The following is a 64,036-nucleotide window of genomic DNA, read 5'->3' on the forward strand; positions in this document are numbered from 1 at the left end:
CTCCGCTTGCCGTTCTTCGACTTGGCAACCCCACGACCTCGCTGACCCCATGGACGAGGCATACACCATCTCCATTACCATGGAGACCACCAAGCCCGCCAGGGCTGCCACCTTGTGCTCATCAGAGAAAGCAACTAGACGGCTGATCAGCTCCTTCAGTTAGATGGGCGCCCGGTTACCCAAGTGCCCCTGCAGCTGGCGGAGGTGGTCTTGAAGGCAGGCCATGGAATCCAGGCTCTCTGGATTAGCTAGCAGGGAGTGGTTGATGGCTACATCAGGCAGAGCCCCAGCCTCCAACAATGTGGAGTATAGCAGAGAGCCAACAGCCTCCTGAGCCCCCGACTGCTCCTGCTCTGAGGCCAACAGCTGCCCCATTAGGAACGTCAGGTTGTCTGGGGGTGGGCAGGCGAGTTTGTTATTGCTGTGCAGGTGAGGAAAAAGCCTGTGGAGGACATAGTGAGAAAAAAAGCATTTAACAAAGTTGACTGTTTACAATACTATTAACTTCACGGCTTATAAAGTATACTGTTGAGTTAGGCAGAGATACACTTTCAGTTTCACCCTAGAGTGGAATTTTTCATTAACCTGAAAATGAAGTTAGTTATGCCATGTAAACACCTTCTCCTTATGGAGTAGCCTAAGTATATTATCTGAATTCAATATAAAACAGTGAATTGTAATCCTTAACTTAGTGTAAGTGGTGACATGAGTCATATGCATCTCTTTATAAAGCAATTGGTTACGTACAAAAATATTGTAAACGCTTCAAAATAGTAACAAAACATTCCATAAAAATGTTCATGAATAGGATAATGTACCGTGCACAGAAAGGAAGTGGTGGATTTTATCATACATCTGAGTATGAATAACAACAAAACACTTCCCAAGGAATCAAACACCACCCCAACACTTCACATATCAACTGTGTTAGTTTAGCTTTTGGGTCTTCCCTTACTGTAAGGCAGTGGTCACCACTGAGATCTGTGGCTAAATCAAGTTTGCCTACTGCACTGGCCAATTGGATAGCTCAAATCACCATTCCTACAGCTTCTACGACCCCGGCCACAGCAAAGTTTGATACCAGCCTACGTCAGATTTCATAGCTTTTAAAACCACGATCTGAGAGAGACTGTCAAAGAATACAGCAATGAGCTGCTGTTTTTATAAGTGAGTTCATGTCTACATTTTTATTCAGCATTGTCAACACTGTTTTTGTTCAACACAATTACAAAACATAAAACGCGCTTCTCCCTACTTCCACTCTTGCTGCGGATGCAATGAATGAGTAACCAAGTGTATCGATAGCCCTGCGTTTTTATCATTATTATCAGTTCATTGTGTTTACTTTATGGTGCCTTCAAGACAACTGGGAACTCTGAAAAAAAATGAGGTCAAATCATAACATCACTGATCTTCAGGTCGGAAAGTCGGAGCTCTAGAAAGAGGCCCACATTCCAGAGTTGGAATTTCCGAGTTGGATGACCGTTCAAAACAATATTTCAGAGTTCCCAGTTGTCTTGAATGCACTGAAGTTGGAAGTCTGAGATTTCCCAGTTCTGAGTTCCCAGTCGTTTTGAATGCCACATTATTATTGAGGACTATTTCACTTTCTGTGGTCATAGCAACAACATGAATTTGTGCATGAGGCAAATGTGGTGCAACTCGAGTTTCACCATCAGGGGTGAGTGTCTGCGTATTTCCACTCGCCCTCTCTCTGGTCAGTCTCACTGGAGGAAAGGTGTACCCTCTGCTGCTCTCTCCCTCCCTCCGCTGAGACTAATGCTGTGTTCAAAACAACTGGGAACTCGGAAATCTTCGACTTCCGACTTCAGTGTGTTCAAGACAACTGGGAACTCTGGGGGAAAAAATTAGATCCGACTGGGAAAAATTGTTTTGAACGGTCATCCAACTCGGAAACTCTTTCCGACCTGAAGATCACTGACGTCATGACCTAGTTTTTTGTCAGTTCGCAGTTGTCTTGAAAGCACCATGACCATCAGATGCAGGTACCATCGGTCTAGTAAAATAAAAAAGCGAATTTTTGCTAATTATTTCAATTTATGGCCAGCTGTGCCTTGCAAGTGCCCCACCAACTGATATATTTTTTTACCAAAGCTCAAGTTTTGAAATATAATATGGTCTGAGAAGAACAATATTGTCAGACCAGGCATATAGTCAATATTCTGTGATAATGTATTAGGCCTACTGCACAAACCTCATTCCTACAGAACTGTTTTTATTAGGTTAATGTGACTTTTTTTAAGTCATGTTTTTTTTTTATCTGAGTGGTAGATCTCGGCTTTCTTTTTGACTGCAAAAGTGATCTTGACTCAGAAAAGGTTGGTGACCACTGCTGTAAGGCATTTACCAGAGTGTGTTTCTTAGGTTTCTTACCCTCATGTCCATCAGCCAGCTGATATGGCAGACAGTGACTCTGCACTGCAGCATTAAATCCAAGACAACAGAGAAACTAGGGGGAAATCTAGAGCTCCCCCTGCTGGATACTGCAAGATCAAGCAAATATTTAGCTTTTTATTCTATTAAATGGGCCAAGGTCCTTTTACATTATAAAATGGGACAAGGTCTTTGAGTCGTGTACTCATGTAATAAGTATTTTATTTAACCATGACTTGAGTTTGCATAGTGAATGCAGCCAAACTATCCATTACAGTGTTAGTGTATGTTAAACCAATACTCAAACATTGTTCAGCAGTTTTATGTGCACATGTTCATGACATCTTATCATACACTCGTGCACATGTGCAGTCAGACCAGCAAGCCAATAGAAACATTGACACACTCTACTGCATGACTGAGAGAGGTCTGTTTGCCTCTGTCTCAGCGCATCAACCTCTCCCTCCCTGCCTGCCGCTGTCCCTGCCTCTCTGCCTCCTTCTCTCCAACCCTCCTTCACTCCCTCTCTCCACCCCTCCTCTCTCTCCATCTACCCTATGCTGCCTGCTTTGGGTTGATTTGTGCCCTCTGATCCACATGCTGCTCAGAGTGTAGCAGAGCAGAGCGGCATATTGGTGCTGGTTAGTTCCAGCCAACAGCCACTGCTCCCCGGCCAGATGTGGCTGTGTCTGTGCAGTGCTGCCACGCTGGTCTGGGGTCAGTCAGTCAGTCACGATGTAACACGGCCCCAAACACTCCTCACCACAGGTCCTCTGCACTGCAATGCTCATTTAGCTGTGAGCCACAGATCCTCTCCAGAGCCAAGGGGAAAAATGAATCCTTATGTCAATCAATCAGCTGTTATGATGAAGGGTATGACTTCATTAGTATTACAACGGTCATACACAAACAAACAAACACACACGTAGGCTACACAAAGAAATAGACACAAGCACAGTCGTGCGTGCGCGCACACACACACACACTGATACAGTGTTTCATTTTTATCATTGCCATGACAGCTCTCAAATGTTATTGTCTTTCGATGGTTTGGGTCATTCTGGTTCAGTGTTTTTCTTGCTAAAGGGTAAGTACACAAAGTGACATTGGAAGGTTCTTATTTTGGAGCCAGCTGAAGACATTGAACAATTGTAAGGAGGGCAGAAATCTCCCTCAGGTTTTTATGAGATCACGTTTTCCAAAAACTCTGTTAAATATCTGCTCCAAATTAAGATTCAAAGATGTTTGCAGAAAGAATGGGATGTCAGCTGTGACATGGCACCTTGAGTTTGAAAGAATCTCTTGGTTATTCAACTACAGTAAGTGAAGTGGATTCCGGTAACATAATTACGGTAACGGAATTACATCATTGGTCCCTGATCTGTACTACACAGAAATTGTCACGCTCTGGCTCCGGGACTGTGTATTTTGAGCCAGGGTGTGTTCATTTGGTTGTGTTTGGTATTGGTTGTGTTGTATTTGGTTGTGTTTCCTTGTTTGGTCTTGTGACTCCCAATCAGTGGTAACGAGTGTCAGCTGTCGGCTTGTTATCTCTGATTGGGAGCCATATTTAAACTGTCAGTGTTCACCTTAGTGTTGTGGGTTTTTGTTCCGTATCAGTCATTGTAACTGAGGACTTCACGATTCGTCATTGTTTGTTGTTTTGTATTGAGCACTTTAATTAAATAAAGTCATGTTCGTATCGCACGCTGCGCCTTGGTCCACTCACTTAGTAGACGTTCGTGACAGAAAAACCCACCATACAACGACCAAGCAGCGTGTCCAGGAACACACGCAGGAGAAGACTCTGGTGGATGTCCTCCTCGGTTGGGGGCAGATCACCGAGGAGGAGGCCGTCCGGTACCGGAGGGCTATGAAGGGGGAGACCCAGGCAGGAGAGGAGCAGCGGCGTCAGCAGTGCCATCGTCGGACGGACGAGAGGCACCCCCAATAATTTTTTAGGGGGGGGCACACGGCATGGGCGACTGGGCAGCAGGAGGCTGCCACAGGGCGAAATAGGAGAAGAGGAGAGAAGGCCACCGGGTTTTGGGGGCCAGAAGGCAGGTTGGCGGAGCCTGGATGGAGAGCAGAGCCAACTCCCCGTACTCAGGCATGGCAGCATGAGACTGGGCAGGTTCCGAGGTATGCGGAGCTGCGTACTGTGCCGCGAGTGGTCCGGCACAGTCCTGTACGTCCTGTGCGAGCACCCCGCACGTGTTGTGCGAAGGTGGGCATGCAGCCAGGACGGAGTGTGCCGGATCAGCGCTCGCGGCCTCCAGTGCCTCTCCTCGGTCCCGGATATCCTGCGCCAGTGTCGCGTGCTGTTATGCCAGTACGGGTACACAGCCCTGTACGTCCTGTGCTGATGCCTCACACAGAGTGTGTGAAGGTAGGTATTCAGCCAGGACGGGTTGTGGCAGCTCTTCACTCCAGGTCTCCTATCCGTCTCCATAGCCCGGTCCGGCCTGTCCCTGCTCCACGCACAAAGCCTACGGTGTGCGTCGCCAGCCCAGCCCGGCCTGTTCCTGCTCCGCGCACCAAATCTACGGTGTGCGTCGACAGCCCTGCCCGGCCTGTTCCTGCTCCACGCACCAAGTCTACGGTGTGCGTCGACAGCCCTGCCCGGCCTGTTCCTGCTCCACGCACCAAGGTGCCTGTCCCTGCTCCACGCACCAAGTCTACGGTGTGCGTCGACAGCCCTGCCCGGCCTGTTCCTGCTCCGCGCACCAGGTCTGCGGTGTGCGTCGACAGCCCTGCCCGGCCTGTTCCTGCTCCACGCACAAAGCCTACGGTGTGCGTCGACAGCCCTGCCCGGCCTGTTCCTGCTCCACGCACCAAGGTGCCTGTTCCTGCTCCACGCACCAAGTCTACGGTGTGCGTCGACAGCCCTGCCCGGCCTGTTCCTGCTCCACGCACCAAGTCTACGGTGTGCATCGACAGCCCAGTCCGGCCCAGTCCTGCTCCCCGCACCAAGTCTGTGGTGCGTTTCGTCAGCCCTGTCCGGCCCGTTCCTGCTCCCCGCACCAAGTCTGTGGTGCGTTTCGTCAGCCCTGTCCGGCCCGTTCCTGCTCTCCGCACCAAGTCAGGGGTGCGCTTCGTCAGCCCGGTCCGGCCTGTCCCTGCTCCACGCGCCAGGCCTACGGTGTGCGTCGTCAGCCTGGTAAGGCCTGTTCGTCCTCCACGCACCAAGCCAGGGGCGCGTGTCGTCAGTCCGGCTCCGGCCAACAGGGCTAGACAGGACCAGGGGTACTTTGGGGGGTTGGAAAGGAGGTGGGGATCAAGGCCGGAGCCAGAGCCACCGCCGAGGAGGTATGCCCACCCAGCCCTCCCTTGTTTAGCCCGTATTGAGGCGCGGTCGCAGTCCGCGCCTTTAGGGGGGGGTACTGTCACGCTCTGGCTCCGGGACTGTGTATTTTGAGCCAGGGTGTGTTCATTTGGTTGTGTTTGGTATTGGTTGTGTTGTATTTGGTTGTGTTTCCTTGTTTGGTCGTGTGACTCCCAATCAGTGGTAACGAGTGTCAGCTGTCGGCTCGTTATCTCTGATTGGGAGCCATATTTAAACTGTCAGTGTTCACCTTAGTGTTGTGGGTTTTTGTTCCGTATCAGTCATTGTAACTGAGGACTTCACGATTCGTCATTGTTTGTTGTTTTGTATTGAGCACTTGAATTAAATAAAGTCATGTTCGTATCGCACGCTGCGCCTTGGTCCACTCACTTAGTAGACGTTCGTGACAGAAATGCATAATTATGGATATGAATGTCATTCTCCTCATGTTTCACACGTTTGGACATCACAGCGCAGCACAGCAGAGCACAGTAGAGTACAATGCAGTACAATACAGCACAGCAGAGTAAAGTAGGGTAGAGTAGAGTAGAGTTCAGTACAGTGCAGTTGAGTACAGTATGGTACAGTAGTGTTCAGTACAGTAGAGTATAGTTCAATACAGTAGAGAACAGTACAAATCAAATCAAATCAAATTGTATTTGTCACATGTGCCGAATACAACAGGTGTAGACCTTACAGTGAAATGCTTACTTACAAGCCCTTAACCAACAATGCAGTTTTAAGAAAAATAAGTGTTAAGTAAACAATAGATAAGTAAGTAAATAAAAGCAGTAAAATAACAGTAGCGAGGCTATATACAGGGGGTACCAGTACAGAGTCAATGTGCGGGGGCACCGGTTAGTCGAGGTAATTGAGGTAATATGTACATGTAGGTAGAGTTAAAGTGACTATGCATACATAATAAACAGAGAGTAGCAGCAGCGTAAAAGAGCGGGTGGGGGGGGGGGGGCAAAAGTCTGGGTAGGCATTTGATTAGCTGTTCAGGAGTCTTATGGCTTTGGGGAAGAAGCTGTTAAGAAGCCTTTTGGACCTAGACTTGGTGCTCCGGTACCGCTTGCTGTGTGGTAGCAGAGAGACCAGTCTATGAATAGGGTGGCTGGAGTCTTTGACAATTTTTAGGGCCTTCCTCTGACACCGCCTGGTATAGAGGTCCTGGATGGCAGGAAGCTTGGCCCCAGTGATGTACTGGGCCGTACGCACTACCCTCTGTAGTGCCTTGCAGTCGGAGGCCGAGCAGTTGCCATACCAGGCGGGGATACAACCAGTCAGGATGCTCTCGATGGTGCAGCAGGATCTGAGGACCCATGCCAAATCTTTTCAGTCTCCTGAGGGGGACTAGGCTTTTTCGTGCCCTCTTCACGACTGTCTTGGTGTGTTTGGACCATGATAGTTTGTTGGTGATGTGGACACCAAGGAACTTGAAGCTCTCAACCTGCTCCACTACAGCCCCGTCGATGAGAAAGGGGGCGTGCTTGGTCCTTCTTTTCCTGTAGTCCACAATAATCTCCTTTGTCTTGATCACGTTGAGGGAGAGGTTGTTATCCTGGCACCACACGGCCAGGTCTCTGACCTCCTCCCTATAGGCTGTCTCATCGTTGTCGGTGATCAGTCCTACCACTGTTGTGTCATCAGCAAACTTAATGATGGTGTTGGAGTCATGCCTGGCCATGCAGTTATGGGTGAACAGGGAGTACAGGAGGGGACTGAGCACTCACCCCTGAGGGGCCCCTGTGTTGAGGATCAGCGTGGCAGATGTGTTTTTACCTACTCTTACCACCTGGGGGCAGCCCGTCAGGAAGTCCAGGATCCAGTTGCAGAGGGAGGTGTTTAGTCTCAGGGTCCTTAGCTTAGTGATGAGCTTTGAGGGCACTATGGTGTTGAACGCTGAACTGTAGTCAATGAATAGCATTCTCGCGTAGGTGTTACTTTTGTCCAGGTGGGAAAGGACAGTGTGGAGTGCAATAGAGATTGTATCATCTGTGGATCTGCAGGGGCGGTATGCAAATTGGAGTGGGTTTAGGGTTTCTGGGATAATGGAGTTTATGTGAGCCATGACCATCCTTTCAAAGCACTTCATGGCTACAGACGTGAGTGCTACGGGTCTGCAGTAATTTAGGAAGGTTACCTTAGTGTTCCTGGGCACAAGGACTATGGTGGTCTGCTTGATACATGTTGGTATTAGACTCAGACAGGGAAAGATTGAAAATGTCAGTGAAGACAATTGCCAGTTGGTCAGCGCATGCTCGGAGTACACGTCCTGGTAATCCGCCTGGCCCCACGGCCTTGTGAATGTTGACATGTTCAAAAGTCTTACTCACATCGGCTACGGAGAGTGTGATCACACAGTCATCCGGAACAGCTGATGCTCTTATGCACGCTTCAGTGTTGCTTGCTTCGAAACGAGCGTAGAAGTGATTTAGCTCATCTGGTAGGCTCGTGTCCCTGGGCAGCTCGCGGCTGTGCTTCCCTTTGTAGTCTGTAATAGTTTGCAAGCCCTGCCACATCTGACGAGCATCGGAGCCGGTGTAGTACGATTCAATCTTAGTCTTGTATTGACGCTTTGCCTGTTTGATGGTTCGTCGGAGGGCATAGCAGGATTTCTTATAAGCGTCCGGGTTAGAGTCCCGCTCCATAAAAGCGGCAGCTCTACCCTTTAGCTCAGTGCGGATGTTGCCTGTAATCCATGGCTTCTGGTTGGGGTATGTACGTATGGTCACTGTTGGGACGACGTCATCTATGCACTTATTGATGAAGCCAGTGACTGATGTAGTGTACTCCACAATGCCATCGGAAGAATCCCGGAACATATTCCAGTCTGTGCTAGCAAAACAGTCCTGTAGCTTAGCATCTGCATCATCTGACCACTTCTTTATTGCCCGAGTCACTGATGCTTCCTGCTTTAGTTTTTGCTTTAGTTTTTGCTTGCTCCTGATTCAGGAGGATATAATTACGGTCAGATTTGCCAAATGGAGGGCATGGGAGAGCTTTGTACGCGTCTCTGTGTGTGGAGTAAAGGTGGTCTAGAATTTATTTTCCTCTGGTTGCACATTTAACATGCTGGTAGATATTAGGTAAAACGGATTTAAGTTTCCCTGCATTAAAGTCCCCGGCCACTAGGAGCACCGCTTCTGGATGAGTGTTTTCCTGTTTGCTTATGGCCTTATACAGCTCATTGAGTGTGGTCTTAGTGCCAGCATCGGTTTGTGGTGGTAAATAGACAGCTACAAAAAATATAAATAGTGTGGTCTACAGCTTATCATGAGATAACTCTACCTCAGGCGAGCAAAACCTTGAGACTTCCTTAATATTAGATTTCATGCACCAGCTGTTGTTTACAAATATACACAGACCGCCACCTCTTGTCTTAGCGGGGGCCGTTGTTCTATCTTGCCGATGCAGCGTAAACCCCGCCAGCTGTATTATTTTTTTTTTTTTTTCATTTCACCTTTATTTAACCAGGTACAGTTGAAGTCAGAAGTTTACATACACTTAGGTTGGAGTCATTAAAACTCGTTTTTTCAACCACTCCACAAATTTCTTGTTAATAAACTATAGTTTTGGCAAGTCGGTTAGGACATCTACTTTGTGCATGACACAAGTAAATTTTCCAACAATTATTTACAGACAGATTATTTCACTTACAATTCAATGTATCACAATTCCAGTGGGTCAGAAGTTTACATACACTAAGTTGACTGTGCCTTTAAACAGCTTGGAAAATTCCAGAAAAGAATGTCATGACCTTAGAAACTTCTGATAGGCTAATTGATATCATTTGAGTCAATTGCAGGTGTACCTGTGGATGTATTTCAAGGCTTACCTTCAAACTCAGTGCCTCTTTGCTTGACATCATGGGAAAATCAAAAGAAATCAGGCAAGACCTCAGAAAAAAAATTGTAGACCTCCACAAGTCTGGTTCATCCTTGGGAGCAATTTCCAAACGCCTGAAGGTACCACGTTTATCTGTACAAACAATAGTGGGCAAGTATAAACACCATGGGACCACGCAGCCATCATACCACTCAGGAAGGAGACACGTTCTGTCTCCTAGAGATTAACGTACTTTGCTGCGAAAAGTGCAAATTAATCCCAGAACAACAGCAAAGGACCTTGTGAAGATTCTGGAGGAAACAGGTACAAAAGTATCTATATCCACAGTAACACGAGTCCTATATCGACATAACCTGAAAGGCCGCTCAGCAAGGAAGAAGCCACTGCTCCAAACCACCATAAAAAAGCAAGACTATGGTTTGCAACTGCACATGGGGACAAAGATCATACTTTTTGGAGAAATGTCCTCTGGTTTGATGAAACAAAAATAGAACTGTTTGGCCATAATGACCATCGAAGAACACCATCCCAAACGTGAAGCACGGGGGTGGCAGCATCATGCTGTGGGGGTGCTTTTCTGCAGGAGGGACTGGTGCACTTCACAAAATAGATGGCATCATGAGGAAGGAAAATTATGTGGATATATTGAAGCAACATCTCAAGACATCAGTCAAGAAGTTAAAGCTTGGTCGCAAATGGGTCTTCCAAATGGACAATGACCCCAAGCATACTTCCAAATTTGTGGCAAAATGGCTTAAGGACAACAAAGTCAAGGTATTGGAGTGGCCATCACAAAGCCCTGACCTCAATCCTATAGAAAATTAGTGGGCAGAACTGAAAAAGTGTGTGCCAGAAAGGAGGCCTACAAACCTGACTCAGTTACACCAGCTCTGTCAGGAGGAATGGGCCAAAATTCACCCAATTTATTGTGGGAAGCTTGTGGAAGGCAACCCAAAACGTTTGACCCAAGTTAAACAATTTTAAAGACAATGCTACCAAATACTAATTGAGTGTATGTAAACTTCTGACCCACTAGGAATGTGATGAAATAAATAAAAGCTGAAATAAATCATTCTCTCTACTATTATTCTGACATTTCACATTCTTAAAATAAAGTGGTGATCCTAACTGACCTAAGACAGGGATTTTGTACTAGGATTAAATGTCAGGAATTGTGAAAAACTGAGTTTAAATGTATTTGGCTAAGGTGTATGTAAACTTCCGACTTCAACTGTAGGCCAGTTGAGAACAAGTTCTCATTTACAACTGCGACCTGGCCAAGATAAAGCAAAGCTGTGCGATAAAATCAACACCAACACATAGTTACACATGGGATAAACAAAACATACAGTCAATATCACAATAGAAAATCTATATACAGTGTGTGCAAATGTAGTAAGTTATGGAGGGAAGGCAATAAATAGGCCATAGTGCAAAATAATTACAATTTAGTATTAACACTGGAGTGATAGATGTGCAGAAGATGATGTGCAAATAGAGATACTGGGGTGCAAATGAGCAAAATAAATAACAATATGGGGATGAGGTAGTTGGGTGGGCTAATTACAGAATGGGCTGTGTACAGGTGCAGTGATCGGTAAGCTGCTCTGACAACTGATGCTTAAAGTTAGTGAGGGAGATAAGAGTCTCCAGCTTCAGAGATTTCTGCAGTTCGTTCCAGTCATTAGCAGCAGAGAACTGGAAGGAATGGCGGCCAAAGGAGGTGTTGGCTTTGGGGATGTCCAGTGAGATAAAGCTGCTGGAGCGCATACTACGGATGGGTGTTGCTATGGTGACCAATGAGCTAAGATAAGGCAGGGATTTGCCTATCAGAGATTTATAGATGGCCTGGAGCCAGTGGGATTGGCGACGAATATGTAGTGAGGGCCAGCCAACGAGAGCGTACAGGTCACAATGGTGGGTAGTATATGGGGCTTTGGTGACAAAACGGATGGCACTGTGATAGACTACATCCAATTTGCTGAGTAGAGTGTTGGAGGCTATTTCGTAAATGACATCGCCGAAGTCAAGGATTGGTAGGATAGTCAGTTTTACGAGGGCATGTTTGGCAGCATGAGTGAAGGAGGCTTTGTTGCGAAATAGGAAGCCGATTCTAGATTTAACTTTGGATAGGAGATGCTTGATGTGAGTCTGGAAGGAGAGTTTACAGTCTAACCAGACACCTAGGTAGTTGTTCACATATTCTAAGTCAGACCCGCCGAGAGTAGTGATTCTAGTTGGATGGGCGGGTGCAAGCAGCGTTCGATTGAAAAGTATGCATTTAGTTTGACTAGCGTTTAAGAGCAGTTGGAGGCCACAGAAGGAGTGTTGTATGGCATTGAAGCTTGTTTGGAGGTTTGTTAACACAGTGTCCAATGAAGGGCCAGAAGTATACAAAATGGTATCGTCTGCGTAGAGTTGGATCTGAGAGTCACCAGCAGCAAGAGCAACATCATTGATATACACAGAGAATAGAGTCGGCCCGAGAATTTAACCCTGTGGCACCCCCATAGAGACTGCCAGAGGTCCAGACAACAGGCCCTACGATTTGACACATTGAACTCTATCTGAGAAGTAGTTGGTGAACCAGACGAGGCAGTCATTTGAGAAACCAAGGCTATTTAGTCTGCCAATAAGAATACGGTGATTGACAGAGTCGAAAGCCTTGGCCAGGTCTATGAAGACGGCTGCACAGTACTGTCTTTTATCGATCGCGGTTATAATATCGTTTAGGACCTTGAGCGCGGCTGAGGTGCACCCATGACCAGCTCGGAAACCAGATTGCATAGCGGAGAAGGTACGGTGGGTTTCAAAGTGGTTGGTGATCAGTTTGTTAACTTGGCTTTCAAATACTTTCGAAAGGCAGGGCAGGATGGATATAGGTCTGTAACGGTTTGGATCTAGAGTGTCACGCCCTTTGAACAGGGGGAAGACCGCGGCAGCTTTCCAATCTCTGGGGATCTCAGATGAAACAAAAGAGAGGTTGAACAGGCTAGTAACAGGGGTTGCTACAATTTCGGCTGCTAATTTTAGAAAGAAAGGGTCCAGATGGGCAAGTTGCAGCGGAGGGTGCAGAGCTGGAAGCTGGGGTAGGAGTAGCCAGGTGGAAAGCATGGCCAGCCGTAGCAAAATGCTTATTGAAATTCTCGATTATTGGTGGTGACAGTGTTTTCTAGCCTCAGTGCAGTGGGCAGCTGGGAGGAGGTGCTCTTATTCTCCATGGACTTTACAGTGTCCCAAAACTTTTTGGAGTTAGTGCTACAGGATGCAAATTTCTGTTTGAAAAAGCTAGCCTTTGCTTTCCTAACTGATTGTGTATATTTGTTCCTGACTTCCCTGAAAAGTTGCATATCGCGGGGGCTGTTCGATGCTAATGCAGTACGCCACAGGATGTTTTTGTGCTGGTCAAGGGCAGTCAAGTCTGGGGTGAACCAGGGGCTATATCTGTTCTTAGTTCTGAATTTTTTGAATGGGGCATGCTTATTTAAGATGGAGAGGAATCACTTTTAAAGAACAACCAGGCATCCTCTACTGACGGAATGAGGTCAATATCCATCCAGGATACCCGGGCCAGGTCAATTAGAAAGGCCTGATCGCTGAAGTGTTTTAGGGAGCGTTTGACAGTGATGAGGGGTGGTCGTTTGACCGCGGACCCATTACGGACGCAGGCAAAGTGGTAGTGATTGCTGAGATCCTGGTTGAAGACAGCAGAGGTGTATTTAGAGGGTAAATTACTCAGGATGATAGCTATGAGGGTGCCCATGTTTACGGATTTAGGGTTGTACCTGGTAGGTTCCTTGATAATTTGTGTGAGATGGAGGGCATCTAGTTTAGATTGTAGGACGTCTGGGGTGTTAAGCATATCCCAGTTTAGGTCACCAAGCAGTACGAACTCTGAGGATAGATGGGGGGCAATCAATTCACATATGGTGTCCAGGGCACAGCTGGGGGCTGAGGGGGGTCTGTAGCAAGTGGCAACAGTGAGAGACTTATTTCTGGAAAGGGGGATTTTTAGAAGTAGAAGCTCAAACTGTTTGGGCACAGACCTGGATAGTATGATAGAGCTCTGCAGGCTATCTCTACAGTAGATTGCAACTCCGCCCCCTTTGGCATTTCTATCTAGACGGAAAATGTTGTAGTTGGGGATGGACATTTCAGTGTTTTTGGTGGCCTTCCTAAGCCAGGATTCAGACACTGCTATAACATCAGGGTTAGCGGAGTGTGCTAACGCAGTGAATAACTCAAACTTAGGGAGGAGGCTTCTGAAGTTAACATGCAAGAAACCAAGGCTTTTACGGTTACAGAAGTCAACAAATGATAGCGCCTGGGGAGTAGGAGTGATACAGGGGCTACAGGGGTTAACCTCTACATCACCAGAGGAACAGAGGAGGAATATAATAAGTATACGGCTAAAGGTTTTGGTCCTCTAGTGCGTTGGGTACAGAGAATAAACGGGGCAGATTTCCGGGCGTTGTAGAATAGATTCAGGGCATTATGTACAGACAAGGATATGGAAGGATATGAGTACAGTGGAGGTAAACCTAAGCATTGGGTAACGATGAAAGAGATAGCATCACTGGAGGCACCGATTGAGCCGGTCTCCGCGTGTGTGGGGGGTGGGACAAAGGAGCTATCTGAGGCAGGTTGAGCGGGACTGGGGGCTCTACAGTTAAATTGTATAATAAGAGCTAACCGAAACAGCAATAGGCAAGGCATATTGACATGGGAGAGAGGCATAAAGCAATCACAGGTGTTATTCAAGAGAGCTAAGACAACAACTGGTAATGGCGACGAAAGTTTGGGCTGAGGCTAAACAGATAAACAGGACAGATAAACAGGATGGGGGTACCGTGTAAAGGAACAGTCCAGCAGGCATCAGCTGTGTAGCTGAGTGATCATAAGGTGAGTCCGGGAGCAATCGATGGCTGCAGTTCGATGGCTGCTACGGCACAGGCAAGCAGGAGGCACGGATGTTGATTGCGTGTGCTAGCGGGCCGGGGCTAGCAGATGGATCTTCGTGGTCGTCGCAACGGGAAGCCTGTTAAAACCACACCAGGCAATTACATCGGCAGACCAGTTGTGATGGATCTGCGGGGCTCCGTGTCGACAATAGGAAGTCCCGTCCGGTTGACAGAGAGGTAGATAGCCGGGTGTTAGATTAGTTTGGATTTTAAGAATAATGACTAAAGGATTTCACCCCAAACACAGTATAAATGTTATAATTATCATGTAGTGTCAACCCACTAACAGAGGGGGCGGTACTAAACATTCAAGGGGGAAGGCGGAAACTGTTTAGAAAAGTCACCTAAAGGTGGGAGGAGTCAAGTCCAGGAGGTATAAAATCATCTGTTTGTGTCTTTGGCGGGAGAGCTCTCCATGAATAAATATACAGATAATCCTTGTTGGTTGTGGACCTTGAATCATTGATGATTAAAACCAGAGCCTTACAACCTCTGGTAATGATTCAAGCTTAGGGTGAATTAGAGATAGAAATTCACATGACAGATTGGTCCTTCGAGCCGGATCTTAATACATCTTTATCGTTCTAAAGACACCGAAACCCGTGCACGTGTCACACCCTGGCTCTGGGACTCTATATGTTGAGCCAGGGTGTGTTCATTCTATGTGTTCTGTTTCTATGTTGGGTGTTTCTAGTTCGTCATTTTCTATGTTTGACTGAGTGACTCCCAATCAGAGGCAACGAGTGTCAGCTGTGTGCTGGTTGTCTCTGATTGGGAGCCATATTTAACTGTCTGTGTTTCACTTTGTGTTTGTGGGTTTTTGTTCCTTGTCGGTCTTTGTCACCGTGGACTTCACGAGTCGTTTATTGTTTTGTGTAGTGTGCTTATTATCACTGACGGTAATAAAGTCAATCATGTTCGCTCAACACGCTGCGTATTGGTCTACTTCTCGTCAAGACGATCGTGACAGAAAAACCCACCATACCAGGACCAAGCAGCGTGTCCAGGAGCAGGCAGCCTGGTCATGGGAGGAGATATTAGACGGGAAAGGGTCCTGGACCTGGGAGGAGATCCTGGCCGGGATGGATCGCCGGCCATGGATTGAGACGGTGGAGAGGCGACGGAGGGAGGAGCAGCGGCGTCAGCAGGGTCAAGGTCGGACAGGCGAGAGGCAACCCAAAAACATTTTTAGGGGGGGGCACACGGCAGGGGCGACGAGGGAGCAGGAGGTAGTGTTGCAGAGGATGGAGCATTTGGAGGCGATAAGGGAAAGGGTGAGAAAGGAGGCACGGCGAGAGGAACTCGGTAGGCAGCTGAGGGAGCGGGGGGTTATGACGAAACCCAGTCCCGCTCCTCACACCAAGCAAGTGGTGTGCGTCACCAGTCCGGTCCGGCCCGTTCCTGCTTCCCGCACTAAGTGTAAGGTGCACGCCACCAGCCCAGCCCGGCATGTTCCTGTCCCTCGCACCAAGCCTACGGTGCGAGTCGTCAGCCTGGTCCAACCCGTTCCTGCTCCTCGCACCAAGCCTACGGTGTGCGTCGCCAGCCCAGCCCGGCCTGTTCCTGCTCCACGCACCAAGCCTACGGTGTGCGTCGTCAGCCCGGCCCGTCCCTGCTCCACGCACCAAGCCTACGGTGTGCGTCGCCAGCCCAGCCCGGCCTGTCCCTGCTCCACGCACCAAGCCTACGGTGTGCGTCACCAGCCCAGCCCGGCCTGTTCCTGCTCCACGCACCAAGCCTACGGTGTGCGTCGCCAGCCCTGCCCGGCCTGTTCCTGCTCCACGCACCAAGCCTACGGTGTGCGTCGCCAGCCCAGCCCGGCCTGTCCCTGCTCCACGCACCAAGCCTACGGTGCGCGTCGCCAGCCCGGCCCGGCCTGTTCCTGCCACTCGCACCAAGCCAGGGGTGCGAGTCATCAGCCTGGTCCAGCCCGTTCCTGCCACTCGCACCAAGCCAGGGGTGCGAGTCGTCAGCCTGGTCCAGCCCGTTCCTGCTACTCGCACCAAGCCAGGGGTGCGAGTCGTCAGTCTGGTCCAGCCCGTTCCTGCCACTCGCACCAAGCCAGGGGTGCGAGTCGTCAGTCCGGTGAGGCCCGTTCCTGCTACTCGCACCAAGCCAGGGGTGCGAGTCGTCAGCCTGGTCCAGCCCGTTCCTGCCACTCGCACCAAGCCAGGGGTGCGAGTCGTCAGTCCGGTGAGGCCCGTTCCGGCTCCACGCACCAAGCCAGGGGTGCGAGTCGTCAGTCCGGTGAGGCCCGTTGCTGCTCCACGCATCAAGCCAGGGGTGCGAGTCGTCAGCCCGGTCCGGCCGGGTTGCTGCTCCACGCACCAGGCCAGGGGTGCGCTTCGTCAGCCAGGTCCGGTCCTTTCCTGCCTCACGCACCAAGCCAGGGGTGCGCGTCGTCTGTCCGGCACAACCCGTGCCTGGGTCACCGGTGCCTAACCAGGTATGGGTCAACGGCTCCACAACGGAGCTGAAGCTAGCCGCTCCTGCTACGTCCAGTCCAGCTCCAGCCAGCGGGGCCAGACCGGACCAGGGGCGCTATGGGGGGTTTGTTGGAGGGTGGTGGGCAAGCCCGGAGCCGGAGCCGCCGCCGAGGAGGAATGCCCACCCAGCCCTCCCCTGTTTTGCTCGTATTTAGGCGCGGTCGCAGTCCGCGCCTTTAGGGGGGGTTACTGTCACACCCTGGCTCTGGGACTCTATATGTTGAGCCAGGGTGTGTTCATTCTATGTGTTCTGTTTCTATGTTGGGTGTTTCTAGTTCGTCATTTTCTATGTTTGACTGAGTGACTCCCAATCAGAGGCAACGAGTGTCAGCTGTGTGCTGGTTGTCTCTGATTGGGAGCCATATTTAACTGTCTGTGTTTCACTTTGTGTTTGTGGGTTTTTGTTCCTTGTCGGTCTTTGTCACCGTGGACTTCACGAGTCGTTTATTGTTTTGTGTAGTGTGCTTATTATCACTGACGGTAATAAAGTCAATCATGTTCGCTCAACACGCTGCGTATTGGTCTACTTCTTGTCAAGACGATCGTGACAGCACGGGCGGGTGATAGCATCCGTGAAAGAGTCCTGGCCTTCGACGTTAAGGTTATAAACAGGCCGGTGATTACTCTTTATGAACGATAAAGACGTTAACAAGTTTGAAAAAGCATTTAAATCCAAACTGCAAGGAAAAGGTCAGTAATTTTTATTCATGGATTTTGGTGAAATGATTTGAACTTGTATGAGAATAGTGATTCTTGTGAGAGAGCAGAGAATAGTTACCAAAATCTAAAAGGAAGTAATAATTATTACGAAACAGGGAGGGTCCGCAATTGACCCTAGGTAAATAGCTATTACCAGAATAATCTAGTCCGAAATGACAAGGGGTGAAGGCCATCACCAATGTAAACTAGTTTTTTATTGAGACTGTACTGGGTACAGTGCTACAATAAACAGGGAAAGGGATGATTTTTTGTCGTGTGCTATGGATACATAAAACAGGTCAAAAGTCGCGTATACGACTGGGGATTTGCTAGAACTCTGTGTGTTTCATGAAACTAGAGCAGTTACGACCTCTAGGTTACAAATAGGTTTAGCAAATGATTGTATAATGTTGTGTACGTGTGAGACTTGGGAATCCATCAGTATACGTGATAATTATTTCTAGGAAGGAGCTAAAAAAATAAGTCGCGTGAGAAAAAATGGTTATCTAACTCTTTTCATGAAACCGGAGTTTTAAATAAAAACTCTGGGTTAGGGGTTAAATAATTTTTAATGGTTAATTACAAAAGCAGATCATACATTGGCTCAAGAGACGCACTAAAATAATAGCTCCTAGAAGAATAATTCTGGGAATTATTACTAAAGGGGGGATTTTTATTTTTATAAATAAAACTTCTAAAGAGATCGAAGAAATATGTTTTATGGATCCATGTGGGAGAAGAGGTATGAATTTATTGGGCATCTCGAAGTAAAAAAGTTAGTAGGCAGATGCATATAAAATGAATTTGAAAAAACAGCGAAATCAGGGGCTAGAGACAGCGAGTGTGTTTTTTTAAGCGCGAAAGTGCTTTAACGGTAACAAAGGAATATTTAACCATCGTGACTGCATGGGTAAAGAAAAGGAGGAGGACAGTCAATTTTTTGGTTCAACGGGTAAAATGTTTGAAAAAATGATTAGTGTCAATTAAGAATTGGCTAAAAACACCACAAAGCGATTATTTGAGAGGTACCTATAAAGTCCAACGATGCATATGTATGAACTTTCGCACTCAAACGTAGACGTACGTAATGAGTGAGAAAGTAGAGAATATTTACATTTGCATTTTTGGTCATTTGGCAGACGCTCTGGTCCGGAGCGACTTGAAGAACCATTAGAGGGTTGCATTGAACTATTCTGTTGTGTTGGGCATTTGAATGGCATAAGGTGAAATATGTGTGTATGAGGGAATTCAACGGCGGGTATGAATGATAACCGGATACTACTTAGTATTTGGTTGGTTAAATGCTGAATAAAAGATTTGAGGCGTGGTTATGGGGTAACTAGGAAGACGCACTTATTCAATAGGGAATGGGTGGAGAGAGAGAGAGTATTTACGTGTATTAAAAGTTGCATAAGATAGGTCTATGAAAATATGTTACAAGTACGAATGACATTATTTCCTAAGAAGGTAGATTGTAGGGAAGTTTCCCGCGCCTCCCCCATAATGTAGGAAGGAGCAGGAGAGGGGGAGGAGGTGAGACAGTACAAAGTTCAAATGGTAGGAATGTCATTAAGTGTATGCTGATGAACGATATCAAGCATTTGTTTTATTGATTGGGGTCGAATCAGAGAGAACTGTTAAAGAGATTGAATAGCGAACTGAAATGGGTTAGCGGGAAAATACAGATAATCCTTGTTGGTTGTGGACCTTGAATCATTGATGATTAAAACCAGAGCCTTACAACCTCTGGTAATGATTCAAGCTTAGGGTGAATTAGAGATAGAAATTCACATGACACCGGGAGATGGGCCTGGCTCGAGGCTAGCTCAAGGCTAACTGGTGCTAGCTTCGGGACAGTGCTGATTAGCCAACAACAACATCCATTCGGTTGCAGCTAGCTAGTTGCGATGAGCCGGTGTTAAAGGTCCAGTGATTCAGTGATTCCGGCAGAAAATCCGATATGTTCTGGGTCGATAGCACGCTGTGCAGACTGGCCGATAATTGTCCAGGCTAGATCTGGCTGGTAGGTAGTGCAGGCCACAGACAATGGTGAAAACTGCTAACTGTGGCTAATAGCAAGTAGCTAGCAAGTAGCTAGTTAGTTGGCTAGCTGGCTAGTTTCAGCCGGTTCTAGATAAAAAGGTATAAGAAATAATAGAATCCGTTCCACATTGGGTGAGGCGGGTTGCAGGAAAGTATATTTAGTTGAAGGATGAAAAGTGAGATTGAGAAATATATACGAAAAAGACAAAAAAACTAAAAAACTGGCTATTTACACGAGCACACTACAGAATACACGACCGCACTGCTATGCCATCTTGGATTAATGTATGTTATCCATGTCGTCGTTCAGCCACGTCTCGGTGAAACATAAGATATTACAGTTTTTAATGTCCCGTTGGTAGGATATTCGTGATCGTAGCTCGTCAATTTGGTTGTCCAATGATTGTACGTTGGCTAATAAGACTGATGGAAGAGGTAGATTACCCACTCGCCGTCGGATCCTTAAAAGGCACCCCGACCTACGTCCCCGATATCTCCGTCTCTTTCTCTTGCGAATGACGGGGATTTGGGCCTTGTCGAGTGTCTGAAATAAATCCTTCGCATCCGACTCGTTGAAGAAAAAATCTTTGTCCAGTACGAGGTGAGTAATCGCTGTCCTGATATACAGAAGCTCTTTTTGGTCGTAAGAGACAGTGGCAGAAACATTATGTACAAAATAAGTTACAAATAACACGAAAAAACACACATAATAGTACAATTGGTTAGGAGCCTGTAAAACGGCAGCCATCTCTTCCGGCGCCATTATGATCTACAATATACTGTACTCTACTGTACTATACTCTACTTTTCTTTACTGTACTGAACTGTATTGTACTGTACTGGACTGTACTACTGTATTGTATTGGACCGTACTCTACTGTGCTCTACTCACTGTACAGTACTGTGCTGTACTGTACTGTCCTCAGTACTGTCCTGTATTGTACTGTATTGTACTGTACTCTACTGTGCTCTACTCACTGCACTGTACTGTACTGTGCTATCCAAACTTGTGAAACATACGTCTATGATAGGTGCATGTGACCCAACTCTGGTTCATGACTATAACGATTTCTCATTGTAGCCAATTAAATTGCAGTAATTCCATTACAGATTTTTTGGTAATTATGTTCTAATGAGTTTTTATCACTTAATATTGAATCAACAAAATTGATATCAGTAAAATCACTGTAACTAATTGGCAGGTCTACCATTACTTTTTACTTCTGTGAACATTAATTATCCTCCCTCCTCATGAGGGAGAGAAATTAGAAAATTACAAGGCACAAGGCAATATTTCTTAAACATACAGAAGGAAAACCATTTCTCAGAAATTAGATAAGTGTTGATATTAGTTGCCAGGGGTTTGATCAACATTACTGTGATTTTATGTATTTCTGATACATTTTCTGGTATATGTTTTCTAAGACCCCTTTTCCATCTGTTTATCCAGAAATCAAACCTTTACTTACCTAATTTTTAAGATGGAAAATTATAGAAAAAGGTATCTATGCCTTTATTTCTCAAATATAGACTCTTAGCTTTCATTTGACACCCAATTTGATAGGGTCCTATGAACTTCACATGTTGGTGCCCATGGGTCCTTTTCGATGGAAATGCCCTTTGTGGAATTTAAACAGTGTAAAGTCATGACAGTAAATATAATTTTCCTACAGGCAAAGAAACCGAGAATATTTTCACCGAAGTAAGAGTATATTGGTATTTTTTGGATTTGCCTCACTTTGAAGTTGGAGCACATTTTCCTTCCATCATTACTTATGGGAGGCCCTGGTTGTCAGGTCTAAGCCCATTTACTGGGGAAGCCTGCCAAACTGTCACATAATAAGGGTTTTGTATGCGACAGACATCAGACCACAGCAGAGGTTAAGATCCATCACTATCAAAATAACTGACTTGAGCTAGGGCTAATGTTCCTCACTCGCAGCCTTATTAAATCAAATTCCCTAGACCTCTGATGTCATGCAGTATCAAATTACATTTTAATTGCATGATCATTGTGCCTTAATTACCTCCTCGATCCCCGGTGATAAGTGACTAATTGTTGTGTAAGGCTTGTTTGTGTAATCCAGTGCAGTGCAGCTAAATGCAGTAGCTGCTAAGGGACAGATCTGAATTTACTCCGTTACAGTGGAATTGCCCCCATGTCTTAATCACTGGAAAATATCAATAGTTGAGATTGATATCATTTAAAAGCTTAAAAACAGGGTTGTCAAACTTTTCTTATTATTACGTCATTTTTTTTCAAGATGATTGATGAGAAAAGTATCGTCCAACCCATCAGGTATCTCACTGCACTCACTTTTAACTTTCAAATGGTACCACAAAGATTGTTGGAGGTCCACACATCAGTGAATGTTGACCTGAATAGGAATATATTTTGTTTTTACTGTCAATCCTCCATAGGAAACCTATTGAAATAGAAAACCTGTATACTGTAGATAATAGAATAGATATGACCATATAAGTTGACATTCGAAGGTGGGTGGGAGGCCATCATTGTGGTAGTAATTAGAAGTAAACATTTCAATTCAACTTACATTTCGATGGTGTACCAGCTAAATTGCAGTGGTCTGAATTAATTATATGAATTCTATTTATATGATTTAAATGACACCAACCCTGTATTCAAGACCATGTGTCTCAACCAATGACGGGCGCAACACAACAAACTAAAATTATGTGAATAGGGTCTAAGCTACAACATATGCGAATATGAAGAAAAAAATTTAATGATTAAAAATGACAATGTTTTATTAAAAAAAGTTTTTTCCAATAAATAATTAAATGGTTTGACAACACTGGATGTAAAACAACAGTGATACTACGACACTGCATGTAGATGATGACACTTGAGGGATAGCAGTGCCTGTCATAGCACTGGTGAAAATGATAGCACTTTTTTTTTTTTTCACCTTTATTTAACCAGGTGTAATATTCATATGTGTCAGCATACTGAATTGTAATTGGATGCATTATACTGTCATATCATACTGTGCTATGATTGGTTAAGACCACCCAGGTGGTGAGGTCATTCTAAAGACGATCATGGCCAGAGACACATGGACATGCCAGTTATAGCTAGTTAATAAAGAGCTACGTTTATAAATATCCTGTCGTCCTGCATTTTATTATTTTGTACAAAGCATACAAAACAAGACATGGTGTCAGAGTAAAAGGACTAAAAGATGGATTTTGCTGGAGTTCCTTCACCTCGAATGGATTGGGGGTCTACAAATCTACCCGATGCATGGCGTAAGTTCAAACAGCATGTGGAGCTGATGTTCACGGGTCCTCTGAAGGAAAGAGGAGAAGAGGAAAAGTGCAGCTACCTGCTCCTCTGGATCGGTGAAAAAGGGAGAGACATTTACAACACATGGACACTTACCGAGGCTGAATCAAAGGTACTGAAAACATACTACGATCGTTTTGAAGCATATGTTGTGCCAAAGACCAATACAATTTTCGCTAGGTACAAATTCCATGAGAAAGTACAAGGCGCTAGCGAATCGTTTGAACAGTTTGTCACTGAGCTGCGTCTGCTTGTGAAAGACTGTGATTATGCAAACAAGGATGAGATGGTCAGGGACCGTATTGTATTTGGAATACACTCACCGCGAGTGAGAGAGAAACTTTTGAATGTTGGATCAGAGTTAACGCTGGACAAAGCTATCGACATAGCCAGATCTCACGAGCTAGCACAGGTTCAGATGAAAACCATTTCAGGCGGCAGCACGAGCACATCACGTGAACAAGCAGTGCACGCAGTCAGGCAGACATCAAAGCACACCTCCAGTGCCCAGAGAGCATGTTTCAGAACGGAGACAGACAGAACTCCAAAACAGAGCGACACAGACTCCAAACGCCCCAAAACATGTGGATATTGTGGATACAAAGTGCATGGCGAACAGGGGAATTGCCCAGCTAAAGGCAAACAGTGTACTAAATGTGGAAAATGGAATCACTTTGCAAAAGTGTGCAGAGTTTACCGTGGAAAAACAGTACATACAGTGAGTGAAGATGAAATGTCAATCAAAGAGTCAAATGCTGATGAACTGTTTATTGATTCAGTGACACAGAAAAGTCAGATATCAGAGACAGAGCAAGACTTTGCTGACATTGAGATAGGAAGACAAGGCACAGAGCTAAAATTCAAACTAGACACTGGTGCACAAGTAAACATTATTCCTCTGAGTAAGTACAGAAGCTTGACATCTGAGTGTGAGCTACAGCCCACCACGCGCAGACTGACTGGTTATGGTGGTGAACAGCTCCCAGTAAAAGGCACATGCACTCTCAAATGCAAATACAAGGAAAGGGACATGATGTTGGACTTTTACGTTGTTGACACTCGAGCACCTGCCGTGCTAGGTCTTAAAGCATGTTTAGACATGGACCTTATCAAGCTAGTTTTATCAGTGACAGCACCAGTAGAGATAGAGAATGTCATGGAGGAGTTTGCTGATGTTTTTACAGGAATAGGACTATTCCCAGGAGAATGTACCATTCACCTTGACCCAGACGCAACCCCTGTGGTCTACCCACCGAGAAAGATTCCACTTGCTCTCCGCGCCCGTCTGAAGAAAGAGTTGGAGAGCATGGAGCAATCTGACATCGTCACCAAGGTTACAGAACAGACGGATTGGGTCAACGTGTTAGTGGTGGTGGAGAAACCACGCACAGGCAAGCTCAGAGTATGTCTCGACCCAAGAGACTTGAACAAGGCTATCAAACACCCCCATTACCCCTTACCGACGCTAGATGGCATCACACACAAGCTAGCGGGCACACGCTACTTCAGTGTCATGGACGCCAGATCAGGCTACTGGGCTATCAAGCTCACAGAAGAGTCATCTAAGCTCACAACGTTCAACACACCATTTGGACGCTACAGGTTCCGTCGCCTGCCTTTTGGGATGATCTCAGCCCAAGACGAGTTTCAGCGAAAGATCGACGAGGTGTACGAAGGCCTCGACGGAGTCGTGGCAATTGTGGACGACATCCTTGTCTATGGTCGAACCAAAGAGGAACACGACAGAAACCTCAGCGCGATGCTGCAAAGGTCCCGCGAGAGAGGAGTCCGGCTCAACCCCGAGAAGAGCACAGTCGGCGCTACAGAGGTCAGCTACTTCGGACATCTTCTCACAGCGAATAGAATCAAGCCAGATCCGCAGAAGATCTCAGCCATAAAGGAAATGGAGCCACCAAAGAACCGCGCAGAGCTGGAAACAGTGCTTGGCATGGTCAACTACTTAGCCAAGTTCGCACCCAGCCTCTCCAATGCTAATGCACCCCTGCGTCAGCTGCTAAAGCAGTCCAGTGAGTTCCTCTGGGACAACCAACACGACATCGCTTTCCAGAAAGTGAAAGACTTGATCACGAGAGAACCAGGACCAATCCTTGCCTACTACGACCCCAACAAAGAGCTCAGACTCCAGGTGGACGCGTCGAAGTATGGACTAGGGGCAGTGCTACTGCAAGAAGGAAAGCCCATCGGCTACGCTTCCAAATCTCTCACAGACTGTGAAATCAACTACGCTCAAATCGAAAAGGAGCTGTATGCCATTCTGTTCGGATGTAAGCGTTTCCATCAGTATGTCTATGGACGACAAGTCATTGTGGAATCAGACCACAAGCTCCTCGAGTCAATCATGAGGAAACCGTTAGCCGCAGCCCCGCCAAGGCTACAGAGAATGATCCTTCAACTACAAAAATACGACTTCACAATCACTCACCGTCCAGGCAAAGACATCCCTGTCGCAGACACACTCTCCAGGAAGTTTCTTACCTACAAGGACAGCAGCCTCAGTGAAGGCATGGACATGCAGGTGCACATTGTGTACAGCAACTTACCAGTTAGTGACACAAAACTGAAGGAGATCCGAGCAGAAACCGAAAAAGACACACAACTCACACAGCTGAGGAAAGTCATACAGTCAGGATGGCCTGAGGAGAGGAGAAAATGCCCTCAGAGCGTCTCAGAGTTCTGGAACCATCGTGACGAACTATCACAGATCAACGGAATCATTTTTAAAGGAGAGAAAATCATCATTCCTACCAGTCTCAGAGAAGAGATTTTGACAAAGATCCATGCTGGACACATGGGCATGGAAAAGTGCAAACAGAGAGCACGGGACATTTTGTTTTGGCCCGGAATGTGCAAACAAATAGAGGACATGGTTGGTAAATGCCCCACCTGTCTTGAACGACGCCCCTCGAACACCAAAGAGCCAATGTTACCTCACCGTATCCCAGACCGACCCTGGCATGTCGTGGCAACCGATCTGTTCACGTGGAACAACGAGGACTACATTATAACAGTGGACTACTACAGCAGGTACTTTGAACTCGACAAGCTTCACAGCACCACATCTGCAGCTGTGATACACAAGCTGAAAGCAGCCTTTGCCAGGCATGGCATTGTAGAGACTTTACTATCTGACAATGGGCCCTGTTACAAATCAAATGAGTTTGAATCCTTCACAAAAGCATGGGAGTTCACACACGTCACCACAAGCCCACATTACCCTCAAAGTAATGGCCTTGCTGAAAAATCTGTGCAGATCGCTAAATCACTCATGGACAAAGCAAAAGCAGACAAGAGAGACCCCTACCTCAGTCTCCTTGAATACCGCAACACTCCAGTTGACAACTTCAAATCACCAGCCCAGCTGTTGATGAGCCGCAGACTTCGCTCAATCCTTCCCAGCACCAACCAGCAGCTGCAACCTGAGGTCGTCAGCTACAAGGAAGTGCATGCAAAACGTGCACAGAGACAACAACAGCAAAAGCGATACTACGACAGGTCAGCCAGACCACTGCCACCACTGAACGACGGAGAGTCAGTTAGAATCCAGGAGCATGGCTACTGGAAGCCAGCAGTCGTCATCCAACCAGCTGACACTGAACGTTCATATCACGTTCGCACCGCAGAAGGAGCGGTGTACCGTCGCAATCGTCGTCACCTACTGAACACAAAAGAACAACACACTGACGAGATGAACTGATCCCCTGAAAGAGAACGGAATGGACTAAACACAGACACAACACAACATTCACCATACTTACCTGCAACACCACAAGAACTGTTGACTGACACAGAAGCATGCTCAGCTTCATATCACACAAGATCAGGAAGAGAGGTCAAGCCTAGAGCTGTCCTAGACCTGTGAAATGTCAAAGGGTGTAGGCGGATCGCTGCCCTAAAAGAGTTTCCAGACTGTAAACTTGTTATTGAAAGTTAACTTGAAATGCTTTGGTATTGTATTTGTTTGATATGTTGAGATGTCATTGCTACAGTGAAAAGCTGAGTTGCTGAGAAATATTTGTTCTAAAAGTAACAGTATGCTGAATCATTGTTTGTCTGTTATGTTGATGCAGTTGGTGCAGTTTAAATGGTTACTTACCTCGAGTTCAAACTACAGAATATATATTCAAAAGAAACGCTTTATTGTTCTACATATTTTTTCTTTTTTTTTAAAGAAGGGGGATGTAATATTCATATGTGTCAGCATACTGAATTGTAATTGGATGCATTATACTGTCATATCATACTGTGCTATGATTGGTTAAGACCACCCAGGTGGTGAGGTCATTCTAAAGACGATCATGGCCAGAGACACATGGACATGCCAGTTATAGCTAGTTAATAAAGAGCTACGTTTATAAATATCCTGTCGTCCTGCATTTTATTATTTTGTACAAAGCATACAAAACAAGACACCAGGTAAGCCAGTTGAGAACAAGTTCTCATTTACAACTGCGACCTGGCCAAGGTAAAGCAAAGCAGTGCGATAAAAACAACAACAACACAGAGTTACATATGGGATAAGCCTGAATGGCAAAGGCCAGAGCAATACCAGAGTAAAGAACGTCAAAAAGGTAGACACTAGACCAGAGGGTAGAGATCTTAGCAGCAGCAATGATACCATCACTCTGGATGGCAATAGTGACATACATTACCAGGGCTACAAACAACATGAACAGCCGCACATGGTTCATCGTATCTGGTCTCTCTGCACCCACTACCTTCCCAAATCCCTCTGGTATTGTGTATCGCTGTCACGTCTTCTCTCTCTCAGTTCCTACGCCAAAGTGAAAGGTCTCATTTCCATGTGGAGAGGCGGCGCAGTACAAGCGCTAAACAGAAGAGCAGCTTAGCAGGAAGCAGAGCATGGAAATGGGCTCAAACCCTCTAATCACCATGTGTCACTCACTTTCACATTGAATGTGCTTAGTCATTACCCAGACTCTGGGTACACTCACACCTTTACTGACATTTCAGCTGATTATGCTTTGAATGTAAATCACGCACTTAGTCAATATACAAGTTGTTTTGCAGATATACTGTACTGCTTGACAGTTGAAGAGATGTTTAACATTTCATGACATTTACCATTAAACTAAAGAACAAAGGAGTCTGTCGCCCTATTAAAGAACAACATTGACAGCACTAATGTTGCCCATACATTTCACACATTTGTCAGTTATAGTGTTATTTTATTTTGTATACAATTAATGGTCAGTGTTAAGAAAGGGAGATAATTGAGCTGTGTTTTTACCCTATAGTGGATCAGAGCTGGCTTCAGACCACTCCCATCACCTTTCTAAAATGTCACCTGTCTTAAGGAAATAGGAATTATCCATAAGCACAGACACTACAAGCACATCTGACCTCTGTTCTTCAAACCCTGGGTATATTATTTAGTGTGTGAAACACTGCTTTGTTGACATCTTGAGAGAGAGAGAGAGAGTAGTTGTAAATATCTCCCTGACCTCTGGCTCCTTTCCAGCCTATTTTTAAACGGCTCTGGTCCAACCTCTCCTTAAAAAGCCCAATCTAGAACCCTCCTCACTGAGTAATTATAGACCTATCTCTAAACTTTCTTTTTTATACAAGATTTTAGAAAAAGTAGTTTTCAAGCAATTGGTGGCTAATTTGAGTATCAACAATGTGACGTCACGAGAGGCTACACAGCTTTCAGCGGGATTGCTCAAGTAGTGCAAGGAGACAAGGTTCAAACAAAACAAGGATTTTATTATAGGTCTTGGGAAATTAACGAAAATATAACAAAATTCTGTTCTCTTGTGGCTCTTTAAGGGTTAACAGTTCAGGGATGTCTCTTCCACATCCAAAATCATAATTCTCACTCGCTCAGATAACTTTTCCCCAGCCTTACTGTAGTCCACGTTGCAGCTAGTGGCCAACCCAGCAAAAAGTCCTTCCAAATGTCTCTCACGTATTTCCACAGGTGCATATATCCAAAGGTGAGTATTTCCCAAAGGTAAGTATCTCCAAAACCTTATATTCCTCATGGCAGTGGACGTGCAGCACTCTTGTCCTCCAGAGAGCCCAGGTTGGAGACTGTGTTTCTTCCCTTCCCAAAACCTTCAGCTCCTGATTTGTTTCAGCTGCGTGGGAAGATTGGCCATAGAGGGGTGGAGTTCCCGACCATACCAGCAGATGGAGCCATAGCTGTCTGGGTTTGCAGCCACCTCAGGGGGATGTAACGTCCCTCCAGGACACAGCCTCTCGTGACATCACACATCCCCCTCCTCGGGACCGACGTCCTCGTCGGGGTAAAGGCAGCGAAGAAGGCATCACGCCGGGAGAGGGCGTCCGCATTGCCGTGGTGCTTGCCAGCCCTGTGGACAACAGAAAAGTTAAACGGTTGCAAGCTCAAAAACCATCTGGTTACTCTACTGTTTGATTCCTTGTTCTTGGCCATCCACTGCAGAGGGGCGTGATCAGATACCACCATGAAACGTCGGCCCAGGAGATAGAACCGAAGGGACTCCAGGGCCCAGACTACAGCCAGACATTCTTTCTCCACCGTTGAATAGTTCTTCTCTCTTGGAAGTAACTTTCTGCTTAGGTAGAGAATGGGATGTTCTTCACCGTCATGTGCCTGGGTGAGGACAGCACCCAGACCCACCTCCGAAGCATCCGCTTGGACAATGAATTCCTTCTTGAAGTCTGGTGCCACCAGGATCGGACTGGAGCAGAGTGCTCGCTTCAGGTTGAGGAAAGTCGCCTCCGCCGCAGGGTTCCACTTCACCATTCGTGAGTGGCGTTTGGTCGTCAGCTCCGTCAACGGTGCAGCTATGGTAGCAAAATCTGCAAAAAAGCGTCTATAGTAGCCAGCGAGGCCCAAAAATGACCTTACTTGCTTCTTGGTGATGGGCTGCGGCCAGTCCTGTATGGCCCGCAGTTTGGCTTCCTGTGGTTTGACCAACCCCCGCCCAATGGTGTACCCCAGGTAGTTTGTCTCACTGAAGGCCAGCTTGCACTTCTTCGGGTTTGCCGTGAGCCCTGCTTCCCTGAGCGAATCCAGCACCGCTTGTACCCGGGGTATGTGGCTGGCCCAATCCGGACTTTGTATAACAACATCATCCAAATAAGCCGCTGCGTACCTCTTGTGGGGCGCAAGGACTCAATCCATCAGGCGTTGGAACGTGGCAGGTGCCCCGTGGAGACCAAACGGAAGTCGGGTATACTGGTAGAGCCCCTCCGGGGTGGCAAAGGCTGTCTTCTCCTTGGACGCCGGGGTCAGGGGCACCTGCCAGTAGCCTTTTGTGAGATCAAGAGTGGTTAGGAAACGAGCATGCCCCAAGGAGTCTATTAAATCATCGACACGAGGCATTGGGTATGCATCAAATTCAGACACTTCATTCAACTTTCGATAGTCATTACAAAATCGTACTGAACCGTCTGGCTTGGGAACTAGTACGATGGGACTTGCCCAGGCACTGTGGGACTCTTCGATTACTCCCAACTCCCGCATCTTCCTTACCTCCTTCTGTATAACCACTTTACGAGCCTCTGGCACGCGGTACGGGCGCTGGTTTACCGTTCGGCCAGGCATGGTGCGGATCTCATGTTGGACCACCTCTGTGTGACCGGGAAGGGAGGAGAAGACATCCTGGTTCTGCTCCACGAGTTCCAGGGCCATCTGTCGTTGATGTGGGGACATATTTGGACCCAGCTGAACCTCTTCTCGCGCCGGTTCCTTGGTCTCTGTGGGGGGTAGACAGCTGAACATCGCCTCTCTGGCGTGCCACTTCTTTAAAAGGTTAACATGATAAATCTGCTCGGTTTTTCTTTTATCTGGTTGCCTCACCTTGTAGTTTACTTCTCCCATGCGTTCAATGACCTCATATGGTCCTTGCCAGGTTGCCAGGAATTTACACTCAACGGTTGGCACCAGGACCAGCACTCTGTCCCCCGGCTTAAACTCCCTGGGTTGAGCAGATCTGTTGTAGGAGGCTTGCTGTTGCCGCTGACTGGCCTCCAGGTGTTCCCACATCATGGGATAGATGGCCTTCATTCTCTCCCTCATAGCCCCGACATGGTCGATCAGTGTCCGCTGTTGGCATGGCTGCTCCTCCCAGGCCTCCTTGGCGATGTCGAGCAGTCCTCTGGGTCTGTAGGAAAGCAAGAGCTCAAAGGATGAAAAACCAGTAGAAGACTGAGGTACCTCTCTCACCGCAAATAATATGTATGGTAACAGCTGATCCCAGTTGCGCCCATCTTCCCCTACCGCTTTCCGCAGCATGGATTTTAGTGTTTTGTTAAAACGTTCGACTAGGCCATCTGTCTGGGGGTGGTAGACCGAGGTTCTCAGCTGTTTGATTTTCAGTAAAGCACAGAGTTCTTTCATCACCCTGGACATGAATGGAGTCCCTTGGTCCGTCAATATCTCTTTTGGGATTCCCAGACTAGTTGAGAGACGGAACAGCTCCTTGGCGATTTGTCTGGATGTAGCCTTCCTCAGCGGAATGGCCTCCGGGTACCGGGATGCATAGTCCAGAATGACCAGAATGTATTGATGTCCCCTGGAACTTTTCGGTAAGGGCCCGACTATGTCTAATCCAATCCTCTCAAAAGGAGTTTCGATAATGGGCAAGGGAATGAGCGGGTTTCTATATGTGGGCTTTGGCGCAACCTGCTGACACTCAGGGCAACTACGGCAGTAGTTCTCTATCTCTTTGTGTACTCCTGGCCAAAAGAAACGTTGCATGATTCTTTCCTTAGTCTTCTCTACCCCCAAGTGGGCCCCTAGCGGGTGTGTGTGTGCTAGGTTGAGTACTGTGGCCCGATAGGGCTGTGGCACGAGGAGCTGTTCATGCACTTCATCATTTTTCTTGACTATCTGATATACTAACCCCCGGTTTACTGCGAAATGGGGGTAAGTAGGGTTTGTCTTATCACCTAACACTACACCTTCTAATACCTGCACATTTCTTAAGGCATTTGCAAGAGTAGGATCTTGTAATTGAGCCGTACCATACTGGCCTGTGAGAGGGGGAAGCTCTTGGGTGCCTGGGACGTCTTCTTCACTGGAGAACGGAGCACTTTCCTGGGCTGCGTTCTCTTCTCCCGTATCCGGACCAGTCTCGGTGTCGGTCTGGGCACCTGCCATCCCTATCAGAGCCCGGGAGGGAGTGAGTAACTCGGAGGATTGCACCGGAGCCTTCCCAGGATGAGTCTTGCCTCTCCGTTTCCGAGGTACTCGGGTTATCCTCTCCTGAGACTCTCTCCAGAGTGGGTAAAAGGCTGGGCAGTCTCGTCCAATTAGGACAGGGACGGGGAGGGAATCAACCACCCCCGCCGTCGTGTGTATGGTTCCCCGTGTGCTGGTCATTGTAAGTTCAGTAATGGGGTATTCTCTGGTGTCCCCATGGACACAGGAAACTGGGAGGACTTTCCCCGGGGTCAGACACGTTGGGCCCACCAAATCCTTACGCACCAGGGTGGCCCGGCTACCAGAATCCAGTAAGGCCTCCACATCATGGTGATTCACAGTTACCGGGCAGGTGGGGGGTCGATCTGGGCCGCCATCTACGACTCCCAAGAGCGAGGCAAAACGGTGTGTGGGTGCTGAGCTGGAGGACTCCGCAGTGGGCATAGGTTCATCGGCTGGTTTCCCACACTGCCAGGAGATATGTCCCATCTCCCCACACCGGTAACACTGTCGAGTTTCCCCCTCCTGGTGCACTCTTCTTGGACCCGCCTGGTTTCTGGCTCCCCCTGGAGCCGGGATAAGTCCTGACGTGGCTGGGTTCGAGACCTTGGGGTCCTTTGGACGGGTTCTTCCCATTTGTGGTGGGGCCGCACTCCTGGGGTCTTTTCGGGAAGCATTCAGCATCTCCGCTGTGGCCTGGTACTTTTCCACAGCTTCCACGGTCAGATCAGCCGTGGTCAAGGCCTGTTGACTGATGAACCGTTTTGCCTCATAAGGCAAAGGTAACGATCCACCACAACGGCCTCCACCACCACCGCTGCTGTATTCCTCTGCGGATCCAGCCATTTCCTTGCGATTCGGACAAGTTCATGCATCTGCGCCCGAGGAGGTTGGTCTGGTTGGAAGGTCCAGCTGTGAAAGCGCTGGGCCATACCAAACTTTGTGAGTCCATATCTGCTGAGGATCTCAGACTTCAGGGCATCATAGTCAGTAACCTGGTCAGGGCCCAGGTCCCGGACAGCATTCAGCGATTCCCCGGTTAGAAAGGGGGCTAACAGACCAACCCACTGTTGCTTGGGCCAGGCTTCCCTAGTGGCCGTGGCCTCAAATGCATGCAGGTATGCCTCAATGTCATCGGTAGCTCCCATCTTAGATATAAAGTCACTTGCCTTTATTGGGCGGGTATTTTGGACAACCCTCTGTCTCTGCAACTGCAATTCCTCTGCCTTCAGAAGGTTGGCTTTCTTTTGCTCCTCCAAGAGAGCCACGTTTGCTTGCATCTGGGCTTGCTGGCCAGCAACAAGGGCTTTCAATATGTCCTCCATTTCAGTCGGCGGGGAGCCTACGGCCAACTTGGAAAACTGGGTGATCAAACCTTCGGTATCCTCCTCTGACATGCACTATTAACGCTTGAGCTTGCCCGTATTCTCCACCATCTGTGACGTCACGAGAGGCTACACAGCTTTCAGCGGGATTGCTCAAGTAGTGCAAGGAGACAAGGTTCAAACAAAACAAGGATTTTATTATAGGTCTTAGGAAATTAACGAAAATATAACAAAATTCTGTTCTCTTGTGGCTCTTTAAGGGTTAACAGTTCAGGGATGTCTCTTCCACATCCAAAATCATAATTCTCACTCGCTCAGATAACTTTTCCCCAGCCTTACTGTAGTCCACGTTGCAGCTAGTGGCCAACCCAGCAAAAAGTCCTTCCAAATGTCTCTCACGTATTTCCACAGGTGCATATATCCAAAGGTGAGTATTTCCCAAAGGTAAGTATCTCCAAATCCTTATATTCCTCATGGCAGTGGACGTGCAGCACTCTTGTCCTCCAGAGAGCCCAGGTTGGAGACTGTGTTTCTTCCCTTCCCAAAACCTTCAGCTCCTGATTTGTTTCAGCTGCGTGGGAAGATTGGCCATAGAGGGGTGGAGTTCCCGACCATACCAGCAGATGGAGCCATAGCTGTCTGGGTTTGCAGCCACCTCAGGGGGATGTAACGTCCCTCCAGGACACAGCCTCTCGTGACATCACAACAACTTATTAAAAAAATTCCAGTCAGGCTTCCACTCAATTCACAGCACGGAAACGGCTTTATTGAAAGTCAGTAATGACCTTCTTCTGTTGTTTGCCGATGCCGGTAAATGCTATATTCTAGTTATTTTGGATCTCAGTGCCGCGTTTGATACTATTGACCATAACATCCTTGTTGACCGGCTAGAGAGGTGGGTGGGAATCTCTGGCGTTGCCCTCGACTGGTTCAGGTCATATCTATGTGGCAGACGTTTCTCAGTGAGCATGGGTGGTTTACTATCGTCCCCAGCACCTATTCACTATGGTGTCCCTCAGGGGTCAATTCTGGGGCCCATCCTTTTTTCCCTGTACATGCTTCCCCTTGGTGACATCATCCGCAAGCATAACATTCAGTTTCACTGCTATGCGGATGACATGCAGCTTTATTTACCAATCAGACACAGTGACCAAGCTAGCGTAGCTACCCTTCACAAGTGTCTTACTGACATCAAATGTTGGATGTCTGACAATTTTAAGAAATCTCAATCATAAGAAATCAGAGGTTGTTTTATTTGGCCCTCACCTTGCTAGAACCCAGGTTGGAAATAACCTTGGTCATATGTCCACCAATGTAAAGCCTACGGCCAGAAACCTTGGTGCCTTATTTGACCCTGACCTAAACCTCGAGCTGCATGTAAAGAAGGTTGTCCAGTCCTGCTTTTATCATCTAAGAAATGTAGATAAAGTCAAGTATTTTATTTCAGTCACTGATCTGGAGAATGTTATAGATGCTTTTATTTCGTCCCACCTAGATTACTGTAATTCTTTGTATACATCTCTCAGTCAGAAATCACTCCATCATCTACAGTTAGTTAGAAATGCTGCAGCTTGGCTTTTAACAGGCACCAGAACATTTGACCATATCAAACCTATTTTAGCTTCTTTACACTAGCTACCAGTCACTTTTAGAATATATATGTTTTATGTATTAATCACGTTTAAGGCTTGGTTTAGCCCCATCCTATATCTCAGATATTTTATCTCCCTACGAGCCAGGACACAGCCTGAGATTCTCAGGCAGGGCACTGTTGACCGTTCATTACATTACATTTACATTTTAGTCATTTAGCAGACGCTCTTAACCAGAGCGACTTACAGGAGCAATTAGGGTTAAGTGCCTTGCTCAAGGGCACATTAACGTCATTTAGCAGACGCTCTTAGCCAGAGCGACTCACAAATTGGTGCGTTCACCCTATAGCCAGTGGGATAACCACTTTACAATTTGGGGGGGGGGGGGGTTAGAAGGAATACTTTATCCTATCCCAGGTATTCCTTAAAGAGGTGGGGTTTCAAATGTCTCCGGAAGGTGGTGAGTGACTCCGCTGTCCTGGCGTCGTGAGGGAGCTTGTTCCACCATTGGGGTGCCAGAGCAGCGAACAGTTTTGACTGGGCTGAGCGGGAGCTATGCTTCCGCAGAGGAAGGGGAGCCAGTAGGCCAGAGGTGGATGAACGCAATGTCCTCGTTTGGGTGTAGGGACTGATCAGAGCCTGAAGGTACAGAGGTGCCGTTCCCCTCACTGCTCCATAGGCAAGCACCATGGTCTTGTAGCGGATGCGAGCTTCAACTGGAAGCCAGTGGAGTGTGCGGAGGAGGGGGGTGACGTGAGAGAACTTGGGAAGGTTGAACACCAGACGGGCTGCGGCATTCTGGATGAGTTGTAGGGGTTTAATGGCACAGGCAGGGAGCCCAGCCAACAGCGAGTTGCAGTAGTCCAGACGGGAGATGACAAGTGCCTGGACCAGGACCTGCGCCACTTCCTGTGTAAGGCAGGGTCGCACTCTCCGAATGTTGTAGAGCATGAACCTGCAGGAGCGGGTCACCGCCTTGATGTTGGCGGAGAACGACAGGGTGTTGTCCAGGGCCACGCCTAGGCTCTTCGCACTCTGGGAGGAGGACACAGCGGAGTTGTCAACCGTGATGGCGAGATCATGGAACGGGCAGTCCTTCCCCGGGAGGAAGAGCAGCTCCGTCTTGCCAGGGTTCAGCTTGAGGTGGTGATCCGTCATCCATACTGATATGTCTGCCAGACATGCAGAGATGCGATTCGCCACCTGGTTATCAGAAGGGGGAAAGGAGAAGATTAGTTGTGTATCGTCAGCGTAGCAATGATAGGAGAGACCATGTGAGGATATGACAGAGCCAAGTGACTTGGTGTATAGGGAGAAAAGGAGAGGGCCCAGAACCGATCCCTGGGGGACACCAGTGGTGAGAGCACGTGGTGCGGAGACAGCTTCCCGCCACGCCACTTGGTAGGAGCGACCGGTCAGGTAGGACGCAATCCAGGAGTGAGCCGTGCCGGAGATGCCCATCTCGGAGAGGGTGGAGAGGAGGATCTGATGGTTCACAGTATCAAAGGCAGCAGACAGGTCTAGAAGGACAAGAGCAGAGGAGAGAGAGTTAGCTTTAGCAGTGCGGAGAGTCTCCGTGACACAGAGAAGAGCAGTCTCAGTTGAATGACCAGTCCTGAAACCTGATTGGTTTGGATCAAGAAGGTCATTCTGAGAGAGATAGCAAGAGAGTTGGCTAAAGACGGCACGCTCAATAGTTTTGGAAAGAAAAGAAAGAAGGGATACTGGTCTGTAGTTGTTGACATCAGTGGGGTCGAGTGTTGGTTTTTTGAGAAGGGGAGCAACTCTCGCTCTCTTGAAGACGGAAGGGACATGGCCAGCGGTCAAGGATGAGTTGATCAGCGAGGTGAGGTAGGGGAGAAGGTCACCGGAGATGGTCTGGAGAAGGGAGGAGGGGATGGGGTCAAGCGGGCAGGTTGTTGGGCGGCCTGCAGTCACAAGTCGCAGGATTTTATCTGGAGAGAGAGGGGAGAAAGAAGTCAAAGCATAGGGTAGGGCAGTGTGAGCAGGACCAGCAGTGTTATTAGACTTGACAAACGAGGATCGGATGTCGTCAACCTTCTTTTCAAAGTGGTTGACGAAGTCATCCACAGAGAGAGAGGAGGGGGGGGGGGGGAGGAGGATTCAGGAGGGAGGAAAATGTGGCAAAGAGCTTCCTAGGGTTAGAGGCAGATGCTTGGAATTTAGAGTGGTAGAAAGTGGCTTTAGCAGCAGAAACAGAGGAAGAAAATGTAGAGAGGAGGGAGTGAAAAGATGCCAGGTCAGTAGGGAGTTTAGTTTTCTTCCATTTCCGCTCCGCTGCCCGGAGCTCTGTTCTGTGAGCTCGCAGTGAGTCATCAAGCCACGGAGCTGGAGGGGAGGACCGAGCCGGCCGGGAGGATAGGGGACACAGAGAGTCAAAGGATGCAGAAAGGGAGGAGAGGAGGGTTGAGGAGGCAGAATCAGGAGATTGGAGGGAGAAGGTTTGAGCAGAGGGAAGAGATGATAGGATGGAAGAGGAGAGAGTAGTGGGAGAGAGAGAGCGAAGGTTGCGGCGGCGCATTACCATCTGTGTAGGGGCAGAGTGAGTAGTGTGGGAGGAGAGCGAGAGAGAAAAGGAAACAAAGTAGTGGTCGGAGACTTGGAGGGGAGTTGCAGTGAGATTAGTAGAGGAGCAGCATCTAGTGAAGATGAGGTCAAGCGTATTGCCTGCCTTGTGAGTAGGGGGGGACGGTGAGAGGGTGAGGTCAAAAGAGGAGAGGAGTGGAAAGAAGGAGGCAGAGAGAAATGAGTCAAACGTGGACATAGGGAGGTTGAAATCCCCCAAAACTGTGAGGGGTGAGCCATCCTCAGGAAAGGAACTTATCAAGGCGTCAAGCTCGTTGATGAACTCTCCAAGGGAACCTGGAGGGCGATAGATGACAAGGATATTAAGCTTAAATGGGCTAGTGACTGTGACAGCATGGAATTCAAATGAGGAGATAGACAGATGGGTTAGGGGAAAAATTGAGAATGTCCACTTGGGAGAGATGAGGATTCCTGTACCACCACCCCTCTGACCAGATGCTCTCGGGGTATGCGAGAACACATGGTCAGACGAGGAGAGAGCAGTAGGAGTAGCCGTGTTTTCAGTGGTGATCCATGTTTCCGTCAGCGCCAGGAAGTCGAGGGACTGGAGGTTGGCATAGGCTGGGATGAAGTCAGCTTTGTTGGCAGCAGAACGGCAGTTCCAGAGGCTGCCTGCGACCTGGAACTCCAGGTGAGGGGTGCGTGCAGGGACCACCAGGTTAGAGAGGCAGCAGCCGCGCGGTGTGGTGCGTTGTTTGTGTAGCCTGTGCAGAGAGGAGAGAACAGGGATAGGCAGAGGCATAGTTGACAGGCTGTAGCAAATGGCTACAAAAATGCAGAGGAGATCAGAATGAAATGAGCTAAGCATCTGGGAGAGGAGAGAGGGGGGCCTCCCTCACCAAAAACTTCTACCTCAGAAACTAAAATTGTTTCACTGAACCACCCGAACAAAAACTCTCCCAACTTCCACCTTTAGAAATCAGAATTGTTGTGAACCACAGTTGTTCAATGTTTAAAGGAATAGACTCAACCCTCTATATTCAGCTAGCCAACTATGACACCATAGCTGACTAGCATGCTAGCATCCAATAACACACAGTTTAACACACAGTTAAGCACCAATACTCACAACAAACCACCAATAGTGTGTTAACTAGCTAACTAGCATGCCAGCATCCAGTAACACACAGTTTAGCACAAACACTTGGTCACAGCAAACCACCAATAGTGTGATTACACACTAAACAGATCATTCGTGTCTGTGTCAAGTTCCTTTCATGACGCAGCAATGATTCAACGTTGGCTAGCTAGGACAAGTATATTGTAATTAGCTACTACCGTACCGTTCGCTGGTCGTGTTGGGTAGCTAGCAATGGCCACTGTGTTGGCTTTGTTTGAAGAACGGCTAGCTAGCTAGCTTCGTGCTACACCCGGCACACAATGGCTACTGTGTTGACTCTGACTCTGTTCGAAAAAACGGCTAATTAGCTCGCTTCGTGCTACAGCCGGCACGGCGGAAGACACTGCCAAGACACAGTAGCTACCAGCGATACCTAGCTATGACGCCGTAGCTAACTAGCAAGCTAGCATCCATTAACACACAATTTAGCACCAATACTTGGTTACAACAAACTGCCAAGAGTGTGTTAGCACACTAAACAGATAATTCATGTCCGTGTCTAGTTCCTTACATAACGCAGAACGCAGCAAAAATTAAACGTTGGCTAGCAGCACATTTAACAGTGGGAACAGCTAATTGTTACCAGTAGCTACCCGCTAGCTAGCTAGCCTCGTGCTTCGATACTAACCTACAATTACCTACGGAAACCTACAATAACAACAAAACTAGCCTATGATAAATACAATGCCTAACTACAACTAACTACCAACCTACGATCTAATACATGGTTAAGCTTTACTCAACACCATATGGGAAGCTCTCCACCGTTGCTAATCGTTGCTAATCGTTACCAGTAGCTACCCGCTAGCTAGCTAGCCTCGTGCTTCAATACTAGCCTACAATAACCTACGGAAACCTACAATAACAACAATACTAACCTATAATAAATACAATACCTAACTACAACTAACTACCAACCTACGATCTAATACATGGTTAAGCTATACTCAACACCAAATGAGAAGTTTGCTTACCTCCAGCTAGAGAGCTAGAGAAAAACACGACCACTCCCGACCACTCCTTACCCCTCCGTTCCAAAGTCTTGGTTGAAAACTAATGGTCTGCCAGATGAGATCAGGCTTGTAGATTCAGTGCCTCTTTTAAAATCCCTGTTGAAGACACACTTTTGAAGATGCTTTTAATGTATGATTTCAATGTATGATTTTAATTAGATATGATGTTTTATTATTTACCTTTATTTCAACAGGGAAGTCATATTGAGACTAAAGTCTATTTTGCAAATAAGCCCTGCACAATACAAAAACGAAAACATCAATAGGCAAGCATAGATAAACATAAATATACACAATATGCACATTAAATACACATTAAGATACAAAACAGTCAATGAAAACAAACACATTCTTCAATATAAAAATCCTCTGTCAGCTGTCTGATTTGCCCTAGGGATACCAAAGCATCCAATCGAAACTTATTTTTGAGATTATTCCAAACATAGGGTGCAAGGAAGGAATTTAAAGGCTGATTTACCTAACTCTGTAGACACCAAAGGTGTCTCCAGAGTTAGCCAACCCTGTGAACGGGTTTGATAACTTGTACGTTTAAATCTTAACAGTGAAGTTAGGTAAGTTGGAAGCTTGTGGAGCAGGGCTTTGTAAACAAAAAGAGCATAATGATGTGATCTACATGACTTTAAAGAGGTCCAGCCAACCTTTTGGTAAATAGTGCAGTGATGAGTAATAAAACTGTCTTCTGTGATAAAACGAAGGGTGCTATGATAAACGGCATCCAGGTGTATAAGAGTAGTGGCAGCTGCAATTTGATAAATAGTATCACCATAATCAAGAACAGGTAAAAAGGTTGACTGCACAATCTGCTTCCTGCTGACTAGAGAGAGGCAAGATCTGTTTCTGTAAAAAAAAAAAAAGAAATCTATATTAGCTTCTTAACAAGCTCATGCGCATGTTTTTTAGACGTTAAATCAATGTCAATCCAAATACCAAGGCATTTGTATGCAGGGACTCGTTCGATTATAGAACCATCCTTCTGAGACAATCTTATGAGAACTTGAAAACAACATGCATTTAGTTTTGCCCGTATTAAGCACACGTTTTAAGTCAGTAAGGGCTTTCTGCACAGCTGCAAAATCGGACTCTAGCCTTGTCACAGCCAGGTCAGTCGTCGGGGCAATTGCATACATTATAGTATCATCCACATATAGATTAAATGTAAAAAATTTAACAGATTGACCAATAGCATTTCTATAAATAGTGAAAATAGCAGGTCCTAGTATCAATGCCTGCGGAACACCTTTATGTACTTCAAGAAATTTGGACTTAACCCCATCAATCACGATGGCCTGAGTTCTGTCACTAAGATCATCATGAAACCATGAGCAGGCATCAGAGCCCAGGCCAATTGAGGACAACTTGTTAAATAAAATAGCATGATCAACAGTATCAAATGCTTTTGACAGGTCCACAAACAAGGCACCACAATACATTTTAGCGTCTAAAGCATTGACAATATCATTGCCCAGGCCTAAACCCAGATTGATTTATATTCAAAATGCCATGCTCAGATAAAAAAGAGTGAAGTTTCTTATTTAGCAAAGATTTGAGAATCTTAACTAGACATGGAAGCCTGGAGATGGAGTGGCAGCTGTTTTCCATACTTTTGGAATATTTCCTGATAACTACGTTAGATTTAAGATATGGGTTACTGAGCCAAAAATGAGGGGCGTCGCACACTTGAGCAGACCCGGTTCCAATTGGTCAGCCCCTGTGGATTTCTTGGTATCTATAGCAAGTAAGGCGTCAAATACTTATTTTTCTGTGAATTGCCGAAATGCAAAAACTTGACTACCATTTTCAGAGTCAATCTGCAAAATTCCAGAATCAGCGTTTAGCCCACTCTTCGAGATAGTCTACTGAAATAACATGATGATTAAATGCATCAGTGATGGCATTTTTGTCCGTAACAGGGCCAGAGTCTGAATTAATTTGTTGGGGCAGAGAGGAGGAAGTGCAACCCTTCAGAGATTTGACAGTTTTCCAGAATTTAGCCGGATTCCCCTTACAATCAGAAAGAGTGGTTACATAATAATCCGATTTAGCCTTTCTGATTAGTCTTACACATTGATTCCTCAGTTGCCTAAAATATAGCCAATCCTAAGCCTGTGTTCCTGGCCTTAACCCAGGCAACATTTCTCTTATGAATGACTTTGGATAATTCAGGAGTGAACCAGGGATTCGATCTACCTTTAACTCTGAGTTTTGAAGGAGGCATGATTATCTACAATATTATTGAAGATATTTGCAAAAAAGCTTAAAGCTAAATCATGTTCAGGGATAGTTGAGATACAATCAAAGGTCGCTAAAATAAAGGTCATGGAAAAAGCTTGTTCACTAAAGTTATGAAAGTTGCTCTTAGTGATGACACTAGGCTTAGATTTATGCATTCTCACATCTCTGACACAGACAACTGTAGTCCCCTGTAGCTCAGTTGGTAGAGCATGGTGCTTGCAACGCCAGGGTTGTGGGTTCGTTTCCCACGGGGGGCCAGTATGAAAATGTATGCACTCACTAACTGTAAGTCGCTCAGGATAAGAGCGTCTGCTAAATGACTAAAATGTAAATGTAATGGTCACTAAAATCCAGTGGGAAAACCCCACAAGCAACATATTTATCTGGAGTATTCGTCAAAATAAGATCAATCAGGGTAGATTTCTATGGATCTTTAGGATTCAGACTTGTAGGCTCAGTTATCAGTTGAGACAGGTTTAGCTCAGAGCAAATATCTTTCAGCATATCTGACACTGGCGTCCTCCAATCAATATTAGGAGGAAGAGGAAGGCCCTCAAAATTGTCAAAGACTCCAGCCACCCTAGTCATAGACTGTTCTCTCTGCTACCGCACGGCAAGCGGTACCGGAGTGCCAAGTCTAGGTCCAAAAGACTTCTCAACAGCTTCTACCCCCAAGCCATAAGACTCCTGAACAGCTAATCATGGCTACCCGGACTATTTGCACTGCCCCCCCCCCCCATCCTTTTTACGCTGCTGCTACTCTGTTAAGTATTTATGCATAGTCACTTTAACTCTACCCACATGTACATATTACCTCAACTACCTCAACTAGCCGGTGCCCCCGCACATTGACTCTGCAACGGTACCCCCCTGTATATATAGCCTCCCTACTGTCACTTTATTTTACTGTATATATAGCCTCCCTACTGTCACTTTATTTTACTTCTGCTCTTTTTTTCTCAACACTTTTTTTGTTGTGGTTTTATTCTTACTTTTTTTGTTTAAAATAAATGCACTGTTGGTTAAGGGCTGTAAGTAAGCATTTCACTGTAATGTCTGCACCTGTTGTATTCGGCGCATGTGACCAATAAAATTTGATTTGATTTGATTAAAATCGCCCAATATTAATAGTTCAGATTTACCATACTTAGATAGCAATTCAGATAAATTGTTGAGGGAACCGAGGGAGGGCGATACACTCCTACTAGTGTCAACTGGTTATTATGACCAAGGCCCACATTAAGAACGAGACAATCAAACTGCTTAGGGACAGAGGTAGCAAGAGAGATAGAAACATTTAAATTGATCTTTGTAAATATGGCAACACCCCCACCTCAGCCAATTCTGTCCGATCTGTAAACATTATAACCAGACAGAGACACATCAGAGTCCTGCACAGAATTATTCAACCAAGTTTCAGAAATTACCAGAATGTCCACGTTGGATTGAGAAGCCAGAATTTCTATAAAATCAATCTTTGAAATCAAACTTCTGGCATTTACATGAACAAATTCTCCTTCCTCCTGTCTTTGTTTCTTTATTAGTACTTTTATTTTATTATTTTATGATGTGAAGCACTTTGTTACCTGTATTCAAAGCGCTATACAAATAAAGTTATTATTATTATTAAGTGTAATGTTGGAGAATAAGGCTCAGAGCGAACAGAAAGCTAATTGGTTTATATGGCCCTTGGTGTCCAGTTAGGCAAAAAATACAGGCCCCATAGAGATTAACTCTGGTTATCAAAATGGCGGATTAATTAATCAGTCAAACAATGTCATGATGGTGAAAACATCTCACAGATTTAATTTACCCGTAACGGTGCATAAATATTTTCCAACTAATATGCAGTAATTGGCTGTGGTGATGAAGTTGTATACTTGCGGTGTTGTTTCCTTATAGCCACTTTCCCAGTTAGTCTTCTGTACTTTTCAGTCCCTTCTTTGTTTTATGGGGCCGTAGAGAATAAAAACACAATGCATATCAATAGATTGTGCCGTTCTAAGGATGGTCCGCCATTTTAAACAATGTAGCATTTGACCAGGAGAATGAAGCTAATTATTTCAAATGACAGCTTGTGTAAGAGTATTAATGTTTTGTTTCTACATGGATACATCCAATATTACGCATTGATGAAGTCTAAGATTTAAATGTAAAGAGAAAGAACTAGGAGTAAAAACATGCAGAGATGTCAGCCTAGATTTCAAATTCAAAGATGTTGTTCAAATAGAACATGACTTTATGACATGAGCATTCGAGTTTTGTTTGAATTTAAATTAGATTTTGCCTGCTCCAGTGATTCTGGCTCAAAAATTGTTTCCCTTCAACGACAACAATATGATAACCCGTTGTTACAGGGTGGTCCTGCGTGGCTCAGTAGGTAGAGCATGGCGCTTGGGTTCGATTTCCGCTGGGGCCACCCATAGGTAAAATGTATGCATGCATGACTGAAAGTCACTTTGGATAAAAGCGTCTGCTAAATGGCATTATTATTATTATTATATATTACATACAGAGCCCAGAGAGATACAATTTCAAGTCAACTAGTCTCTACCAGGAAGAGGGGCCTTAGTCTGACATTTTGATGGAAAAAATAGGGCTATCCCTCAGAGTGAGTCATTTTGGTTGAATTGTAACTCATTCTGTCAAATGTTAATCTTACAATAATGTTATTCAGTGTTACAATGTAATTAGCCCATAAATTACAGGGCTGCTCTTCCTGTCAGTGTTGAGGGATTTATAGCAACAAGGGTCCTTCTATTCTACGACACAACGTATTTTTTGGGGTCTTTCAATCTAATTGTGTTCATTCAATCTAATGCACAGGTCAGAAGTATGGAAGTAGGCCTACATATTTCAATTTAAATGTCAGAGATGACAACACATTAATATGCAAATATGCAGATGTCTTCTCAGCATGTCAGAACACCTGTTCAGAATGTCAGTGGAACATTCTGTACTGTTGCACAGACTCTGTCACAGAGCGAGATTAATGATTAAAAGAGTTGAAAAGATGAAGGGAAAGTTCCCCCCAATTAATCATGGCTTTCAATGCCAGAGCCTGAATGGAAGCTTATTTACAGTACATCCAATTTAGTATTGATGTACTTTATTTGGAAGCCAACTATGTGAAGTATGAGCAACTCTGCAATTTTTTACATTTAAATGATGATACATAGAAAAAAAATGAATGTGCTATTTCCTTATTTTTCACTTTTAACCCAATTCTCAGTTGTTATTGAGGCTCTTTTGTAGTGCAAGAGCGACCTCTGCTGGTCATATGTGAAATAACCAGCACCAAGCTGCTTCCTCTTGTATTTCCGTTTCCGTGTAAACAAAACAACTTGGCAGACCACAGAGGTGCTGTCGGTTCTGAGTAGAGAAAAGGGTTAGGGTTAGCTAAAATTATCTCCAGCTACGAAAAGTCACTTCCTGTCGTAGCTGTACTCCTTCTAGCCACAACCGGTACTGGCATGGAGCTTTACTTTTATAGCTTTCACAGCTTAGCATTTCTAGTCGACAGTATGAAAGACTCAACTTGTCATCCGTGTGCTTTACAGTACCGCCGGGAACGGCATGGATGGAGTCTTTCATGATTCAGGAGGTGAAGACCAAACTTGCAGCCAAAGATGTGAATAGCTAGACAGTAGTCAAGGCCAAAGTTAGTCAGGCACTGGTGAGTAGGCTACAATATTAGTCTAACCAGTAATAATGTGCAATTAATCTATGAAACACTAGCAAATAAAGTAAATATCTTCCTTTTCTGTAAAATGGTCCTCATCGGAGCAACGGCAAGCTAGCTGAAAAGCTAGGCCAATGATTGCGCATGTGTATTGCGTAGGCTACTTGTAATAAAGCCAATCGTTAATCCTGCCTCATGATTCATCTCTTTTCTTAACAAGTGGTGATGTCGACATGATTGAGTTATTCCTATCTTACACTTAAATTAATAATGTTGTTCAGGTGGATCACATCACTGGAAAAGTGTTCTTCACCACCTCTGTTGGAAGAAAGTCGCTCTGGATAAGAGCGTCTGCTAAATGACAAAAATAAATAAATAAGAAAGCAAGTGAGGGAGCTGAAATCTGCAGAGGCTGTTTCTACTTCTAAAGTGACACACCCCTCTCTCTGCCCATACAGGTAGGCATATTTATGCTTTCTGATTGAAAGGATGAAGCTGCAATTATATGTTTTAGACTTTTTACTGTCTTTTACAGTATTTAATTTTCTGTCACTCTCAGCTATGACAACGTATCAGATCCAGTTGGGGCTCATGGGTGATGGTAGTGACTGAACCAGAGCTGTGTTGTCATGGAGGCGCCTGCAGAGGGAGCTGACGATGAGAAGTGACTGTACCGCGAGCGTGGCCCTACCAAGGAGGAAGAGAAGGAGAAAGAGAGTGGTGTTGAGGGGTCTCCTTGTGAGGGACCAAATGGAACACAGAAGCTGGCACTAGAGGGAGAGAGCCCAGGGTTCGGCCTGAGCAAGGATCTCGACCTGCTCCACTACAGCCCCGTCGATGTGAATGGGGGCATGTTCGGCCCTCCTTTTCCTGTAGTCCACGATCATCTCCTTTGTCTTGCTCATGTTGAGGGAGAGGTTGTTTCCTGGCACCACACTGCCAGGTCTCTGACCTCCTCCCTATAGGCTGTCTCATGGTTGTCGGTGATCAGGCCTACCACCGTTGTGTTGTCAGCAAACTTAATGATGGTGTTGGAGTCGTGCTTGGCCATGCAGTCGTGGGTGAACAGGGAGTACAGGAGGGGACTAAACACGACCCCTGAGGGGCCCCCGTGTTGAGGATCAGCATGGCAGATGTGTTGTTGCCTACCCTTACCACCTGGGGGCGGCCCGTCAGTAAGTCCAGGATCCAGTTGCAGAGGGAGGTGTTTAGTCCCAGGGTCTTTAGCTTAGTGATGAGCTTTGTGGGCACTATGGTGATGAACGCTGAGCTGTTGATGCGAGCCATGACCAGCCTTTCAAAGCACTTCATGGCTACCGACGTGAGTGCAACGGGGTGGAAGTCATTTAGGCAGGTTACCTCCGCTTTCTTGGGCACAGGGACTATGGTGGTCTGCTTGAAATATGTAGGTATTACAGACTCGGTCAGGGAGAGGTTGAAAATGTCAGTGAAGACACTTGCCAGTTGGTCCGCGCATGCTCAGAGTACATGTCCTGGTAATCCGTCTGGCCCCACGGCCTTGTGAATGTTGACTTGTTTTAAAGGTCTTGCTCACATCGGCTACAGAGTGTGTGATCACACAGTCGTCTGGAACAGCTGGTGCTCTCATGCATGCTTCAGTTTAGCTTGCCTCGAAGCGAGCATAAAAGGCATTTAGCCCGTCTGTTAGGCTCGCGTCACTGGGCAGCTGGCGGCTGGGTTTCCCTTTGTAGTCCGTAATAGTTTGCAAGCCCTACCACATCCGACGAGTGTCAGAGCCGGTGTAGTAGGATTCAATCTTAGTCCTGTATTGACGCTTTGCCTGTTTGACGCTACAGTCCTGTAGCGTAGCATCCGCGTCATCTGACCACTTCGTATTGAGCGGGTCACTGGTACTTCCTGCTTTAGTTTTTGCTTGTAAGCAGGAATCAGGAGGATAGAATTATGGTCAGATTTTCCAAATGGAGGGCACTTTGTATGCGTCTCTGTGTGTGGAGTAAAGGTGGTCTAGAGTTTTTTTTTTCCTCTGGTTGCACATTAGGTAAAATAGATTTAAGTTTGCTTGCATTAAAGTCCCTGGCCACTAAGAGCGGCGCTTCTGGATGAGCATTTTCTTGTTTGCTTATGGCCTTATACAGCTCGTTGAGTGCGGTCTTAGTGCCAGCGTCGGTTTGTGGTGGTAAATAGAGAGCTACGAAAAATATAGAGGAAAACTATCTTGGTAAATAGTGTGGTCAACAGCTCTATCTCAGGCGAGCAATACCTCGAGACTACCTTAATATTAGACATCGCGCACCAGCTGTTATTGACAAATAGTCACACACCCCCACCCCTCGTCTTACCAGACGTAGCTGTTCTGTCCTGCCGAGGCACGGAAAACCCAGCCAACTGTATATTATCAGTGTCATCGTTCAGCCAAGACTCGGTGAAACATAAGATATTACTGTTTTTAATGTCCCGTTGGTAGGATAGCCTCGAACGGAGCTCATCCAGTTTATTCTCCAGTGATTGCACGTTGGCTAATAGAACAGATGGCAGAGGCAGGTTACCCACTTGCCGACGAATTCTCACAAGGCACCCTGATCTCCGCCCCTGTATTTCCTTATTTTCTTCATGCGAATGACTAGGATTTTAGCCTTGTTTGGGAGCAACGTAATATCCTTCGCGTCCAACTCATTAAAGAAAAAATCTTGGTCCAGTTCAAGGTGAGTAATTGCTGTTCTGATATCCAGAAGCTCTTTTCGGTCATAAGAGACGGTAGCATCAACATTATGTACAAAATAAGTTACAAACAATGCAAAAAAACACACAAAATAGCACAATTGGTTAGGAGCCTGTAAAACAGCAGCCATCCCCTCCGGCGCCATTCTGTCTCATCAGTAGACTATGCTGTTTATACACTGAGTATGCAAAACATTAAGAACACCTGCTCTTTCCTTCCTTATTGATGTCACTTGTTAAATCCACTTCAATCAGTGTAGATGAAGTGGAGGAGAGAGGTTAAATAATCATGTTTAAGCCTTGAGACAATTGAGAAATGGATTGTGTATGTGTGCCATTCAGGGGGTGAATCGGCAAGACAGAAAATGTAAGTGCCTTTGAATGGGGTATGGTAGTAGGTACCACGCACACCGGTTTGTGTCAAGAACTGCAACGCTGTTGGGTTTTTCACACGCAACAGTTTCCCGTGTGTATCAAGAATGGTCCACCACCCAAAGGACATCCAGCCAACTTGACACAACATGGGCCAGCATCCCTGTGGAACACTTTCGACACCTTGTGGAGTCCATGCCACGATGAATTGAGGCTGTTCTGAGGGCAAAAGGAGGGGGGGGGGTGTAACTCAATATTAGGAAGGCGTTCCTATGTTGGTATACTCAGTGTACATTACACTGCAGTGCTAATCGGTGTCAGACTGCACTTGTTATGTTTAGTAGTAATTGTTGTGCTTAGCCGTGGTACATTAGCCAGACACAACCCTCGTACCCCTATACGGGTTAAAAATAGCAGATTCTGGCAGTGATAAGCGCCTAAATTGGAACGCAGTGGCTGTACAGTAACGTGCTATAAATGACATTAGAGCTTAGGCTCTGCGCTTCACAGCACTGTATGGGTTTTGACTGACAACCAGTCTTAACTTGAGCACCTTATGCGACAAGAAGTTGCCCCATCCCTCCTGCTAACTGGGCAACCTTTGCAACTTTTTTGTTGTCTTGAGTGAGGGAAATGCTGTAAATTAAGAGGACTCAATGTATTTTGAAAGATGATACGTTGAGGATTATAATAAATACCGCTTTGATGTCATACAAGCAAGCCAAACACACGTGAGTGAGTCTAAATGTGCACTTCACATTTCCAGATCATAAAACTCAGTGTCAACGTTTATGATCACTATGTTTGATGTACAGTTACAAGATGACTTGGTGTCATACCCTGGGTTGTTCTGATCAGAATTAGCCTATGTTTGTCTAATGTGAAGAAAATTTGCCGCAGAGCACGCACCTGAATGCGCTCATTACTTTTTTCAATGTGCATAAATTACAATCTGTTTCTTTGAATTGCCTTGTGAAAGCCTAACACTGTAAGGTTTTTTTTTTTATAACTTAGCTAGTCATGTTGACAATAGAACAAGCTTTCAAATGATGCCCACCTGACCCAGATTGTGATTTATATTTTTGGATTGCATAAACAACAATAGTAATTGTGTGATGCAGGGTTGTATTCCAAACAAAACAACTACAAGTGTGCTTTCTCTAGTTCCTCAACGACACAGCTAGGAGAGCAACTATAAAGTGCTTTTTTTTTTTTTTTTTTAAGACTCTTCTTTGAGTCATAAAAGTGCATTAAAATTACTTAGGAACTGTGCACACTTTGTGTGTGGCCACTTGGAGAGACCAGTTAGTCCTCTCACTCAAACCCTTGTCATTTTTTGTGTTATGTTGCACCTACCCCACATTTTCCAGGAATATCAAATCAAAATGTATTTGTCACATGCGCCGAATACAATGCAGAGTAAGAACATTTTTCAACAAAAAAAAAAGGAAATAGTAACACAATAAAATAACAATAATGATGTTTATGGTTTCGTTCTGTATATCTCTTCTAGTTGAGTATTTTTATTAGCTTCCTTTAGCCAACCGGAGATATATGAAGACTACTGGGCTGAGATCCACTATAGCCTGGACCATGGCCTTTCTGTCTGACATCAAGGTAGCTACCACAGGGCATGGAAGGAGTTTATCTCCAGCTCCTGTGTTTGGTCTTATCTTTCTCTCTCTGAATATATTGGTTGTGTTCTGAAGTTCTGTGCTAACATCAAAAGGACCAAACATATTGTTCTCTTCTCACATCCTTCGCTTGGCCTGGTGTGTTCTGAATGTTTTCTCTACTCTCTCAGTCAGCCTGGCTCTTGTGTGATAGACCCAATGTGTGGAGTGGGAAGTATTCTACTGGAAGCTGCACACGAATATCAAGTGAGACTTCTGAGGGAAACCTTTATACAGATCCATTTAGAATTTTATGTCATGTTGGATGCTTATGTTAGCTTTTTGATGGGGCTGCAGTGAGGGAAGTAATTGACAGAAAAAAGTTGTAAACATGCTGATCCTTTTATAATGACATTACATTTGTATAATTCCACTTAAATATATGCTGTTTTGAGACAGAAATTCATAGCGAGTCTAAGCTGGTGAAAGCCTGTCAGAATGTGGAGTTTGCAGAGCTTAGGGATAGGGTGCAGCTGCTGCAGGCATCATCCAAGGGTAGGAATTCCAATCCACTTCACATGAGTTGTTATAGTTTTTTAACAATGTATGACATTTATGTATGACCGTTTGTCATGTTTGACCGTGTTTTAATATTTGTTTTCCTTATGTACTGTATGCATTATGGTATTTGTTTACTCCCATGCAGTAAATTATTCTGCATTCATTCCTCCTCATTTTCATCCTGTCTTTGAAGAGATTATACTGCCTTCCTGTAGTGTGGATGCCATTGTCGTGACTTCGCTTTTGGGAAAAAGTTTGGCAGCAAGACTGACATGGCTGCCTCTGCCTGTGATTGTGAGAAAGATGGAAAGTTAAGTGTAGCCTGGCGAAAGTTAACCTAGTACAGGACACAGACATATATCTTTGGGGTTGTTTATTCTGAAAACTGTCCCTGGGAATGGAAACAGCATCCATTGGAAAGTTATTTTAATTACGTTTATATGGGCTACAATAATAAAGAATTGCTTTACTGTTTTAGCTAACCCACTTACTGAATAAGCTTGAAGTGCTAGAAACAAAAGTACAATGAGTCAAATAAACTCTGGACCTACTTCTGTATCAGTGAATCCAATCACTAAACAAAGTGTATCAGGTCAAAGTGCATAAAAAACGGTTGTGGCTTTTTTCTGGAAAATAAGAAAACAAAACAAAAACCACCAACTCAGTTCGTCTTAAGTTGATCATCCTGACTAAATATTACAAAGTGAACTGTTGTACATTGCAAGGGATGCATAATATGTTTATATAATTGTACAAAGCTGCATTAAGAGTAAGATTTACCCATAAATTTCACGAGAAGCCATGATGGACCCCAAACATTCTAACAAAAATTAGACTTAACTTACAGTGAGGGAAAAAAGTATTTGATCCCCTGCTGATTTTGTACGTTTGCCCACTGACAAAGACACGATCAGTCTATAATTTTAATGGTAGGTTTATTTGAACAGTGAGAGACAGAATAACAACAAAAAAATCCAGAAAAACGCATGTCAAAAATTTTATGAATTGATTTGCATTTTAATGGGGGAAATAAGTATTTGACCCCTCTGCAAAACATTACTTAGTACATGGTGGCAAAACCCTTGTTGGCAATCACAGAGGTCAGACGTTTCTTGTAGTTGGCCACCAGGTTTGCACACATCTCAGGAGGGATTTTGTCCCACTCCTCTTTGCAGATCTTCTCCAAGTCATTAAGGTTTCGAGCCTCACGTTAGGCAACTCGAACCTTCAGCTCCCTCCACAGATTTTCTATGGGATTAAGGTCTGGAGACTGGCTAGGCCACTCAAGGACCTTAATGTGCTTCTTCTTGAGCCACTCCTTTGTTGCCTTGGCCGTGTGTTTTGGGTCATTGTCATGCTGGAATACCCATCCATGACCCATTTTCAATGCCCTGGCTGAGGGAAGGAGGTTCTCACCCAAGATTTGATGGTACATGGCCCCGTCCATTGTCCCTTTGATGCGGTGAAGTTGTCCTGTCCCCTTAGCAGAAAAACACCCCCAAAGCATAATGTTTCCACCTCCATGTTTGACGGTGGGGATGGTGTTCTTGGGGTCATAGGCAGCATTCCTCCTCCTCTAAACACGGCGAGTTGAGTTGATGCCAAAGAGCTCGATTTTGGTCTCATCTGACCACAACACTTTCACCCAGTTCTCCTCTGAATCATTCAGATGTTCATTGGCAAACTTAAGACGGCCCTGTATATGTGCTTTCTTGAGCAGGGGGACGTTGCGGGCCCTGCAGGATTTCAGTCCTTCACGGCGTAGTGTGTTACCAATTGTTTTCTTGGTGACTATGGTCCCAGCTGCCTTGAGATCATTGACAAGATCCTCCCGTGTAGTTCTGGGCTGATTCCTCACCGTTCTCATGATCATTGCAACTCCACGAGGTGAGATCTTGCATGGAGCCCCAGGCCGAGGGAGATTGACAGTTATTTTGTGTTTCTTCCATTTGCAAATAATCGCACCAACTGTTGTCACCTTCTCACCAAGCTGCTTGGCGATGGTCTTGTAGCCCATTCCAGCCTTGTGTAGGTCTACAATCTTGTCCCTGACATCCTAGGAGAGCTCTTTGGTCTTGGCCATGGTGGAGAGTTTGGAATCTGATTGATTGATTGCTTCTGTGGACAGGTGCTTTTATACAGGTAACAAGCTGAGATTAGGAGCACTCCCTTTAAGAGTGGGCTCCTAATCTCAGCTCGTTACCTGTATAAAAGACACCTGGGGGCCAGAAATCTTTCTGATTGAGAGGGGGTCAAATACTTATTTCCCTCATTAAAATGCAAATCAATTTATAACATTTTTGACATGTGTTTTTCTGGATTTTGTTGTTGTTATTCTGTCGCTCACTGTTCAAATAAACCTACCATAAAATTATAGAGTGATCATTTCTTTGTCAGTGGGCAAACGTACAAAATCAGCAGGGGATCAAATACTTTTTTCCCTCACTGTAATTGTATTCCATAAGGTTATTCAAGGAATAGACTAGAGACAGGTGTCCCTCATTCAGGGGCAGCGCTCTCGCTCCTTCTCGTGGTCCGAATCACACATAGGACTGTTGATAACATAGCCCATTTAAATCTCACCCAATGTCTCTAGTCTTTCTGGTAAGGGTGATCAAGCCACACCAGAAAGTCAGAACAGAGGTCAGAGATCATTCAACCCCACTAAGTGAGTGTTTCTTTCCCTTTTCTTTCCCTGTATCTCAGACATTATTTAAAGATATTTCAAACATTCCAAACATTTTGTGTACCAGGTTTACATTTTTTTTTTTTCAGTACATTTCTTATCAAGAGAATTTACGTGTGCAACCAAAACTCTGACAATAGATACTTCAGAAAAATGTATTTGTGTGCCCTTTAAGGTGCATCCTTTCTAACCTGTGAAAAACCCACTAAAACCAAAATAAAAAAGACCCCACACAATAAATAAACACAGTATTAACATCAGAGGTGGGTTGTGTGTGGGTGCTAAAAACAAACCAAATTGCCAGGCCTTACTTCTTTTGGGAGCTCCCTTAACAGCCGGATTCTGGTACCTTTATACTAACTGTTCCCCCAAGGCACCTGCCTTAGAAAGCATTTTGAAGGGAGAGATACAGAATAATTGGTCAACTCATCAGAAAACTTGGTAGTGGACATTCCATCAGTCCTGGAAGAAAGAAAATAAACGTACTTAGTTTGCACATCTTAATCAGTCCTAAAAATGCGTAATCTTAATTGAGTTTACTGCATCTTGGGCAGGAAGTCTTGATAAAACCATGCATATACATAATTATACTTCAGACACATCAGATGATACCGTGTCCCGTCAAGCGGAATAGGCACCTTCTAAAGTAAACAATCCCAGAGCCCCTTTCTTGTAATCTTATAATTTTCACCTGTTGCATTGACATATAGTTCTGTACTAACTGTCCTTGGGACATAAACTAGTCAAAATATGAAACCTGTTGTTTAACAAATCTGCTAGGACCTTCAAAAAGTTGGTGCTGGCTTATCAGCTCAATATTCGGTACTAAAAACATGTACTTGAATCTACTTCAATTCTGGACACAGTTCCACGTAATGGAAACAATTATTGTTTTAGATGATATTACTTTCTTCTTAAATCATTTGTGTTACCCAAACTATAGAATTTAGTAATAATAATTGGAAATGGTCAAAAATGTCTCTTATTCAATTATTTATAAATCTGTCCCAAATTTCCCACTATGTGTCCCTTACAGCCTGATTGAGTTCAGTAAGTACTGGCAGCTATCTATTGTTCCACAGGAAACTTATCTCTAACCCAAACACCAGATGGCGGCCTCTAATTTAATATCAGCCCAATACTGCCGAGTGGCGCAGTGGTCTAAGGCACTGCATCGCAGTGCTAGCTATGCCACTAGAGATCCTGGTTCGAGTCCAGGCTCTGTCGCAGCCGGCCGCGACTGGGCGGCGCACAATTGGTCCAGTGTCATCCAAGGTAGGGGAGGGTTTGGCCGGCAGGTATGTGGGTTCGTTTCCCACAGGAGGGGCCAGTATGAAAAAAACATGTATGCATTCACTAACTGTAAGTCGCTCTGGATAAGAGCGTCTCATATATCAAATCTCTAGTAACCCATTATACTCTTCATATGTTACTTTATCTCTAGTAACCCATTATACTCTTCATATGTTACTTTATCTCTAGTAACAGCATATTCGGGAATAGTACTTTCTCCTTTTATATCTCCACATACATAATCCCTATATAAATTGTAGGTATTCACATCCACACCACCAGCAACAATCACAGCGCAGCAGCCCAAGAGGTACACATATCATGTTCTCGAGGAAATCTCAGTGTCCGGGGGCATCAATGAACTTCATTGTTACAGCCCTTACCCTTTTCAGCTGTTACCCTCTCTCGAGGAAATCTGTGTCCGGGGGCATCAATGAACTTCATTGTTACAGCCCTTACCCATCTCAGCTGTTACCCTCTCTCGAGGAAATCTCAGTGTCCGGGGGCATCAATGAACTTCATTGTTACAGCCCTTACCCATCTCAGCTGTTACCCTCTCTCGAGGAAATCTCAGTGTCCGGGGGCATCAATGAACTTCATTGTTACAGACCTTACCCATCTCAGCTGTTACCCTCTCAAACTTTTCAATGGCTTCTCCTGTCAGTGCTCACTGCCTGTAGATTGATGGGCGGTGGTGGACAGAACCCCTAGATAAAGTTATAGATCTAAAAACTCAGCTCACACAGAACTGGTTGGGATATTCATTCAGACACGCACAAATCTCACACCGGAGCTAGTCCCCTGACAGCTCTCATTCACACAATACAATCAGCTTATTATCCACATTTCAATCAGCTTAATATCCAAATTTCAATCACTAATAATTTATCTTATTATCCAATTTCAATCAGCTTAACACGTCCTTTCCACACTCACACAACTTTCACATCCACATTCACTTAGTACTATTCCCAAACACACTCAGTAATCTCCCTTATTACCCCATGTGCATTTTCAACGACTCTCTGTCGTTACTTCCTATGCACCATATGTATCTTTCACATACATATATAATAACACCCCATGTGCTATTAGTAGTGGCTGCAGACCACGTAGAAACTTCTCATATAAATACCTACAGACAGCTGTCAGAGGGGCTTTCCAATGGTACCGTTACGCCCTCGCTCTATTCTTCTCATAAGACTAGTGAATAGCCTTCTCCTATAAAACTAGTGAATAGCCTTCTCCTATAAGACTAGTGAATAGCCTTCTCCTATAAGACTAGTGAATAGCCTTCTCCTATAAGACTAGTGAATAGCCTTCTCCTTTGAGACTAGTGAATAGCCTTCTCATTTGAGACTAGTGAATAGCCTTCTCCTATGAGACTAGTGAATAGCCTTCTCCTATGAGACTAGTGAATAGCCTTCTCCTATGAGACTAGTGAATAGCCTTCTCCTATGAGACTAGTGAATAGCCTTCTCCTATGAGACTAGTGAATAGCCTTCTCCTATGAGACTAGTGAATAGCCTTCTCCTATGAGACTAGTGAATAGCCTTCTCCTATGAGACTAGTGAATAGCCTTCTCCTATGAGACTAGTGAATAGCCTTCTCCTATGAGACTAGTGAATAGCCTTCTCCTATGAGACTAGTGAATAGCCTTCTCATATGAGACTAGTGAATAGCCTTCTCCCATGAGACTAGTGAATAGCCTTCTCCTATGAGACTAGTGAATAGCCTTCTCCCATGAGACTAGTGAATAGCCTTCTCCCATGAGACTAGTGAATAGCCTTCTCCCATGAGACTAGTGAATAGCCTTCTCCTTTGAGACTAGTGAATAGCCTTCTCCTATGAGACTAGTGAATAGCCTTCTCCTATGAGACTAGTGAATAGCCTTCTCCTATGAGACTAGTGAATAGCCTTCTCCTATGAGACTAGTGAATAGCCTTCTCCTATGAGACTAGTGAATAGCCTTCTCCTATAAGACTATGGGTACCTTTGTTATGCGTTACTCGCCTTTTATTGGTTTTATAAATTATTTTAAATTTTTGTAGACAAATTCATTTAAATTGACTTACTGAAATTCAAAATAATTCTCAATTGTTCGCGGATGATGTGTCTCCTCCTGGGCAGCTCACAGTAAGGGTCTGGTCTGGGTGGGTCTCGTTGTCTTTTGGTCAGACGGGAATTTCCCTTACGCTTCATATAATTCGCCACCGGTTTTCCTCGCCGAACCCCACTGTAAAACTCTGCAGGCAGAATCAATCATGCTATTCATGACGCCAAATTGTCGTGGAAATTCTACACAGGGACGCTCATAGTCAATCTTAAATGAATCATTGTTTATTAACAGCAAGCTGGAGAGGTCACAGTCAAACTTAGATGCATAAAGTACCGGTCTGAAGTGAGCTCCCCCAGGGCTGTCCCGTTAGTTATCTTAAATACTTACACCGACAAGTTATATTTGCATGATTTAGCTTTTTCATGATTAATTCATCATTAACCTTTGGTTCATGCATGTGACCGACCAATACCTCACGAGGCTTCTTCTCTCCAAGCTGAGACCTTGAAACTGAGATATCCTTTCACTCTCAAAACAAGGTTCTGGGCGTACTGCCAAATTGCAGATGCTGATTTAGTGAGGATTCGTTCAATTAGTCACTTGCATGAACACAGAAATTGGTTATTAGAAAAGCACAAACATAAAATGTTCCATAACGGATTAGTTTGTTATGCCTATTTATCAGCATTGGCGCTCATGTTAATAATTTGACCACATGGCTTGCAGGTTGATACCATTCTCTTTTATGCTTTACTTTGTAAAAATAAGCTGTTATGGGACTGTTTTATTTACTATAACACTCTTACTAATCAAATGTATTGTAAGGGAAACGAAAACATGCTGCATGTTGCAGTAGGCCTTTAGAATAATGCTAAACAAATCCTTGACTGAATCCAGCGAAGCAAATGATGCCAGCCCACTGAATGAATGACAAAAGGGTGGAATGGGCGATAAATGTGCAAGTTACTTCACAATCAAATTTAAATTAGGCCTAACTGAATGATGAGGGTGAAGAGGTTGATTTAATTTAGAAAAACAATAGTGTAATGATGAATTTGTGTTATGCCCATTTATCAGCGTTGGCGCTCATGTTAATAATTTGACCGCATGAATTTCAGGTTGATACCATTCTCTTTTACGTTTTACTTTGTAAATATAAGCTGTTATCGGACTGTTTTATTTACTATAGCTCTATTACTAATCAAATGTATTGTACGGGAAATGAAAACATGCTACATGTTGCAGTAGGCGTTTAGAATAATGCAAAACATATCCTTGACTCTATCCATGTTGATGAGCGGGAAACAAACGATTCCAGTCAACCTACACAGCCAGCCCATCAAAACTACACCTAAACTATATAGAAACTCATTTCACACATAATAAGAGTTAGCCTTTTGGTTAGCCGCCAATGTCAAAATCAAGTACTTGCTCAATGGCTTTCCATATCTGGGGAAAGATTAAACCAGGTCAGCAGGTGAACGACTGTCTGAGACTGTGGTTTTGAGCTTCCTGGAGCCTTACATGGCCAAAGGCAGAAATGTGCCCATGGACAACTTCTTCAAATCAATTTCCCTGGCAGACAAGTTGACTGCAAAGAAGACTAGCCTGCTCTGAACAGTGAAGAAACAAAGGCGGGAGCTGCCCCCCTCTGCACAAAACAACATACCAGCGGAGCTGTACTCCACATCAGTGATGGAGAGTGGTAAAGCAACAGTCACGGTGTACAGATGTAAAATAAATAAGAGTGTTTGCATCATCAGCACCATGCAGGTCCTGCTCTCCCTCTTCCCCAAGCACCACAGCTCCCACTCTGAAAAAGAAGACACAATGTCAAGTCGGCAGGTGCACACGAAACAATGCCAATGAAAACTGTGTGCAGTGCAACTGATTTGTTTGTGGGGCTTGCTCACACAAAGCCCCAAAGCTGTGTGCTGACTGTGGACCCTAAGCATAAAGAGAAGATGCGAATGATTCATGAGTAAAGGCACAGGTATAACTACAGACCAGTATCCCTTCTTTCTTTTCTCTCCAAAACTATTGAGCGTGCCGTCTTTAGCCAACTCTCTTGCTATCTCTCTCAGAATGACCTTCTTGATCCAAACCAGTCAGCCTGTCGTTCTCCGCTAACATCAAGGCGGTGACCCGATCCTGTAGGTTCATGCTCTACAACATTCGGAGAGTACAACCCTGCCTTACACAGGAAGCGGCACAGGTCCTAATCCAGGCACTTGTCATCTCCCGTCTGGATTACTGCAACTCGCTGTTGGCTGGGCTCCCTGCCTGTGCCATTAAACCCCTACAACTCATCCAGAATGCCGCAGCCCGTCTGGTGTTCAACCTTCCCAAGTTCTTTCACGTCACCCCGCTCCTCCGCACACTACACTGGCTTCCAGTTGAAGCTCGCATCTGCTACAAGACCATGGTGCTTGCCTACGGAGCTGTGAGGGGAACGGCACCTCCGTACCTTCAGGCTCTGATCAGTCCCTACACCCAAACGAGGGCATTGCGTTCATCCACCTCTGGCCTGCTGGCTCCCCTACCTCTGCTGAAGCACAGTTCCCGCTCAGCCCAGTCAAAACTGTTCGCTGCTCTGGCACCCCAATGGTGGAACAAGCTCCCTCACGATGCCAGGACAGCGGAGTCACTCACCACCTTCCGGAGACATTTGAAACCCCACCTCTTTAAGGAACACCTGGGATAGGATAAAGTAATCCTTCTAACCCCCCCCTTACCCCACCCCCCCCCCCCCCAAAATAACTAAATGACGTAAATGTAATGTAAATGGAACAATACCGTGTCTGATACAATCAACAAATGACTGTTTTTATATCTTGTCACTAATATATTTCCACAAATATTTCTTTATGCAATTAATCCTTTGCAGTTGTTCATGCACTGGTGCTTTTGTCTAGGAATAGAGCAAATAATTTCACCTGTGCACCTGGCTGGTTAGATTATTATTATATTTTTTGTTTCTACTTTGCCAAAAGAAGCTGTAACTGGACTTCATTAATTACTATAACTCTATTACTAATCAAATCTACAAATAAAGTTGATCAAATGGATTACACTGTAATGTTTTTATTGTAAGGGAAACGAAAATAGGCTATAGGCCTACATTTTTTTATAGGACTTTGTAGAATTATACAAAACATATTCTTCACTCTATCTAAACAAATAACTATTGTTATTTTTTTTTATTGATGTATTTCCAGGAATATTTATTCATGCAATTAATAATTTACAGTAGATGATGCACTATTTATCAAGCATTTATTTATCAAGCATTATATAGCGTGTACTATGCTGAAAGGCCAGTCGGTTCTAGTGTTAACTAACTGTAGTATCACGTATCCCAATTCCAGAAGGGCTCAAATAAACATTCAGGATACAGCAAATGAGAGGAATTGCTTATTGATTGATTGTGTGCGTGTGTTTTTTCAGAGTTCTCTGTGTGGGTGGGACCCTGGTTCTGCTGCTTAGTCCCCAGCTCTCCTGCCTGCTGAGTTTTGTTTTATTTTTTATTTAACCTTTATTTAACCAGGTAAGCCAGTTGAGAACAATTTCTCAATTACAACTGCGACCTGGCCAAGATAAGCAGTGCGATTAAAAACAACAACACAGAGTTACATATGGAATAAACAAAAACGTACAGTCAATAACACAATAGAAAATAGAAAATCTATATACAGTGTGTGCAAATGTAGTAAGATATGGAGGTAAGGCAATAAATAGGCCATAGTGCAAAATAATTACAATTTAGTATTAACACTGGAGGGATAGATGTGCAGAAGATGATGTGCAAATAGAGATACTGGGGTGCAAATGAGCAAAATAAATAACAATGTAAATAACAATATGGGGATGAGGTAGTTGGGTGGGCTAATTACAGATGGGCTGTGTACAGTTACAGTGATCGGTAAGCTGCTCTGACAACTGATGCTTAAAGTTAATGAGGGAGATAAGTGTCTCCAGCTTCAGATATTTTTGTAGTTCGTTCCAGTCATTTGCAGCAGAGAACTGGAAGGAATGGCGGCCAAAGGAGGTGTTGGCTTTGGGGATGACCAGTGAGATATACCTGCTGGAGCGCATACTACGGGTGGGTGTTGCTATGGTGATCAATGAGCTAAGATAAGGCGGGGATTTGCCTAGAAGTGATTTATAGATGACCTGGAGCCAGTGGGTTTGGCAACGAATATGTAGTGAGGGCCAGCCAACGAGAGCGTACAGGTCACAATGGTGGGTAGTATATGGGGCTTTGGTGACAAAACGGATGGCACTGTGATAGACTACATCCAATTTGCTGAGTTGAGTGTTGGAAGCTATTTTGTAAATTACATCGCCGAAGTCAAGGATCGGTAGGATAGTCAGTTTTACGAGGGCATGTTTAGCAGCATGAGTGAAGGAGGCTTTGTTGCGAAACAGGAAGCCGATTCTAGATTTAACTTTGGATTGGAGATGGCAGATGTGAGTCTGGAAGGAGAGTTTACGGTCTAACCAGACACCTAGGTATTTGTAGTTGTCCACATATTCTAAGTCAGACCCGCCGAGAGTAGTGATTCTAGTCGAGCGGGCGGGTGCAAGCAGCGTTCGATTGAAGAGCATGCATTTAGTTTTACTAGCGTTTAAGAGCAGTTGGAGGCCACAGAAGGAGTGTTGTATGGCATTGAAGCTCGTTTGGAGGTTTGTTAACACACTGTCCAATGAAGGGCCAGATGTATACAAAATGGTGTCGTCTGCGTAGAGGTGGATCTGAGAGTCACCAGCAGCAAGAGCGACATCATTGATATACACAGAGAATAGAGTCAGCCCGAGAATTGAACCCTGTGGCACCCCCGTAGACTGCCAGAGGTCCAGACAACAGGCCCTCTGATTTGACACATTGAAATCTATCTGAAAAGTAGTTGGTGAACCAGGCGAGGCAGTCAGTTGAGAAACCAAGGCCATTTAGTCTGCCAATAAGAATGTGGTGATTGACAGAGTCAAAAGCCTTGGCCAGGTCGATGAAGACGGCTGCACAGTACCGTCTTTTATCAATCGTGGTTATTATATCGTTTAGGACCTTGAGCGTGGCTGAGGTGCACCCATGACCAGCCCGGAAACAAGATTGCATAGCGGAGAAGGTACGGTGGGATTCGAAGTGGTCGGTGATCTGTTTGTTAACTTGGCCTTCAAATACTTTCGAAAGGCAGGGTAGGATGGATATAAGTCTGTAACAGTTTGGATCTAGAGTGTCACGCCCTTTGAAGAGGAGGATGACCGCGGCAGCTTTCCAATCTCTGGGGATCTCAGACGATACGAAAGAGAGGTTGAACAGGCTAGTAATATAGGTTGCGACAATTTCTGCGTCTAATTTTAGAAAGAAAGGGTCCAGATTGTCTAGCCCAGCTGATTTGTAGGGGTCCAGATTTTGCAGCTCTTTCAGGACATCAGCTATCTGAATTTGGGTGAAGGAGAAGCGAGGGGGGTCATGGGCAAGTTGCAGCGGAGGGTGCAGAGCTGGTGGCCGGGGTAGGGGTAGCCAGGTGGAAAGCATGGCCAGCCGTAGCAAAATGCTTATTGAAATTCTCGATTATCGTAGATTTATCGGTGGTGACAGTGTTTCCTAGTCTCAGTGCAGTGGGCAGCTGTGAGGAGGTGCTCTTATTCTCCATGGACTTTACAGTGTCCCAAAACATTTTGGAGTTAGTGCTACAATATGCAAATTTCTGTTTGAAAAAGCTAGCCTTTGCTTTCCTAACTGATTGTGTATATTGGTTCCTGACTTCCCTGAAAAGTTGCATATCGCGGGGGAAGTTCGATGCTAATGCAGTACGCCACAGGATGTTTTGTGCTGGTCAATGGCAGTCAAGTCTGGGGTGAACCAGGGGCTATATCTGTTCTTAGTTCTGAATTTTTTGAATGGGGCATGCTTATTTAAGATGGAGAGGAAAGCACCTTTGAAGAACATCCAGGCATCCTCTACTGACGGAATGAGGTCAATATCCATCCAGGATACCCGGGCCAGGTCAATTAGAAAGGCCTGCTCGCTGAAGTGTTTTAGGGAGCGTTTGACAGTGATGAGGGGTGGTCATTTGACCGTGGACCCATTACGGACGCAGGCAATGAGGCAGTGATCGCTGAGATCCTGGTTGAAGACAGCGGAGGTGTATTTAGAGGGTAAATTACTCAGGATGATATCTATGAGGGTGCCCATGTTTACGGATTTAGGGTTGTACCTGGTAGGTTCCTTGATAATTTGTGTGAGATTGAGGGCATCTAGTTTAGATTGTAGGATGGCCGGGGTGTTAAGCATATCCTAGTTTAGGTCACCAAGCAGTACGAACTCTGAGGATAGATGGGGGGCAAGTAATTCACATATGGTGTCCAGGGCACAACTGGGGGCTGAGGGGGGTCTGTAGCATGCGGCAACAGTGAGAGACTTATTTCTGGAAAGGTGGATTTTTAGAAGTAGAAGCTCAAACTGTTTGGGCACAGACCTGGATAGTATGATAGAGCTCTGCAGGCTATCTCTACAGTAGATTGCAACTCCGCCCCCTTTGGTATTTCTATCTAGACGGAAAATGTTGTAGTTCGGGATGGAAATGTCTGAATTTTTGGTGGCCTTCCTAAGCCAGGATTCAGACACTGCTAGAACATCAGGGTTGGCAGAGTGTGCTAACGCAGTGAATATCTCAAACTTGGGGAGGAGGCTTCTGATGTTAACATGCAAGAAACCAAGGCGTTTACGGTTACAGAAGTCAACAAATGATAGCGCCTGGGGAGTAGGAGTGATACTGGGGACTACAGGGCCTGGGTTAATCTCTACATCACCAGAGGAACAGAGGAGGAATAGAATAAGTATACGGCTAAAGGCTTTAAGAACTGGTCCTCTAGTGCGTTGGGTACAGAGAATAAACGGGGCAGATTTCCAGGCGT

General features: G+C 45.4%; 1 protein-coding gene across 1 annotated transcript; it reads left to right on the forward strand.

Annotated features, from left to right (window-relative positions):
* Positions 1–31,957: 31,957 nt before the first annotated feature.
* On the forward strand, positions 31,958–60,647 carry LOC311133073 (uncharacterized protein; the record flags this gene model as incomplete). Its single annotated transcript, XM_084166508.1, has 4 exons — positions 31,958–31,963; positions 50,434–50,499; positions 50,544–50,872; positions 60,563–60,647. 4 exons carry the CDS (start codon positions 31,958–31,960, stop codon positions 60,645–60,647), a joined length of 486 nt encoding a protein of 161 aa, XP_084022634.1.
* Positions 60,648–64,036: the final 3,389 nt, after the last annotated feature.

The sequence above is a fragment of the Coregonus lavaretus genome, assembly GCF_964263955.1.
Source record: "Coregonus lavaretus genome assembly, chromosome: 1".
NCBI lineage: Eukaryota > Metazoa > Chordata > Actinopteri > Salmoniformes > Salmonidae > Coregonus > Coregonus lavaretus.